Source organism: Salmo salar, chromosome 12 (genome assembly GCF_965601325.2).
Source record: "Salmo salar chromosome 12, fSalSal1, whole genome shotgun sequence".
Taxonomy (NCBI): Eukaryota; Metazoa; Chordata; class Actinopteri; order Salmoniformes; family Salmonidae; genus Salmo; species Salmo salar.
This window is the reverse complement of record NC_138302.1, coordinates 75,257,699-75,319,906: the sequence shown is the minus strand read 5'-3', so window position 1 is coordinate 75,319,906 and position 62,208 is coordinate 75,257,699. Positions and strand designations below refer to the sequence as shown.

Sequence of the window (62,208 nt, the reverse complement as noted above, 5' to 3'; positions counted from 1 at the left end):
CATCACTTTTTTCTACATTGTAGAATAACAGCGAAGACATCAAAACTATGAAATAACACATATGGAATCACGTAGAAACCAAATGTGTAAAACAAATCAAAATATATTTTTCAGCTTCGAATGCATTTCAATTAACAGGTGTGTGTTAAAAGTTAATTGTGGAACTTCTTTCCTTCTTAATGCGTTTGAGCCAATCAGTTGTGTTGTGACAAGGTAGGGGTGGTACAAAGAAGATAGCCCTATTTGGTACAAGACCAAGTCCATATTATAGCAAGAACAGCTCAAATAAGCAAAGAGAAACAACAGTCCATTATTACTTGAAGGTCAGTCAATCTGGAAAATTTCAATCACTTTCAAAGTTTCTTCAAGTACAGTCACAATAACCATCAAGCGTTATGATGAAACTGGCTCTCATGAGAACTGCCACAGGAAAGGAAGACCCAGAGTTACTTCTGCTGCAGAAGATAAGTTCATTAGAGTTAACAGACTCAGAAATTGCAGCCCAAATAAATGCTTCAGAGTTCAAGTAACAGGCATATTTCAACATCAACTGTTCAGAGGAGACCGTGTGGATCAGGCCTTCATGGCCGAATTGCTGCTAAGAAACCACTACTAAAGGACACCAATACAAAGAAGAGACTTGCTTGGGCCAAGAAACCCAAGCAATGGACATTAGAACGGTGGTAATCTGTCCTCTGGTCTGACGAGTCCAAATTTGAGACTTTTGGTTCTACCCAACTTGTTGTTGTGAGACGCAGAGTAGGTGAACGGATGATCTCCTCATGTGTGGTTCCCACCGTGAAGCATGGAGGTGGTGTGATGGTGCTTTGCTGGTGACATGGTCAGTGATTTATTTAGAATTCAAGGCACACTTAACCAGCATGGCTACCACAGCATTCTGCAGTGATACGCCATCCTATCTGGTTTGCGATTAGTGGACCTATCATTTGTTTTTTAACAGGACAATGATCCAAAACACACATCCAGGCTGTGTAAGGGCTATTTGACCAAGAAGGAGAATGATGGTGCTACATCAGATGACTAGGCTCCACAATCACCCAACCTCAACCCAATTGAGATGGTTTGGGATCAGTTGGACCGCAGAGTGAAGGAAGAGCAGCCAACAAGTGCTCAGCACATGTTTGAACTCCTTCAAGACTGTTGAAAAATCCTTCCTCGTGAAGCTGGTTGAGAGAATGCCAAGAGTGTGTAAAGCGGTCATCAAGCCAAAGGGTGGCTATTTTGAATGAGTTAAAATATATTTTACTTTGTTTAACACTTTTGGTTACTACATGATTCCATGTGTGTTATTTCATAGTGTTGATGTCTTCACTATTATTCTACAATGTAGAAAATAGTTTAAAAAAAAGAATAAAAACCCTTGAATGAGTAGGTGTCCCCAACCTTTTGACTGGTACCGTCTGTGGATCCATGGGACGTTTCATAGTGCCATTCTTCTGTACAGCTAGCAGGCAGCCTGAGCTGGCTCAGCTCCTGCTGATCTCATGAAGTGCCAAAGAGGGGTGCTGTTGCTCCCCCTTTTAAATTTAGAACAGCTAATAGAGCATTTCCCCAACTCGGTCCTCGGGACCTCAAGGGATGCATGTGTTGGTTTTTGCCCTAACACTACACAGTTGATTTCAAATTATCAAAGCTTTATGATTAGCTGATTATTTGAATCAACTGTGTAGTGCTAGGACAAAAACGTGCACCCCTTGGTGTCCCGAGGACCAGGTTTGGGAAACCCTGAGCTAATAATCACATTTGTACTTGTGTCTAGCTTCAGTGCAGGCTTGTAAGGGCTAAAAAGTACTAAAACTCGGACGAGTAAGGAGAGGGTTTCTCTCTTCATTTCATTGTCAGTCTTGACTGGAGAGAGGGATAGGAGAAAAAGCCTACAGATTCCTCTACAAAGCTAGGATTGGATGAGGAGGGCTTAATGGGGGGGGAGGGGGTACAGTACTGTCTTTAACCCATGTATGGGTACTTCCATTCTCTGAGCGGGACGTGGGTGGCCTTGACCACCTGTGGGGATGTCCATCGCAGGACGTAGTGAGGACCACCAGGTTTATCATTGGTACCTATGCAGACAAGAAAGTTCACGTTTTAGCTGTTATAAGTGCTTATATTCATCCTATTTCATATTAATAAAAATGATGTAGGCAGAAGGCATTATGTCAGACACAGAGCTCACCAGGAGTCAAGAAAAGTCCTGCTTCATAGAACTGTTGACAGTCAAATGAATATCAAAGCTTTGGAGTGGTGTGTGGGTCATTTTACCTGAAGCTCTGGCGCCACCAAATGGCTGCTGGGCGACAATCGAGCCGGTGGACTTGTCATTCACGTAGTAATTTCCTGCAGCGTTCCTCAAGGCCTTAGCTGCCTCATCTACAACATTCCTGGAACAAATATGATTAAAGGATTAGGACGTTTCTTTACAAGTGTCAATTTCAGTGTAAAGTCAAATCTATTAGCAATGAGCAGATCATAGTAGGCGTGGTTGGCATCCATAATAATGATCTGAAAAGTTAAGGATATAATGTTCGGTCTTCAGGGAGAAAGCAACCCTTTCACAGTAAAATTATGCCACACCATAGAAAACCAGATGGAGTGTTCTAACTTACTTGTCAAGAGCGAAGACTGCTCCTGTCAGGGCGTATGGTGATGTGTTGTCTATAAGGTTTAGAACCTCCTTGTAGTTGTTCTCAGGGTAAACATAGACAGACAGAACTGGGCCAAAGATTTCCTACAGGACGTTCATCAAGAACAGAGTTATAAGAAAGTTAGTTATACATTTCTATATTAATTGATCTACCTTAATGAAGTTCTGGAGCAAGGAGGACTGTCCCAGTCCCCCATTTATGAAGCAGAGCGTGAAACATGGCTTTAGTTAAACAAAACATGAAGTGTCCATTCCATATATTGCTTTATACAGTGCTTACCGAAAGTATTCATCCCCTTGACTTTACAGCTTGAATTTTAATTGATTACATTTCGATTTTTTGGTCACTGGCACAAAACACAATACCCACATAATGTTTTTGAAATTTTATTCATTAAAAACGAAAAGCTGAAATTTCTTGAGTCAATAATTATTCAACCTCTGTTATGGCATACCTAAATATGTTCAGGAGTAAAAATGTGCTTAACTAGTCACATAATACAGTTGAATTCGGAAGTTTACATACACTTTAGCCAAATACATTTGAAAACTCAGTAGAGAGAATGATTTATTTCAGCTTTTATTTTATTCATCACATTCCCAGTGGGTCAGAAGTTTACATACACTCAATTAGTATTTGGTAGCATTGCCTTTCAATTGTTTAACTTGGGTCAAATGTTTTGGGTAGCCTTCCACAAGCTTCCCACAATAAGTTGGGTGAATTTCGGCCCATTCCTCCTGACAAAGCTGCTAACTGAGTCAGGTTTGTAGGCCTCCTTGCTCGCACGCGCTTTTTCAGTTCTACCCACAAAATTTCTCTAGGATTGAGGTCAGGGCTTTGTGATGGCCACTCCAATACCTTGACTTTATTGTCCTTAAGCCATTTTGCCACAAATTTGGAAGTATGCTTGGGGTCACTGTCCATTTGGAAGACCCACTTGCGACCAAGCTTTAACTTCCTGACTGATGTCTTGAGAGGTTGCTTCAATATATCCACATAATTTTCTTTCCTCATGATGCCATCTATTTTGCAAAGTGCGCCAGTCCCTCCTGCAGCAAAGCACCCCCACAACATGATGCAACCACCCCCATGCTTCAAGGTTGGGATGGTGTTCTTCTGCTTGCAAGCCTCCCTTTTCTCCTCCAAACATAACAATGGTCATTATGACCAAACAGTTCGATTTTTGTTTCATCAAACCAGAGGACATTTCTCCAAAAAGTACGATCTTTGTCCCCATGTGCAATTGCAAACCATAGTCTGGCTTTTTTATGGCGGTTTTGGAGCAGTGGCTTCTTCCTTGCTGAGCGGCCTTTTAGGTTATGTCGATATAGGACTTGTTTTACTGTGGATATAGATACTTTAGTATCTGTTTCCTCCAGCATTGTCACAAGATCCTTTGCTGTTGTTCTGGGATTGATTTGCACTTTTCGCACCAAAGTACGTTCATCTCTAGGAGACAGAACGCGTCTCCTTCCTGAGCGGTATAACGGCTGCGTGGTCCCATGGTGTTTATAGTTGCTTACTATTGTTTGTACAGATGAACATGGTACCTTCAGGCGTTTGGAAATTGCTCCCAAGGATGAACCAGATGGAGGTCTACAATTATTTTTCTGACGTCTTAGCTGATTTCTTTTGATTCTCCCATGATGTCAAGCAAAGAGGCACTGAGTTTGAAGGTAAGCATTGAAATACATCCACAGGTACACCTCCAATTGACTCAAATTATGTCAATTAGTGTATCCGAAGCTTCTAAAGCCATGACATTTTCTGGAATTTTCCAAGCTGTTTAAAGGCACAGTCAACTTAGTGTATGTGAACATCTGACCCACTGGAATTGTGATGCAGTGAATTATAAGTGAAATAATCTGTCTAAACAATTGTTGGAAAGATTACTTGTGTCATGCACAAAGTAGATGTCCTAACCGACTTGCCAAAACTATAGTTTGTTAACAAGAAATTTGTGGAGTGGTTGAAAAAACGAGTTTTAATCACTCCAACCTAAGTGTATGTAAACTTCTGACTTCAACTGTATGATTCATGGACTCACATTGTGTGCAATAGTGTTTAACATGATTTTTGAATGACTACCTCATCTCCGTACCCCACACATACAGATAATTGTAAGGTTCCTCAGTCGAGCAGTGAATTTCAAACACAGATTCAACCACAAAGACCATGGAGGTTTTCCAATGCCTTGCAAAGAAGGGCACCTTTTGGTAGATAGGTAAAAATGATTGAATATCCCTTTGAGAATGGTGACGTTATTAATTAATGGGCAAATGTTGCACAATCCAGGTGTGGAAAGCTCTTAGAGACTTACCCAGAAAGTCTCACAGCTGTAATCACTGTCAAAGTTGCTTCTACAAAGTATTGACTTAGGTGTGCGAATACTTCTGTCAATTAGATATTCCTGTATTTCATTTTCAATCCATTGGCAACATTCTTTTTAAATAATCACTTTTTCATTATGGGTTATTGTGTTTAGATGGGTGAGAGAAAAAAACGATTTAATCAATTTAGAATTCAGGCTGTACCAACAAAATGTGGAATAAGTCAAGGGGTATGAATACCTTCTGAAAGCATTATACATGTATATAAATCAATCCAAGCACTTAGCCCTCAGCCTGACCGCTGGCCTCAGTTAAAACTGATAAAATAATCCTGCTCCTTTTCGCCATAAAACAGCAATATCTATTAGACTAGAATAAATGAACAAGTCAGTCATTTTCAGCAATTCAAACCCAACTGAGTCTGTCAAGTAATTCTGACATGTTCGGTATGCATGTCTGGTATAACTCTGGCAGGTTAGTTCAAAGAAGTGAGAACACATGGTTCTCAGATGTTTATTCTGAGATCTTTCAACTGGAAATGTTATGTAGTAGGTAGGTATGTGTGGTAGGCCAGTTAGTCAGCACACAGTCAGGCCACAGTTACACATCCCACCGCTTGGGGAAAGTGGCACTCTGGGCCATTCAACGAAGCTCCGGTATGCATAAGAAGTCTGTGGTGTGTGCACAGGTGGGGGGAATTACCAAGCTAATCAGCTGAACGAGGGTTATCTCCCGACCCACGGAGCTTTTGGTTTTGCATCTTTCGTTTGACATGCCCTTTTGGAGTTTTTAAATCACCAACTGAACATCAATGACCCTCTTGTGCTGGCCCGACCAGAGTCACACCGGAACTGTCCCCCCGGATCCCCAGTAAGCAAACACTCTGTTCCCAGGCACAACCACACCCAACCCGGACCGCATATTCATACTTTCACAGTAATGCACCTGCCTAGTCAGGTTACAGAACAATTAGGCAAGCGTAGGGCCCCTAGACACGGCGAGTATAGTATTACAGTAGGTTGTCTAATTGGGTCCATAACAGAGTCACATTATGAAGTTCCATAGGCTAACAGTGATGGGGAAAGAGGTGATCTACAATATCAAATCTTACCTCGGCCATGATGGCTTCCTGTGGGTCTGTGCTCTCAATGATGGTCGGCTCCACAAAGTAACCCTTCTTGTCATCACAGTGGCCCCCAGCAATTATGTTCAACTTAGGGGATGACTTGGCATGGTCCAACCACTTCTTAATACGAGCAAAGGACTAAAATAAAATAAAAAAACACCCCAAATGTGAAATAATATTGAAAATATAAACATTAATCTTGTTCAGAAGTAATAAAGCTGGTTCTTATCAAGCATCCAGTGTAGTGAAAATGTCACAGTACCGTACCTTGTCATCAATCACAGCAGAGAAGAATGTACTCCAGTCCTCCACGGGCTAGACAGCGTAGACAGAAAGACACTTAACAACAACCTGACATCGAATGAACACTTACAGTATAAACTTCAACGCTTTTAAAGAACTGCTACAGCAGAACAACTCAACTGGCTGTATCTATTCCCACCAAAATAACCCTAGTGCCAGTCACTGATGAATCTGACAGTCCTCAGAGCTAAGGTCAGTTGCCCACTCACGTCTCCAACTTTGAGCTGCTTGTGGATGTCCAGGAGCCCCTGTTTGATCTGGGGCCACAGGGAGTCTGGTACATACATCCTGGAGCAGGCTGAGCACTTCTGCCCTCCGTACTCAAACGCAGAGCGGATGGTCCCAGTCACCACGCTCCGCACATCCGCAGACTTGTGCACAAAGTGGAAGTTCTTACCGCCGCATTCTGAAAGACATGACAGATGAGAACGTCAGTGAAGCAATGTGTAAAGAGTGATATAGGTTAGGGATGTGACAAATGGACAATTTAAACGGCTAATAAAACCATAATTATAGGCCTTCCGAGTGGCGCAGCGGTCTGAGGCACTGCATCGCAGCGGTCTGAGGCACTGCATCGCAGTGTTGCGGCATCACTACAGCCTGGTGTTCGATCCTAGGTTGTGTCACAAACGGCCATGACCGGGAGTCCCATAGGGTGGCGCACTATTGGCCGGGGGGGCTTTACTTCGCTCATCGCGCTCTAGTGACTCCTTGTGGCAGGCCGGGCACCTGCAGGTTGACTTTGGTTGTCAGTTGAACAGTGTTTCCTCCGACAGCTAGTTAAACAGCTAGCGCGTGGCAGAGTACGGGCTGTACAGCGGCTCGCGCGCGGCGGTGTACGGGCTGTACAGCGGCTCGCGCGCGGCGGTGTACGGGCTGTTGCTCCAACCCACCTCCTCCAACCCGAGGGAAGTTCTTGTAGATATCCAGGTTCTGGGCCACTTGTTTCCACAGGCGCTTGAAGGTCCTGAAAAAGATTAATGGGTTGTTAAGAAAATACAGGGGTTATCACACATTATGTGAAACTGGTCTAAATGAGAGGTGGCAGACAGTTTCCGGTTAATATACATAAACGTATACAGACGGACACATACGGGACACTGCCGGTGAAGTTGATGCCAGCCAGATGTTCAGAGGAAGTGATGGTGTCTCCAAACACTGGTCCGTCGGCTGGCACAAACTGGATGATGTTGGGGGGTAACCCTGACTCCCGCAGGACATTGTATACGGCGTAGCTAGCTGACATGGCTGTGTCGCTAGGCTTCCACAGAACTACATTACCCTGACAAACACAGAGCCAGGGCAAACAAAGAAAGTCCAGTTCAATTCAGACTATAACCAACAAGACACACGAGGTACTTAATGTAAAGTAAATTACAACTATAAGGAAATGTTTGTATTGTTGTTAGTAGGAGGGGACTTACCATGAGAGCAGGTGTACCTGCTAGGTTTCCACCAATTGCAGTGAAGTTAAATGGGGCGACAGCAGCTACAAAACCCTATAGTTAAAGGGGAAATAAAAGTGTTGACATAAAAAGTCCTGCAATATAAGATCTTCCAGAAATCAAACCTAACATATCTAGTGCTAGGACCAGTGAGTGCTCACCTCCAGCCCACGGTAGAGCATGGTGTTGGTGCTACCATCACTGTCCAGCGGCTGCTGGCTCTCCAGTTCAACAGCGTGCTTCGCATTGAAACGGAAGAAGTCTATTAGCTCTGCAGCCGCATCAATCTCTGCCTGCACCACTGTTTTGCCCTAGAAAAAAATATTAAATAGAAAGCAGAGGGGATGAATATCACTCAATTCAAAACAGAGGAGATCCCCTTGGTGATATTCAACAACACCACAAATACACAGTAAGACTATGAAAACCCCATGTAGGATAAATAGTTCACTGTACCTGGCCTATCATGGTCTTGGCCAGAATCTCAGCTCTCTTAGGTCCACTGATGATGTCAGCAGCCTTAAAGAGGACCTGGGCTCGGTCCTGGATGGGTTTCAGGTCCCATTCTCTCCTCGCCGCCACAGAGGCTAAGATAGCTTTGTTGAGCAGGTCCTATATCAATCATACCGAGGCAACACCATCCAGTCATGTCATGTAAATCTTGGAAAATGTCTGACACATAAAAACAGAAGAATTGTACTCTTAGTTTACCTTGTCAGCATAGCAAAACTTGGCCAGTTTGTGTGAGTGGTTGAAGGGCTTTGAAAAGAAAATAATTACATTGATCAATCGGTTATAATACCTTCAGGAAATAAAATGTAAAGAGAGTGTGGTACTGGTCTTTATCAAAAAGGTAGAAATAACAGGCAGGCCTCCAGCACAAGTAGCATGTTGGTTTATGATAACCAATGGATCTTATCAGAAACCGAAGATAACACACAGCTGATAACACAACGGTATTACAGTCATTTACAGTTTAACTTGACAGGCCTTGAATGCTTCGGTTTGGCTTAGACAGTATGCTGTGTATCTGAGCAGCAGTGTGAGTGAAAAGTGAGAGCTTCAGTCTCCAGGCTCCCATATTTGCAGGCAGCATGGAGCAATAGTTTGCTCAGAGTAGGGACATGCTGTTGACTCTACTCACTGATAGCTGGTATCTGATGTCTTTGGTCCACACATGTTCTTCTCCAACCACACAGGGAATCTCCTCTGTCTTCCCCTTCAGGTCAGCCAGGGCCTATCACACACACAATTATTGTCTCACCTTTTAGAGAGATGACCTTGTTGTAGGTCATGAAGGGCATATACTGAATGATGCATGTGGAGGTTATGTTTGCATGTATGATTGTGTGTGTACCTTCTGCAGCTCGGCCCTCTCTGGACTGCCCTCGTTGAATCCCAGGATGGGCTCATTCTTCACCTCAACAGCTGCACAGGGGAAGGTCCTGAAACTGCACACAGGCAGACACACATGCTAGGACCAATGCGCACCAAGTGAAGACAGACAGATATGCATGCAGTACCGTAAATTCCGGACTATAAGCCGCAACTTTTTTCCCAGGCATTGAACCTCGCGGATTAAACAATGACGCGGCTAATATATGGATTTTTCCCGCTTTCAATTTTTTTTCTAAAAAAAAAAAATAAACACATTCTGTGACGTGCTCAGTTTTTTTGCCGGCATGAAGCTTTCATTAGACCAATGAAATTGCCATACGGGTTAAGGTGAAACAACTTTTTTGTTTACGGTTTAGATTAAATCGAGCGCTCTCAAACTTCCCATCATTCTGATTACGGTAGTCATTTTGTCACCCTCATCATGGCAAAGACACGGAGAAATGCATATGATGCAGCTTTCAAGTTGAAGGCGATTGATCTGGCTGTTGGAAAAGGAAATAGAGCTGCTGCACGGGAGCTTGGTCTTAATGAGTCGATAAGACGTTGGAAACAGCAGCGTGAGGAATTGACTCAGTGCAAAAAGACAACTAAAGCTTACTGCTAATTTGTAATTTTTTGTTACAAGCCGTGTTTCGTTAAAGCCTATTTATTTTTGTTACAAGCCGTGTTTCGTTAAAGCCTATTTATTTTTGTTACAAGCCGTGTTTCGTTAAAGCCTGTGTAAAGTTAATTTGTTTCAATGTACCGGTAGGCACCTGCGACTTATAGACATGTGCGGCTTATTTATGTTCAAAATAATATATTTTTTTTAATTCAGTGGGTGCGGCTTATATTCAGGTGCGCTTAATAGTCCGGAAATTACGGTAGATATTTCCACATAGTATCAGATTTTTGGATGGAATGTGTCCCATCCTGAAAAATGTGTTCATCAATGTGTTACAGCCCTATACCTGAGGTAGCCTACTGTCCATTCATTCACTTCACCCGTTATACAGCTTTGTTTTAATATGTTGATGGATAGGAATAAATGCCATTCAGGTTCATTTTGAGGCAAGTCCAAATCCCCACATTGTATAAACCAGGCACAATGCTTTTGACCTGAATAAGGCTTTACTGGTCACGTAGATTGTGGTCGTGGTACAATGTTGAACTCAGTCTAATGAGTATACAGGTGGTCTCTATGCTGACTCTGTCCTGCCTCTTCACTGCTACATGTTGGCAAGCTGCTGTCTTGTGTCAGCTGGAATAAGTAATTTACTAGAGGTAATTTCACATCAGTTATTCTGGCCGAGACTCCCTATAGCAGCAAGCAAACAATTGCAATAAGACTTTTTTTCTTATTACACTCCCCTCTATGAATCAGGGTGAAGTGTCTATTTAAAAGTTATTTGTGGAAAAGTTACAACACCGCCAAACTAAACAGTCAGTGAAGGTCAGAGTTTCAAACCGGGGAGACAGGGGCTGGTATTCAAATATTTAAAATTACACTTAAATCCCTCTGCCCTGACACACAGACGCACACATATGAACTCAATGAAATGATTAGCCTACTGCCTTCCCATATTTACACAGATGATTCTCTGTCAATGGGTGATCTGGTGTACAAAAGACAACCTTTATAAATGTTTATTGATCTTTACCACCATAGACCTCTAAAGAGACTCAAGATTCCTATAAATGTTTTAATTGAGGTTACTGCATAAACAAACATGGGTGAAAATTCATGCAACTGGCTTTTCCTGATTTCTTGCAGAACATCAGTCCCACTTCAGGCTTTTAACTAACCACATTTTTAGCTCAAGTCATGTCGAGAGTGTGTATCATTAAGATGTCACATTGTAGCTTGTTGAATGAATGTGCACTTCCGTGAACTGTTACCTTCACGCACGCGGCTTGGAATGTTAACCAGAAGAAACAAAATCATGAAGAACTTATTTTAACTCATTTAACTCGCGTTGAACGGGTCTGGTGGCTGGCAAGGAAAACATTTCTTAAATCATTACATAACACATTTAGTATTATTGCCTTTAAATTGGCAGTTTATTTGTAATTGTCCTAATTGGCCAATTGTACAGTGTGGCAAAAAACGTTCTGGTTAAGCAACAATCATAAGTCAGAAATCGACTATCAACTACCGAAACAATGCAAATAACAGTAGGATACGAAAAGTCAAAGCTAAGGTGAGTTGGTATCGTGTATGTTCATGTGAAACTACGTACCCCCTCCAAGAATGACACAATGCCGATCTCACACGCAGCATGTTTCAATGGAAAATATGTAGAGAAAAAGGACAATCTAATAAACACACACTACTGCCAGCGACACAATGTATCAAGAACTGATAAGATACATCGAAACTGTCTGATATCTTGAGAATGTAGCCTACTGGTTACTTGTATCGCGAGTTCAGAGGATTCAGGCCGTACCAATATCCGATAGGGAGCCCACCATCGTTATTACCATCATTGCGTCTAAATTGTCCCAGTAAGTGATAGTATTGCATCAGAAGAATAAATTGCATAATTTACTCTTAAGATTTAGACTGTGAAGCTGTTTTAAAATCCTACTTGTTCATATTTCAAAGAAAGAAGTATTGTAAACACACCTTTAATTTCCATAATGGAACTTACTGGAGGCAAGGAGGGGCGAGTCTGTGAATAGCCATTTAGCGCTAAGGAGAAGACACCCCTAGCCAATCAGAGTAGCGCTGTCATGTCTGAATCGAGAAATTCTATTTCTGATTGATCAAATGTGTAGTGTACATCGTTTCTCTTGGAAGTTTTTGTCCTTCATCTTTTGCATAATTATAGATTTTCCCCACTTAACCTAAGTGATTTTAATTGTGACAAATGTAGGAACTGTCAGAGGATGTGTAGTCTACTGTTCCCCCCCACCTGTTTTCAGCCCCACCTGTTTGTTTTCAGCCCTACCTGTTTGTTTTCAGCCCCACCTGTTTGTTTTCAGCCCCACCTGTTTGTTTTCAGCCCCACCTGTTTGTTTTCAGCCCCACCTGTTTGTTTTCAGCCCCACCTGTTTGTTTTCAGCCCCACCTGTTTAGCTAAAAAAAAATGCCCACAGATAAAATGACGTCACATCACGTGATATCTACCGTAACTTTAATTGGACTGATCATGTCAACGTCTAACTTTCAAAATCTTAGCTAGCAAGCTAGACATTATAATGAATCACTTTGACAATCTACTGGCAAATCCTTTTCAGTCCTTGTCATATGAAGAGAAATTATAGATAAAACTTGGACATAAACATTACACAACAATTTGGAAATTTCAACAATGAGTGGTTTGGAAGGAATCAGTGGCTAACTGCAAGCGTTGCAAAGCAATCACTATTTTGCTTCCCCTGCTATTCGGTGGAGGGTGTGTGCTTCAAGTCAGGGTATAAGGGTCTCTTTTCCTAGTTTAAATGGATAAACATTCACAGGCAACCTCATGGGCCAGAAAAGGTTGAATATATTCGCCATGCTATTAATCCAGCATGACTTCTGCTGTGTTCATAACAACTGGGAAATCTCAGACTTCAGTGAGTTAAAGACAAGTGGGAACTCGGACTGGGAAAATACGTTTTGAACGGTCATCCAACTCGGGAACTCGGACCTCTTTCTAGAGCTCCGACCTGAAGATCACTGACATGTTTCAGTCTTGTTTTTTTCCGGGTTCCCTGTTGTTTTGAAAGCACCATAAATCCAGAGAATGCCAGACTTTGATGAAAAGGTTCATGACAAAATGTGCCCACAAGAAGAACCGCTGTGCCACTTTCCTGTTCAAGTGAGCACAGCGAGTCCAAAAATGTATTATATGCTGCTGCATTAATTATGTAATATGCCAGGGAGGTATGTACAGTTGAAGTCGGAAGTTTATACACCTTAACCAAATACATTTAAAAAAAACAATCTTGAGTCAATAATTATTGAACCTCTTATGGCATACATAAATATGTTCAGGAGTAAAAAGGTACTTAACTAGTGCCATAATACAGTTGAATTCGGACGTTTACATACTTTAGCCAAATACATTTAAAAACAGTTCGCAATTCTTGACATTTAATCCTAGTAAAAAATCCCTGTTTTAGGTAAGTTAGGACCCTCACTTTATTTTAAGAATGTGAGATGTCAGAATAGAGAGAATTATTTATTTCAGCAGAATTTGACATACACTCAATTAGTATTTGATAGCATTGCTTTTAAAATTGTTTAACTTGGGTCAAACGTTTCAGGTTGCCTTCCACAAGCTTCCCACATTAAGTTGGGTAAATATTTGGCCCATTCCTCCTGATAGAGCTGGTGTAATGGAGTCAGGTTTCTAGGCCTCCTTGCTCACACACACTTTTTCAGTTCTGCCCACAAATGTATGGGATTGAGGTCAGGGCTTTGTAATGGCCACTCCAATACCTTGACTGTTGTCCTTAAGCCATTTTGCCACAACTTTGAAAGTACGCTTGGGGTCATTGTCCATTTGGAAGACCCATTTGCGACCAAGCTTTAACTTCCTGATTGATGTCTTGAGATGTTGCTTTAATATATCCAATTTTACTGCCTCATGATGCCATCTATTTTGTGAAGTGCACCAGTCCCTCCTGCAGCAAAGCACCCCCACAACATGATGCTGCCACCCCCGTGCTTCACGGTTGGGATGGTGTTCTTCTGCTTGCAAGCCTCCCCCTTTTTTCTCCAAACATAACGACGGTCATTATGGCCAAACAGTTCTGTTTTTGTTTCATCAGACCAGAGGACATTTCTCCAAAACGTACGATCTTTGTCCCCATGTGCAGTTGCAAACCGTAGTCTGGCTTTTTTATGGCGGTTTTGGAGCAGTGGCTTCTTCCTTTCTGAGCGGCCTTTCAGCTTATGTCGATATAGGACTCGTTTTACTGTGGATATAGATACTTTTGTACCCGTTTTCTCCAGCATCTTCACAAGGTCCTTTGATGTTGTTCTGGGATTGATTTGCACTTTTCGCACCAAAGTACGTTCATCTCTAGGAGACAGAACGCGTCTCCTTCCTGAGCGGTATGACGGCTGTGTGGTCCCATGGTGTTTATAGTTGCGTACTATTGTTTTTACAGATGAACGTGGTACCTTCAGGCGTTTGGAAATTGCTCCCATGGATGAACCAGACATGTGGAGGTCTACCATTTTTTTTCTGAGGTCTTGGCTGATTTCTTTTGATTTTCCCATGATGTCAAGCAAAGAGGCACTGAGTTTGAAGGTAGGCCTTGAAATACATCCACAGGTACACCTCCAATTGACTCAAATGATGTCAATTAGCCTATCAGAATCTTCTAAATCCATTACATCATTTTCTGGAATTTTATAAGCTGTTTAAAGGCAGTCAATTTAGTGTATGTAAACTTCTGACCTACTGGAACTGTGATACAGTGAATTATAAGTGAAATAATCTGTCTGTAAACAATTGTTGGAAAAATACTTGTCATGCACAACGTAGATGTCCTAACCGACTTGCCAAAACTATAGTTTGTTAACAAGAAATTTGTGGAGTGGTTGAAAGATGAGTTAATGACTCCAACCTGTGTATGTAAACTTCCAACTTCAACTGTATACTGTAGCTAAGAAAGTAATACTAAGTGTATGTTGTGTAGTAAGGTGTTAGTAGCCCATGTGCCTCACCCTAATAATTTGGTCCCTTTCCCCCTCATAACTTAGCCTACTGTTCTGACTATTAGCCTGTTTTAGAGAAATCATCCTGGAATATTGAACAATATTTAATATTCTGCTTATAATGCCCCCTTTATTTATCCTACAGTTCTGACTTGGTATACAGGGAAAATATTGTAAAAACAGCCTGTTTTGAATTCTGTCACTCTACATTTCAAAAATGCTGAACAAAAGTTTTAGCTCTCTCATTGTCTTAATCAAAATTACAGATTGCCTTTTATCCACTCATTCCCTTATGCCATAGTTTGTGCATCTCAATTGTCAGTAGAAACCACATTTAAGCAAGTCAGCCATATCAGCTATGTTTTTTTAAAAAGGTAGTAAATGGGGCTGAATGAACTGTTTTGCTGCCAGACAAGGCTCCGCTGATTAGCCAGGTGTAGCAGTTTGAAGGATTCACTCCATGGTGCTGAAAAGAAAGCACTCCTGTTGGGACAGCTTTATGTAGGCCCTAACAGTTTGTGGGCACCATTTGTCACCATTATAGTGCAATTCATGTATTGTTTAGTGGCTTTGCTGGCATGCATCTAAAAAATGCATGCCAGCATGGGTGCATGACGTGGGTGCAATTACATGCAGATCAAACATTGGAATATGTATAATGAAACATGATAGGCTACATCTCCACAGGAGAACAAAGACTCAAGCTAAAGGCAATCCACCATTTTATTTCATTTTCCCCCAACACCAATAACAGTGTACATTCTTGTTTTTTTTAACAACAGTATATCCTAAATCCCCATGAATGCAAAGTTTTACTGATAGTTGACATAAAAAGAACATTGTACTTTACAATGCACAGAGGTATGCATTGAAATGGACAGAAATGTGAGTTAGAAACAGCAGGCTTGAAATAGCATCATCATAATGTGATGTGTCTAAAAATACAATGACATCAATGGTCATAGTAAAGACAGTACTTTCCTCAATGGCTACTTTGACTGGGGATTCTGACCTACTGCTATCTCTATAACCACCCACTACAGGCAAGCACTGTATGTTATGGTGACAAAGCAATATAAAATACATATCAGCAATGGCTAATGTAACACTTTAGACCCTTGCACTACATTAATAAAACCCACTCATATAAAACACCCATGAAACATTTAAAGCCAACCACTGCAGGTTCCCATATAGGCTCAATGAGCCAGACTTTGTAGATGATCATAGTCCTGTAAGGGTAGGCTACATACTAGTTCAATTAAACATTAACAATTTGTGTTTGCTTGCTGGACAAAAAAACAATGTGTCAGGTACACATCAGAAGTGTTCTAACTCACGGCGTGAGATTTCTTTGCACCAGTTCTGATAGTTAGGTTGGACTGTACTCAGAAGACTGCCCCTGAATATTGACCATACATTTAGCAAAGAAAGGGAAAGGGGGATACCTAGTCAGTTGTACAACTGAATGCATTCAACTGAAATCTGTCTTCTGCATTTAACCCAACCCCGCTGAATCAGAGAAGTGTGGAGGGCTGTCATAATCGACATGTCTACAATCTGTTCAATGGGAAATACCCTACATGACTAAAAGTATGTGGACACCTGCTCGTCGAACATCTCATTCCAAATCATGGGCATTAATATGGAGTTGGTCCCCCCTTTGCTGCTATAACAGCCTCCACTTCTGGGAAGGCTTTCCACTAGATGTTGGAACATTGCTGCGGGGACTTGCTTCCATTCAGCCACAAGGGCATTAGTGTGGCCGGACACTGATGTTGGGCAATTAGGCCTGGCTTGCAGTCGGCGTTCCAGTGCATCCCAAAGTTGTTAGATGGGATTGAGGTCAGGGTTCTGTGCAAGCCGGTCAAGTTCTTCCACACCGATCTCGACAAACCATTTCTGTAAGGTCCTCGCTTTGTGCACGGGGGCATTGTCATGCTGAAACAGGAAAGGGCCTTCACCAAATTGTTGCCACAAAGTTGTAAGCACAGAATCGGCTAGAATGTCACTGTATGCTATAGTGTTAAGATCTCTTCACTGGAACTAAGGGGCGTATCCCGAACCATTAAAAACAACCCCAGACCATTATTCCTCCTCCACCAAACTTTACAGTTGGCACTATGCATTGGGGCAGGTAGCATTCTCCTGGCATCCGCAAAACTCAGATTTGTTGGTCAGACTGCCAGACAGTGAAGCGTGATTCATCACTCCAGAGAACACGTTTCCACTGCTCCAGAGTCCAATGGCGGCAAGCTTTAAACCACTCTAGCCGACGCTTGGCATTGCGCATGGTGAGCTTAGGCTTCAGTGCGGCTGCTCGGCTATGGAAACCCATTTCATGAAGCTCCCGACAAACAGTTATTGTGCTGACATTGCTTCCAGAGGCAGTTTGGAACTCAGTAGTGAGTGTTGCAACCAAGGACGGACAATTTTTACACGCAGTCCCGATCTGTGAGCTTGTGTGGCCTACCACTTCGCGGCTGAGCCGTTGTTGCTCCTAGACATTTCCACTTCACAATAACAGCACTTAAAGTTGACCGGCGCAGCTCAAGTCAGTTCCTCATTTGAGGAACTGACTTGTTGGAAAGGTGCCACCCTATGACGGTGCCATGTTGAAATTCACTGAGCTCTTCAGTAAGGCCATTCTACTGTAAATGTTTGTCTATGGAGATTGCATGGCAGTGTGCTCGATTTTATACACCTGTCAGCAACAGGTGTGCCTGAAATAGCCGAATCCACGAATTTGAAGGGGTGTCCACATACTTTTGTGTATGTAGCGTATGTTATCTGATTTGTTCCCTTTGTAGAAATGACATCGTGAGACATTAGAAATAAGGGCATAGGCCTAATGGTTACCAGCCTACACTGTATGGTGCAGTAAAGGACCAACAAAAACATGGCTTTCGTCATGCTGGTTTTAAATCTTATACAATGTATTTTGATGATTAGCTGGGAATAAGGCCTCTCCCTAAATGTTATCTGTTATGTGTATGTGTCTGGATATTTTACTATGGTTTAGGAAATAATACACACTAGACTGGTTGGGCCAGCCTTTTTGTGTCAGATGAAATAGTTAAGTGTCCTGACCATTTTGACCATCCATGATCGTTAATACAACAACAGAGAATATTTCATTTCTGCCGCAACATGTACAATGCAATTTCATGGACTATAGGCCCATTTAAAGCTACGGGAATTGATTCCGATCTCAATGTCTCTTGCTTTAAGAAATTGAGAATTGCAACACTATTGTACTGCAACTATGATGTGCCTCTAGTTGAAATGAGAAACAACCAAATGCAATAGCCCCTCTTCCCCATAGAGACAATGCAATGACAAATGTAATTATTAAAACCCTCATCATACAAATAGCACTTTTGTCCTTGATTCTGCAAACTAACAACATTTCATAAACCAATTGCAGAAAACCTCTCCCAATCCTTGTGCGTTCATCAATTTTGTTAATTGATTAATTCAATGAAAATCATTAGACTGAATGTAATACAACAAAATTAATTACGTATAGCGCATTATGAACAGAAAGGCATCTAGGGTATACGATCACATGCCAACAGCCCTCTTATCACAGGAGGCTGCTGAGGGGAGAACGGCTCATGGAATGGCATCAAACACCTGGAAATCATGTGGTTGATAAATTTGACCATTCCACCTATTCCGCTCCAGTCATTGGAATGAGCCCGTTCTCCCCAATTAAGGTGCCACCAACCTCCTGTGTCTCTTATACATGTACAAACAATTCTAAGCCCAATCCAGGGCACATGACAATGGGACAACGGAATATGATAGGCTGGACAGAAGGGAGGGGAGTTTTTGTGAGACGCCATCTGAGGTTCGTCGCCCAGATTGGCAAAAATATAACCCAAATATGGCATTGTACAGTGTATAAGTTAGGAATTGTATTAGCAACTAATGTACATGGTGTTGCCAGTTTCCGTGATTGTTTTGTGTAATATATCTTCCATACCCTCTCTCTGAGAGGACAAACAGATGACCAATGACTCTCAACAGCCCTTTGGACTTACCAAAGAGTAGCCCAAGGGACAATCAAGAACTTAGTTCTACCAATCATAACATATACATTTTAGGTGAAATTACAAAATGTAGCTGAAGCTTAGTATGATAGTGATCAGCAAAAGGCAATACAAATCAAAAACAGCATATTTGCTGGCACCTTGTTCCATATTATTTTCGATAATCTTTTCCATGTTTACAGACATTAAATTAACATAGGTAGGGAGGGAGGGAAGGGGTATGACTTTAAATTAACATAGGTAGGGAGGGAAGGGGTATGACTTTAAATTAACATAGGTAGGGAGGGAAGGGGTATGACTTTAAATTAACATAGGTAGGGAGGGAGGGAAGGGGTATGACTTTAAATTAACATAGGTAGGGAGGGAAGGGGTATGACTTTAAATTAACATAGGTAGGGAGGGAAGGGGTATGACTTTAAATTAACATAGGTAGGGAGGGAAGGGTATGACTTTAAATTAACATAGGTAGGGAGGGAAGGGGTATGACTTTAAATTAACATAGGTAGGGAGGGAAGGGGTATGACTTTAAATTAACATAGGTAGGGAGGGAAGGGGTATGACTTTAAATTAACATAGGTAGGGAGGGAAGGGGTATGACTTTAAATTAACATAGGTAGGGAGGGAAGGGGTATGACTTTAAATTAACATAGGTAGCGAGGGAAGGGTATGACTTTAAATTAACATAGGTAGGGAGGGAAGGGGTATGACTTTAAATTAACATAGGTAGCGAGGGAAGGGTATGACTTTAAATGAACATAGGTAGGGAGGGAAGGGGTATGACTTTAAATGAACATAGGTAGGGAGGAAAAGGGTATGACTTTAAATTAACATAGGTAGGGAGGAAAAGGGTATGACTTTAAATTAACATAGGTAGGGAGGGAAGGGTATGACTTTAAATTAACATAGGTAGGGAGGGAAGGGTATGACTTTAAATTAACATAGGTAGGGAGGGAAAGGGTATGACTTTAAATTAACATAGGTAGGGAGGGAAGGGTATGACTTAGGTAGGGAGGGAAGGGGTATGACTTTAAATTAACATTAGGTAGGGAGGAAACGGGTATGACTTTGACAAAGACAACTAGGGGTCACTAGTCCAACATTTCCCTTTTTGAGACAATTCTGCTCCTTCCACTTCGGAGAACACACATGATCACTCTGAATGACAACTAGAAAACACCTGCCCAGCTTAAAAAGGCTAATCATAAGGGAAAAGAAGGGTAGGGAAGGTCATCCTGAAATAAGGCTAGCTAAATTGCATAGAGCTTGAACAATGCATTATGCAGCAAAGGGCTGTGCTCCGTTCCCCAGTAAACACTGGTAACCATGGAGAGTCCAGTCAGGCTGTTTTGTTTGTATTGACTCTGGTGAGAACATTTCAATACCCAATTGTACATGTGCATGTACAGTGTACTGCATGTGAATGATCCATCTACATCCATGGGGCACATGCAAGTAGAAAATTGAGTGATTGCTCTTGATTTGTGATTATTAAAAGACCTCAGGCATATATTCTCACTGGTGAATACTGTTGTGTATGTTGTTCCCTGTTGACCAAATGGACTGTCCGCCTCAGGCCAACAGATTGACGATGGTGACAGTGCAACTGTTTCGAATATGCTAATAGTGAGCCAGTACGACTGGTTTGATAAGGTTGACTGTTTTGCTGGATGTTCTTGTGAAGTTCTGATTAGGTTGAAGAAACCAGCAAGGCAGCACTGAGGAAGAGAGCACAGCTGACACTATATTGTATGTGCCACCTCTGCCTTATAATACTTGTGAAGCAAAGGAACACCGTCCGCCTCCATCCCTATGAGAACATAGACAATAAGCACCAGTTCTAGGCCTGGGAGAGTGGGACAGACCCTTAGGACCATCAGGACCCCCAGCCAAACGGGCCAACCCCCAAGCAGGGTGGAGCTCTGTGAGCAGCTACACGTCAGTGAGTGGAGGAGTGAGGGGCGGTGCCAGGCAGGACAGCCATCAGCTTATTGGCCCCTCAGCCTCTCCATCCTTGTCCAATAGTTCGTCCTGGATCTCGTCAGTATTCCCTGAGTCGCTGCTGGCCACCGAGCTGACAGAGGGAGAGTTCCTGCCCCCTTTGATCATCCTCCTGCACGTCTCCATCTGCACGTCCAGACCACGCTTCATGCTACACATCTCCATGTACTCATGCAGGTGTCTGTTCATGTCACTCTTCGCTGTGGCTAGCTCCATCTGAGAAGGAGAGAGATGATTGAGGAGAAAGGAAGCCATAGAAATAGAGAGAAGAGGAAAGAGTAAGGAGGACAGAAGAGAGAGGGTAGGGAGGAGAGAGAGATAGACATCAGTGACATTGAGCTGGGACAGGTGCCAGCCCTGCCAGGGACTGAGTCACTCTGGCCAGATGAATGGTCACCGGAGTCACAAATCAAAACCAAACAGCAAGAGGGACAAAACAACCAACAAATCAAAAGGCAGTCATTGTCCTCCCATGTCCTGTTACTTGACAGGTGTTTCTGTTAGATGCAATAGATCTCTAACAGGTAGATACATCTCAGGGGATTTCATTCTCCTCTATTTTTGTTACTGTACCTCTGTCACATTCTCGCTCTCATACACACACACAGCGTGTTCACCTCAATCGCGCCAATGGTCTCCTGGTACTCCTGCTCTCTGGTCTTGAATAGTGATTCTGTCTCATCTATGAGGCTGCCCAGGCTTCCATCCTGAGAGACCTGGGAAGAAGCAATGAGGATTAGCTAAAACACTCTCATTCACTGTTTGGATATTGCATTTCATTTCTCAACTGGAGCATAACAATGGGCAGAATTTGACCTCCAAGTCAAAATGAAAAGACATTATTTTACTGCAAACATTTGTGTTTGCCGAATATGAATGGATGGGAAGTATGAGAGGTAACCGACTCTCAATGCCCTCCTGTACCCTTGACCATTAGTATATCAGTAGGTAGTGGTAATTTAACGGTTTGATTTTTCCTGTACATAAGTATCGTTGACATTTACTGTGTGGTATCTAATCCAACTCACAGGCTCCTCTGTGTTGCTGTTGGCTGCGCTGGTGGCTGTGCAGTTTGCCGCGGTGATGGCACTGGGTTGTATGTTATAGTTGGTGAAGTCCTCCCATAGCAACAGGGTCTCGTCATTCTCTTCCCACGTCAGGCTGTCACAGTCGTCATCAATGTCAAACGTCTCCCTCCTGGCAACACAATTATCATCTGAACAATGTCTGTGTGGCACAGAGACAGGAAGGAAAAGAGGGAGGAAAAGAGGAGAAACAACAGGCAACACATTCACAAGAGGTCCAAACACAGAGGAGAAAGAAAGATCCATAGAGAAGACATGCAGGAAAACAGACTAGATACAGCGTTTGAGAAAGACTTGAGACAGTGAGAAGTTTTAGTGGAACACAAATTATACTTTTATTATTCACACCGATACTCAAAACTACATTTTCGGCATACATTTACACAATGAAGACATTCTGTAATGTAACGTTCTCATCTAGCTTTTGGTGGCCCTACTGAAAACAAAATGAATGCCACACTCTGCATTGACACTAGATGGGAGTAAAGGACAACATTATATAAATACAATGCACCACTGGGGTGTGTGTGACACAGGAGGTTGATGGCACCTTAATTGGGGAGAACGGGCTCATGGTAATGACTGGAGCAGAATCAGTCGAATGGTATCATATACGTCAAGCACATGGCTTCCATATGCTCCGTTCCGGCCATTACTATGAGCCGTTCTCCCCTCAGCAGCCTCCTGTGATGTGTGTGCGCACGTGTGGAGGGGGTCATAACGAAGCCAGCTCGTCTTTCTGGATAGCTGTAATGAGTGTGCTTGTGAAGGCTGACTCACAGTTGGTTGAGCATTCGTTTCATTTCATCAGTGATGTTAAGAGGGACCTCCTCCTCCTCTGAGGTACTGGTGCTGGGGTCTGCATCCATCTCAGAGCTGTCCTCATCAGACACAGGCCTGCGCTCCTTCTTCCTGCAGCACGCCATGGCACCCTGTAACACACATACCCCCAACCAGGTTACTCACTCAGTGCATCAATGCAGGACAGAATTTTGGGCAATTTGTCTATTCTGATATTAATCATTTAGGCAGTACCATGCACCACCTAAAAAGCCTCTGGTCTGATTCTGGCTGGATTCATATTTTGGCTTTGGCCAGTAATGTCGGCGCAATGGAAAGTCAAAGCTTCAGTTCACCACTGAGCAGCGACTGTGTGTATGGGTATGGTGAAAGGGTCAATGAGCATTGTTTGTGTGGCTGTGTGTGTCTGCCTATATAGAAGAGAGTGTAGCAGCTGTACACTGTTAGCTGTTGCAGACTGAGGCCTAACATACAGATAGATACACACCCTCTCTGGGAGCGACCTGGCCGGGCTGACGTTGAACATCTTGGACATGTCCTCTGAGTTGCGCTGCTGAGCCACGTCACACAGTTTGGCGGTGATGTCGATGCGCCGGCAGATGTCCATGTCCACTCGCATGGCTTTCTCCTGGATCTTAGAGTCCAGGTCAGACATTTGCTGGAGAGGAAGGAGAGGTGTCTGTTGTTGGCTGTGAAGCAGTGAATCATCCACCCAAGACCTCCACTTACTGTACTCAACAAATGTCTAAAGGCATTTCAAAGCTATAGGACTGATATGAATAACATAAGTTACATGCTGAGTTCATTCATGAGTGGGTATCTGTGACTGACCATTTGCAGCAGTATTAAAGTCAATTGAATACACTGTGGTTAGATTGCAGACCCAGCAGAAACCCACATCCAGTCAGTCTGGGTCAATAACACATCATTCAACATCTCTGTGAAGGTCCAAAGGAAACATCCTACACTCCAAGGTGAATTTGATCACTGCTACATCTCATGCTTCTTTTTGCCACTCAATAACTTGCAATTACTCTAATATGCTAGTTATGACCAAGCAATTCTATACTTCACTGTCTACAACACTCACAGTAGTGTAGTAAGGGAAACGCTAGTATTTTGATTCTAGGGTGAAGGGAAGTGGGAAGGCAGGAATAGAGGTATCTCTTACTTTCATATCCAGATCCCTCCTGACATATTGGGAACTCAGACGTCGACCGCCCTTAATAGTGAGCAACGACAAAGTACACCTATTCAAAGGACACGTCCCAAATCAGTGTTTATTCACTACCCTGGAGGTCTATCAGGTCACACTGTGTGTTGCCTCATATGTACTGCATATATCCTTCTCTGACTACAGATGTGTGTCATGAGGAGGCAGCTGCTATTACCCATAATGCCACTAACTGACATGGCCAGTTAAACACAGAAGTAAATAAGAGAGGGAGCCAAGCTAGAATGGTTTCAACGGAAATCCAAACGACTCCTTGCTAATTTTGTTTATTCATTCCTGACCAAATGAAAGCTAAGGCTTGGCCAGCTACAATATATTACACTAGAGGCAAGCTCCATGGCAAAAATAAGGTGCTACGCAGATATAGCGTAAGGTCCTGCTGATCTACTGTGTGTTTATGAACACTTGTTATCGGAGCATTCAATGAATACCTGCCTGAAAGGCCTTCTTGCAATTGCGGCAGAATATGTTTCCACTGCTGGGTAAAAATCAAAATAAGGAGGGGTGTGAATCTGCTAGCCTGTCCTGGAGCCCAGTCTCTGAGTGTTCAGTATGATGAATGAAGCCCTAAGGACCTCTACAGTATGACTGACAACATCTATCACCACCTATAAAGAACAATACTACTGTCAATACAACCAATGCTGTTGTATTGTTGAGAATATAATTTGCATCATTTGAGCAGGAATATGACTGTGGTATCTGTCAGTCTGTGACAGTGCTGCAGTGGAGTGTGAAGGGAAGGTGTGTATGTTATACTTACATCGCTCATGAGACTCTTAAAGACCACCAGCTCAGCCTTCAGCCTGTCCACCTTCTCATTCAGTTCATCCTGGATCTCCTCTGACTCCTGAGCACTCTGAACACACACACACACACACACACACACACCACACACGAAGTCAAAAGTTTACATACACCTTAGCCAAATACATTTAAACTCAGTTTTTCACAATTCCTGACATTTAATCCAAGTAAAAATTCCCCGTCCTAGGTCAGTTAGGATCACCACTTTATTTTAAGAATGTGAAATGTCAGAATAATAGAGAGAATTATTTATTTCAGCTTTTATTTCTTTCACCACATTCCCAGTGGGTCAGAAGTGTACATACACTCAATTAGTACTTGGCAACATTGCCTTTAAATTGTTTAACCTGGGTAAAATGTTTTGAGTAGCTTTCCACAAGCTTCCCACAATACGTTGAGTGAATTTTGGCCCATTCCTCCTGACAGAGCTGGTGTAACTGAGTCAGGTTTGTAGGCCTCCTTGCTCGCACACGATTTTTCAGTTCTGCCTACACATTTTCTATAGGATTGAGGTCAGGGCTTTGTGATGGCCACTCCAATACCTTGACTTTGTTGTCCTTAAGCCAGTTTGCCACAACTTTGGAATTATGCTTGGGGTCATTGTCCATTTGGAAGACCCATTTGCGACCAAGCTTTAACTTCATGATGCCATCTATTTTGTGAAGTGCACCAGTCCCTCTTGCAGCAAAGCACCCCGACAACATGATGCTGCCACCCCCGTGCTTCACGATTGGGATGGTGTTCTTCGCCTTGCAAGCCTCCCCCTTTTTCCTCCAAACATAACAATGGTCATTATGGCCAAACAGTTCCATTTTTGTTTCATCAGACCAGAGGACATTTCTCCAAAAGGTACGATCTTTGTCCCCATGTGCAGTTGCAAACCGTAGTCTGGTCTTTTATGGCGGTTTTGGAGCAGTGGCTTCTTCCTTGCTGAGTGGCCTTTCAGCTTATGTTGATATAGGACTCGTACCCGTTTCCTCCAGCATCTTCACAAGGTCCTTTGCTGTTGTTCTGGGATTGATTTACACTTTTCACACCAAAGTACGTTCATCTCTAGGAGACAGAACGTGTCTCCTTCCTGAGCGGTATGATGGCTGCGTGGTCCCATGGTGTTCATACGTGCGTACTATTGTTTGTACAAATGAACGTGGTACCTTCAGGCTTTTGGAAATTGCTCCCAAGGATGAACCAGACTTGTGGAGGTCTACAATATTTTTTCTGAGGTCTTGGCTGATTTCTTTTGATTTCCCATGATGTCAAGCAAAGAGGCACTGAGTTTGAAGACAGGCCTTGAAATACATCCACAGGTACACCTGCAATTGACTCAAATGATGTCAATTAGCCTATCAGAAGCTTCTAAAGCCATGACATCATTTTCTGGAATATTCCAAGCTGTTTAAAGGCACAGTCAACTTAGTGTATGTAAACTTCTGACCTACTGGAACTGTGATACAGTGAATTATAAGTGAAATAATCTGTCTGTAAACAATTGTTGGAAAAATTACTTGTGTCATGCACAACGTAGATGTCCTAACCAACTTGCCAAAACTATAGTTTGTTAACAAGAAATTTGTGGAGTGGTTGAAAAACAAGTATTTACACAATTCAAACACATGCCCCAAGCACATCCACTCAAAACACAAGCAGCAAAAACACACATTCTTATTTACCATATTCGAGACAGCAAGATATTGAATATGGCCCCAATCTATATTTGTATATTATTCAGTGGAATAATTGTAAGTGATAAAGATGGATTAAGGACATTACAGTAGATGCCGAGGGGGACTACATACAGAGTAAATCACACTAAATAATCAACTGATATCCTTTATCAAATGACTATCAGAGAGCAGATTTCCTGTTTCACTTCCATGCTAAACAACATCTGCCTGTGTGAGCTCAGAGAGGTAAGAGCCCCCCAGGGAATTATTTTCACTTCCAGCATTCTGCTGAGCCATAATCCAACACAAACACAGATGCTGCCGTTGATCGATGTGTCCTCGATGGTTGTGCAGAAAGATGGGGTTGCTACTATACTAGCACCTGCAGAGGTGTGGCGTAGGGAGCATAGTGCCTGCCTTTGGCCATGATACTATAAACTCAAATTGTATTAGTCACATGCACCGAATACAACAGGTTGCTATACCTTACAGTGAAATGCTTACTTTCGAGCCCCGAACCAACAATGCAGTTGAAAACAAATATGAGTAAGAATAAGAAATAAAAGTAACAAGTAAATAAAGAGCAGCAGTAAAATAACAATAGCGAGACTATACACAGGGGGGTACCGGTACAGAGTCAATGTGAGGGGGCACCGGTGGGTTGAGGTAATATGTACATGTAGGTAGAGTTATTAAAGTGACTATGCATAGATGATAACAACAGAGTAGCAGCGGTGTAAAAGGGGGGGTAGCAGAGGAAACAGTCTATGACTAGGGTGGCTGGAATCTTTGACAATTCTTAGGGCCTTCCTTTGACACCACCTGGTGCAGAGGTCCTGGATGGCAGGAAGCTTGGCCCCAGTGATGTACTGGGCCATTCGCACTACCCTCTGTAGTGTCTTGCGGTTGGAGGCCGAGCAGTTGCCATACCAGGCAGTGATGCAACCAGTCAGGATGCTCTCGATGGTGCAGCAGTAGAACCTTTTGAGGATCTGAGGACCCATGTCACATCTTTAAAGTCTCCTGAGGGGGAATAGGTTTTGTCATACCCTCTTCACGACTGTCTTGGTTTGCTTGGACTATGTTAGTTTGTTGGTGATGTGGGCACCAAGGAACTTGAAGCTCTCAACCTGCTCCACTACAGCCCTGTCGATGAGAATGGGGGCGTGCTCGGTCCTCTTTTTCCTGTAGTCCACAATCATCTCCTTTGTCTTGATCACGTTGAGGGAGAGGTGGTTGTCCTGGCACCACATGGCCAGGTCTCTGACCTCCTCCGTATAGGCTGCCTCGTCTTTGTCGGTGATCAGGCCTACCACTGTTGTGTCATCGGCAAACGTAATGATGGTGTTGGAGTCGTGCTTGGCCGTGCAGTCATGAGTGAACAAGGAGTACAGGAGGGGACTGAGCACGCACCCCTGAGGGGCCCGTGTTGAGGATCAGCGTGGCGGATGTGTTGTTACCTACCTTTACCACCTGGGATCGGCCCGTCAGGAAGTCCAGGATCCAGTTGCAGAGGGAGGTGTTTAGTCCCAGGGTCCTTAGCTTATTGATGAGCATTAAGGGCACTATGGTATGGAACGCTGAGCTGTAGTCAATGAATAACATTCTCACATAGGTGTTCCTTTTGTCCAGGTGGGAAAGGGCAATGTGGAGTGCAATAGAGATTGCATCATCTGTGGATCTGTTAGAGTGGTATGCAAATTGAAGTGGGTCTAGAGTTTCTGGGATAATGGTGTTGATGTGAGCCATGACCAGCCTTTCAAAGCACTTCATGGCTACAGACGTGAGTGCTACGGGTCAGTAGTCATTTAGGCAGGTTACCTTAGTGTTCTTGGGCACAGGGACAATGGTGGTGGTGTACTTAAAACATGTTGGTATTACAGACTCGGACAGGGAGAGGTTGAAAATGTCAGTGAAGACACTTGCCAGTTGGTCAACGTATGCTCGCAATACACGTCCTGGTAATCCGTCTGGCCCTGCAGCCTTGTGAATGTTGACCTGTTTAAAGGTCTTACTCACATCGGCTGCGGAGAGCGTGATCACACAGTCTTCTGGTACAGCTGGTGCTTTCATGCATGTTTCAGTGTTATTTGCCTCGAAGCGAGCATAGAAGTAGTTTAGCTCGTCTGGTTGGCTTGTGTCACTGGGCAGCTCTCGGCTGTGTTTCCCTTTGTAGTCTGTAATGGTTTGCCAGCCCTGCCACATCCGACTTGGACAGGGTTAGGAATACGCAAAACGTCAGCCTTGTTCTCCGGCGCCATCTTATCCACTGATGTGACCAACAAGCGTCAGAGCCAGTGGAGTATGATTCGATTCTTAGTCCTGTATTGATGCTTTACTGTTTTATGGTTCGTCAGAGGGCATAGCGGGATTTCTTATAAGCTTCCGGGTTAGAGTCCCGCTCCTTGAAAGCGGCAGCTCAAGAGGCAGTTTAGCTCAGTGCAGATGTTGCCTATAATCCATGGCTTCTGGTATGTACGTATGGTCACTGTGGGGACGACGTCATCGATGCACTTATTGATGAAGCCAATGACTGATGTGGTGTACTCCTCAATGCTATCGGATTAATCCCGGAACATATTCCAGTCTGTGCTAGCAAACCAGTCCTGTAGCTTAGCATCTGCTTCATCTGACCACTTTTTTTATTGATCGAGTCACTGGGGCTTCCAGCTTTAGTTTTTGCTTGTAAGCAGGAATCAGGAGGATTGAATTATGGTCAGATTTATCAAATGGAGGGAGAGGGAGAGCTTTGTATGTGTCTCTGTGTGTGGAGTAAAGGTGGTCCAGAGTTTATTTTCTCTCTGGTTGCACATTTAACATGCTGATAGAAATTTGGAAGACAGATTTAAGTTTCACTGCATTAAAGTCCCCGGCTACTAGGACCTTGTCATGAGATACTCTACTTCAGGTGAGCAAAACCTCGAGACTTCCTTAGATATCGTGAACCAGCTGTTATTTACAAAAATACATAGTCCGCCGCCCCTTGTTTTAACAGACGCCGCTGTTCTGTCCTGCCGATACAGCATATAACCAGCTAGCTGTATATTGATAATGTCGTTGTTCAGCCACGACTCTGTGAAACATAAGATATTACAGTTTTGAATGTCCCGTTGGTGGTTTAATCTTCCGCGAAGGTCATCGATTTTATTTTCCAAAGATTGCACGTTTGCTAACAGAATGGAAGGAAGTGGGGGTTTATTCGATCGCCTACGAATTCTCAGAAGGCAGCCCGCCCTCTGGCCCCTTCTCTCTGCCTTCTCTTCATGCAAATGACAGGGAACTGGGCCTGTTCACAGGAAAGCAGTATATCATTCATGTCGGGCTCGTCGGTCTTGTTAAAGGAAAAAAAAGGATTCGTCCGTTGTGAGTAATTGCAATTCTGATTCCCAGAAGTCATTTTCGGTCATAAGAGACGGTAGCAGTAACATTAAGTACAAAACAAGTAAAGAAATGTTACAAACACAAAGCAACCCAAAAAAAAAAGACCCACAATTGGTTAGGAATACGCAAAACGTCAACCTTGTTCTCCGGCGCCATCTTATCCACTGACGTGACGATAGGAACTAATGTGTTTTATCTACAGAGACACAGGGAATAGTGGTGAGACAGTGACATTCAGGTCTGCTATGTGAGCTATCCAGGCTCTTTTATAGGTTATTTTCTGACATCTCCCTAGCTAGGTAACTGTCTCTGGCCCAATTCAGTTGACAGAAACCTGCCCAAGGACATTATGGGTAAAAAGACCATAAGAAAGGAAGGATGGGCACAGGTAAGTAATTCAGCAGGAAATATATATTTTCAAGCACCTATAGGCTTTATGTGTCTCTGTCGTCTTTATGACAATGACCCCTTGAGAGGCACTATACTGTAGCTAGGAATAAAGTAGAATTGGATGTTGAGATTAGAGTGAATTGATGTAATAGTGAAGGTGACTTGACTTAAAACTTCTTTGGGATAGGGGGCAGTATTTTCACGGCCGGATAAAAAAACGTACCCGATTTAATCTGGTTACTACTCCTGCCCAGAAACTAGAATATGCATATAATTAGTAGATTTGGATAGAAAACACAAAAGTTTCTAAAACTGTTTGAATGGTGTCTGAGTATAACAGAACTCATATGGCAGGCCAAAACCTGAGAAGATTCCATACAGGAAGTGCCCTGTCTGTCAATTTGTTGTCCTTCTGTTGCATCTCTATCGAAAATACAGCATCTGTGCTGTAACGTGACATTTTCTAAGGCTTCCATTGGCTCTCTAAAGCCGCCAGAAAGTGGAATGGGGTGTCTGCTGTCTCTGGGCAAAGAACAGCAGCAGAATTTGTAAGTGGTCAGCCTGGGGACAGTGAGACTGAGATGCGCATTCACGAGACTACTCCATTTTATTCTTTCAGCCTTTGAATGAATACAACGTTGCCCGGTTGGAATATTATCGCTATTTTACGAGAAAAATAGCATAAAAATTGATTTTAAACAGCGTTTGACATGCTTCGAAGTACGGTAATGGAATATTTTGAAATGTTTTGTCACGAAATGCGCTTGCGCGTCACCCTTCGGATAGTGACCTGAACGCACGAACAAAACGGAGCTATTTGAATATAACTATGGATTATTTGGAACCAAAACAACATTTGTTGTTGAAGTAGAAGTCCTGGGAGTGCATTCTGACGAAGAACAGCAAAGGTAATCCAATTTTTCTAATAGTAATTCTGAGTTTAGTGAGCCCCAAACTTGATGGCTGTCAAAATAGCTAGCCGTGATGGCCGAGCTATGTACTCAGAATATTGCAAAATGTGCTTTGCCGAAAAGCTATTTTAAAATCTGACACCGCGATTGCATAAAGGAGTTCTGTATCTATAATTCTTAAAATAATTGTTATGCTTTTTGTGAACGTTTATCATGAGTAATTTAGTAAATTCACCGGAAGTTTTCGGTGGGTATGGTAGTTCTGAACATCACATGCTAATGTAAAAAGCTGGTTTTTGATATAAATATGAACTTGATTGAACAAAACATGCATGTATTGTATAACATAATGTCCTAGGAGTGTCATCTGATGAAGATCATCAAAGGTTAGTGCTGCATTTAGCTGTGGTTTGGGTTTATGTGACATATATGCTTGCTTGGAAAATGGCTGTGTGATTATTTGTGTCTATGTACTCTCCTAACATAATCTAATGTTTTGCTTTCGCTGTAAAGCCTTTTTGAAATCGGACAATTTGGTTAGATTAACGAGAGTCTTATCTTTAAAATGGTGTAAAATAGTTGATTGTTTGAGAAAATTGAATTGTGGTATTTTAGTTGGTTTTGTATTTTGCGCCGTGCGATGCCATAGGCTGTTGGCTAGGGGTTCGGCAGGCGGAATGGGGTTCCGCTAGCGGAACGTCTGTCCTCAACAGGTTAATGGTAAGTTGATGTAATGGTGGTGAATTGTTGTAATGGTGAAGGTAAATTGATGTAATGGTGAAAGTGAATTGATGGTTAATGTCTACTAACCTCCTGCATGGATTCCACCATGGACTCCATATGCTCTCGTCTGTTCAGCTCCTCTTCCCATCTACAACACAGAACACACGGATGGTCAGTTACCTGCATTTACATGACTATGCTTATACATGAGTATTGTAATATATACACATCTTATAGACCTTTGAAGTATATTTTAGTTCTATTAGTGTGAAGAGTCACAGATAGTAAAGACATACACTATATATACAAAAGTATGTGGACAGCCCTTTAAATTAATGGATCCAACCATTTCCGCAACACCCGTTGCTGATAGGTGTATTAAATCCAGCACACAGCCATGCAATCTCCATAGACAAACATTGGCAGTAGAGCTCAGTGACTTTCAACATTGTACCGTCATAGGATACCACCTTTCCAACAAGCCAGTTTGACAAATTTCTGCCCTGCTAGAGCTGCCCCAGTCAACTGTACGTGGAAACGTCTAGGAGCAACAACGGCTCAGCCGCAAAGTGGTAGGGCACACAAGCTCACAGAACGGGACCGTCTGTCCTCGGCTGCAACACTCACTACAGAGTTCCAAACTGCCTCTGGAAGCAACATCAGCACAAGAACTGCAACACACAAGCCTAAGATCACCATGTGCAATGCCAAGGGACGGCTGGAGTGGTGTAAAGCTCGCCACCATTGGACTCTGGAGCAGTGGAAACATGTTCTCTGGAGTGATGAATCACACTTCACCATCTGGAAGTCCGATGGATTAATCTGGGTTTCGCGGATGCCAGGAGAACTCTACCTTCCCGAATGCATAGTGCCAACTGTAAAGTTTGGTGGAGGAGGAATAATGGTCTGGGGCTGTTTAATGGTTTGGGATAGGCCCCTTAGTTCCAATGAAGGGAAATCTTAATGCTATAGCATCAAATGACATTCTTGACAATTCTGTGCTTCCAACTTTGTGGCAACAGTTTGGGGAAGGTCCTTTCCTATTTCAGCAAGACATTAAATAGTTTGTTGATATCAGTGTGGAAGAACTTGACCGGCCTGCATAGAGCCCTGACCTCAATCCCACCGAACACTTTGGGATGAATTAGAACGCCGACTGCGAGCCAGGCCTAATCGCCCAACATCAGTGCCCGACCTCACTAACGCTCATGGCTGAATGGAAGCAAGTCCCTGCAGCAATGGTCCGACATCTAGTGAAAAACCTTCCCAGAAGTGTGGAGGCTGTTATAGCAGCAAAGGGGGGACCAACTCCATATTAATGCCCATGATTTTGGAATGAGATGTTTGATGAGCAGGTGTCTACATACTTTTGGTCATGCAGTTTATGTGTACCACGTCTCACTCACTCAAATGCAAGGGGCTGAAGCTCATTGGCTAGAACTGTAGGGAAAATAGCGCAGCACAACTTCAAGAAAATGGTCGCTTTCATACTAGAGATTGAGGCTAATTGAGGTTAAATCAATAATTCTACCCATAGATTATGCATATGCAATGCATTTGGAAAGTATTCAGACACCTTGACTTTTTCCACATTTTGTTACATTACAGCCTTTTTGTAAAATGGATTAAAGTCGTTTTTTTTCCTTCATCAATCTACACACAATGCCCCAAAATGACAAAGCAAAAACAGGTTTTTGGAAATGTATTAAAAAAAAAAAAATTACATTTACATAAGTATTCAGACCCTTTACTAGGTACTTTGTTGAAGCACCTTTGGCAGCAATTACAGCCTCAAGTCTTCTTAGGTATGATGCTACAAGCTTGGCACAGCTATATTTGGGGAGTTTCTCCCATTCTTCTCTGCAGATCTTCTAAAGCTCTGTCAGGTTGGATGGGGAGCGTCGCTGCACAGCTATTTTCAGGTCTCTCCAGGGATGTTCGATCAGGTTCAAGTTCGGGCTCTGGCTGGGCCACTCAAGGATATTCAGAGACTTGTCCCGAAGCCACTCCTGCGTTGTCTAAGCTGTGTGCTTAGGGTCATTGTCCTGTTGGAAGGTGAACCTCTCCCTCCAGTCTGATGTCCTGAGCGCTCTGGAGCAGGTTTTCATCAAGGGTCTCTCTGTACTTTGCTCCGCTCATCGTTCCCTCGATCCTGACTAGTCTTCCAGTCCTTGTCACGTCCCCTCCAGACGTGACGCTTGGCATTCAGGCCGAGAGAATCTTGTTTCTCATGGTCTGAGATTCCTTTAGGTGCCATCTGGCAAACTCAAAGTGGGGTGTCATGTGCCTTTTACTGAGTGGCTTCTGTCTGTCCACTACCATAAAGGCCTGATTGGTGGAGTGCTGCAGAGATGGTTGTCCTTCTGGAAGGTTCTCCCATCTCCACAGAAGAACTCTGGAGCTCTGTCAGAGTAACCATCGGGTTCTTGGTCACCTCCCTGACCAAGGCCCTTCTCCCCCGATTACTCAGTTTGGCCAGGCAGCCAGCTCTAGGAAGAGTCTTGGTGGTTCCAAACTTCTTCCATTTTAAGAATGATGGAGGCCACTGTGTTCTTGGGGAACTTCAATGCTGCAAACATTTTTTGTTACCCTTCCCAAGATCTGTGCCTCGACACAATCCTGTCTTGGAGCTCTATGGACAATTCCTTCAACCTCATGCTTGGTTTTTGCTCTGACATGCACTGTCAACTATGTGACCTTATATAGACAGGTGTGTGACTTTCCAAATTGATTTTTTAATTTATTTAACTAGGCAAGTCAGTTAAGAACAAATTCCCGTTTACAATGACGGCCTACCCCGGCCAAACCCAAAACCGGATGACGCTGGGCCAATTGTTCGTCGCCCTATGGGACTCCCAATCACGGCCGGATGTGATACAGCCTGGAATCGAACCAGAGTCTGTAGTGACTCCCCTTTCACTGAGATGCAATGCCTTAGACCGCTGCGCCACTCTGGAAATCATATCCAATCAATTAAATTTACCACAGATGGACTCCAAGTTGTAGAAACATCTCAAGGATGATCAATGTTAACAGGATGCACCTGAGCTCAATTTCCAGTCTCATAGCAAAGTGTCTGAATACTTATGTAAATAAGGTATTATGGTTTTTTATTTTGACTAAATTTGCAAAAACATCTAAAAACCTGTTTTCGCTTTGTTATTATGGGGTATTGTGTATAGATTGATAGATGAGGAGGAAAGTAATTTAATCCATTTTAAAATAAGTCTGTAATGTAACAAAATGTGGAAAAAGTGAAGGGGTCTGAATACACTGTATGAACTACACATAGACAAGTCCAGCCCAAAGCGGGAGGTTTAAAAAAATACTTTCTTAGTCGACAAAGTACCCGGCACATGTCTTTAAAAAGGCATCTACCAGAGCCTCATCATTCCATGGAATTCAGAAGCTAACATCAACAGAATAAACATTCCTTCCATCCACATCACACAAGGGGAAGAACTAAGCACATCCTACAGCTTGGGCAAGAACCTGGAAAGTAATGTCAACGTATGTGACCTCTAAAGAGATTAATATCATTGGAACAAGTAATTGAAAATATTTAACAGCCAGAAAAGGAATATTGTTACTCAAGAAAACCTTCAGAGTTAATATTTGTATAAACCAGGGATGGGCCACTTTGATGGGGGTGGGGGCCACAACAAATCTGAACTAATCACGAGGGGCCGCAGTGGCTCGAGGGTCCACACATGAAGTTAAAGACAAGGGCTGGCTCTTGGGGGCCCCTAAGTTAAATTTTGTTGCAGTTTTACAGCTAATTTCCTGCAATTCTACACATTTTGCCAGATAGCTTGATTTGCTAGAAAGTTATAGAATCAAGTTGAGGAAAAAGTAACTAAATGAAACATGTTTTATTATCAACTGAAACATGTTTCCCCTGTCTTGAATTGAAAAGCTCAAATTTTCAATCTCCCAAAAATAAATGCGATTTCTGACGAGAGACTAGGCTCTCCTCCATCTTGTCTTGTGAAACTGTCCTATGCTCTCCATCCAGTAGCGGAACGTGATTGCATGAAGTTGACTTCCAGCGTAATGAAATACGTCACGATTTAAAATGGGGCATAACAGGTTGAAATTGCCAATGAACGTGCGTTTTACCCCAGTGTGACTCTAAACCACTTTATGGGCTATCTAACCAATGGGGATGGGGGAGGTGAACAAAACACCACAGAAATGCTGGCACATTTTTTTCGGGCCATGCCCTCAACATAGCAACAGGACCAGAGACAAACATACTCAAGTAACAATCATTCTACCACAGAGTTCAAGACATCTTTCAGATCTCATCTTTTGCTCTAAAAGCAATTTCTCGAATTCACCGTTGAATGTAGCATAAACAAAATATGTCACTAGAGCGTAGGCCTACTTCTATCTAAAAAAACCTAGATTTGTTGCTTTTCAGGAGCCACTGAATGTTGTCGACACGGTCTAATTAGCTTGAGAGAAGTAGCCCTAGCTGGGCGGTCTCCAGCTCACACTGTGATTGAAGTGTTGTTCTTAAGACACTGGCACTGCTACTTTACTGTGTCCAAACACCCTGCCTGCCACGGTAGGACTCCAAAGGTCATTGGAGTTCACAACTGCATCACATCCTCCCGCGGCAGACAGAGGAAAACAGTCTGTCACAGCATCTGCATGTGCTCTGCGTCACTTACAATTTAGGTACAGTAGTGTGCCACTTCCCGGACGGGCACTATGTCATTTCCTTCACACTGTGGGAAACTGGAGTCTCCAACATAAATCTGTGTTCTCCATTCAGATTCATTCCATCTCTGCCAAGCAACAGAGGAAATGGTCCTGTGGCAGAGTTGCTCCATCACTTCCAGGTTATGGAAAGATTCCCTGAATCACAGTAGTCATTAGATCTGCACTGAGTGGAAACTAAGGCATCCAAATAAACATTCTACCATAACTCTTCCAAACAGAGAGGACAGACACTACAACATGGGAGAGGTATTCTGTCTTCTGCCATAACCCCGCTCCAAAAGGACTGTTGGATGAGTTTTGCCTTCAGCTGGAGTCTGTGAAACGACCTGGAGTCTCCTTACAAGGACAAAGACAGCAGGAGACTATTAGCCTGACTGTCATCCCATAGACATCTGTCTGTGTAAGACCAGATGCCTGTTCTCCAGTCAGGCTGCTGTAACAACCAGAGGACAGTCTGGACTCATACGTTGATATCTACAGACATGATTTATGAATATGTATTCCTACTCACATCTGATGTATAACAATGTAAAGGCTACATAAACAATTTCATTTGAATAACCAATCAGAAAAAAAATTCCCCCCCAAAAATGTCTGACACTGTAGAATGGTTCTAAACGAGCCTAAAATAATGCAGGTCAGTGCAGACCGAGACTGAGGTTCTACAGAACAATAGAATTCCAGCAAGACAAGACCTGCCAACGTACACTCTCGCCCAGGGTGGTGTGCCTAGGCAGCTTCATTTGCACGCGAGCTGTCTAAACCTTTATTCATCACTCTGCCTGAGGACACATGGAATCATAACCATTACCCAGCAAGCACGGTTTCTCCATCTGATGATATATTCTTGTTTTTAGTGGGTTTTTTATTATTTAAAAATTAGATTTTTAGGGTGCATAGAAGTTGTTGTCGTTAAGTCTAGACATTTTCAATTTTCAGGTATTGGAGTAACAAAGTTACATGGTCAGATCTATGATGGCTGCTCTGCATTGATGAAGGAAAAATGCCCAAGGGATAAGGTGCTCTTTGCCAACTCATTCATTCCCCAAGTAACATCTTTATAAGGCCAGATCCAAGTTACTGGTCATCCTTTTTCCAGTAAAGCTCGGGCCTCTCATCATCACTGAGAACAGTACACAGGCACAGACCATTCATGCATCTGTTCTCAGTGAATCACCTCTAAGTCACACTCCACCCTGTAAACCACAATTATGTGGTTAACCATTCACTCTGAGAAATAAGTCTTCCACATCGACAAGGACTCTATTTTCATGTACATACAGTTCTGGGATTACAGTGCATTCCATGTGTCTCATTCATGAATGTCATGTAAAACAGTACATTTTTTGCTGATGCAGGGACATTGGCTGGTTGTCCTTTCCTCAGGCTTCTCAAAGGACATGGTGTTGGAATGGTTGGGGGACAATGGTAGAAACTACAGAATCAATTACAATATCAAATCAACACAAAATTATTCTTATATATATATATATATATATATATATATATATATATATAGATAGATAGATAGTGAAAGTCTGATAAACAACTGCGCATTGTTTCATAATTTGTCATTATTGACCACTGTTAGCAATAGATCACCATAATTATCATCAATACTGCCCATATGAGAGGTGTTAGTGTTGAAGGATCAATATGTCTGTATCATCAAGGAATAATAGGCCTTTCATCATCCTCCCTGACACAGACAGGACCAGGATGAACCTGGTGACAACACGGATAAATCACACCAGCCACCAAGGCCAGAACACACACGTACTGTATGTGATTAATCCTATGGAGCTCCATCCATGTCTCTGTACAGTATATCGCCCGCTCTGTGACAGCATCCCACATCCTCTCCATGCAATTATATCTATCGCATTGAGGGGGCTTCAGCCATAACTTACCTCCTGCATAGATTCATCTCAACAAAAGGAGCGGGCGGGGCGCTCGCAGGGAGGGCAGAAGGTGGGGTGCAGAGGGCTTTGACACAGGGGTTAAGATGGAAAATCCTGAAAAAAGGTGAGTTGGTTGTTTGAGTCAGAGGCTGTCTGTTGGGAGATGAAGATATATCTGAGGGGGTCATTGATTGTATGTCATCGGGCTGGCCCTGTGATCTATCATTTTCACAGAGTAGGGTACTAATGAGCAGTGGTGGTGTGGGTAGAGCAGCAGGCATATGGCCGGTTGTTCGGTCGGCAGAGTCTCCCCCTAGAGGCTGCAGGCTGGGTGGAGGGTGGGGGTCTGCTTGTGCTGAATAGCCAATAACCCCTCAAGGTCAGACCTCATTCGATTTGCCCTGATCTCATTCCCTGCTCCCTGCTCGACTCCATCCCCCTCCTCCCATCACCCTTCTCCTTGTAGCCTTCTCGTGTCCAGGGAGACCATGCCACTGGCTGCATACATCTGATACACAGAACTACTGTACCATCATGCCTTATGCCACCATGTAGTGTACACTTTAGCCTATAAACAGCTGGTGGGGTCGTCATTCAATAAATGCTGGTGACCTGTTCCACACTCAGTCTTAAATATAGCACTCCTCTCTCAGACAGGCCACAGTCACAGCCAAAACTAAAAACATGAGGGTTGCTATGTGATGGTATTTGTCCCCAGGGTACCATTTCATTGGCCTGCTGGGAGTAGCAGAATGTATTATTCTGAATGAGAAACTAACATAAGTATTGTGATAAAAGAGAGGAGCACCCACTGTATTGATTTCTTCTTAATGTTTTATACAACCTGACATTTCCAGTCCATAAACTACTCCAGAATTATAGAGAGCATCAGCTCAGATACAATAATACATATTGCAATAAAATAACTGAAAAAACAATCAGATCAATACTGATGGTGATTTGGTGCAGTATTGTATATCGTGAATGCATATTGATCCTCATTGGAAAACTGGGTTAGATATGTACATGGTTCAATACTGGTCGAGTGAGAAGTGGTTGAGTTCTGAATGGCGCTGTAAGTATTATATGACTCAGCAGATTCCTCTGCTGCCGACCCTTACTGGGGAGGAAGACCACAGCCATAAATACTACACTTCAAATAGATCCCGCTGAACCAGCTTGAACCTCCAATGTTCACTACACACATATCAATCACATTGAAAAGGACAAGCGGCTAGGAGGGTGAAGCCTGACATGACTCTACTTATGTCCACAAAAATGAACACATTTTCTGTATTTCTAAGATGCTAAAAACTGTAGAGCAGCATGCTATGCGTGTGTGTGTCCCCATCATGCCTGTCTTAAGCCCCAGGCTAAAGTTGTGTGTGTGCATGCGTGTTCGTTCGTTCGTGCCTGTGTAGATGTAAAAGGCACAGACAGTATAGTGCTTATTTATGCGACTATAGAGGGGACTGGATTAGAGGTTTAACATTGAGGGGAGGAGGATGTACATATAGGAAAATATAAGCTGTGAGTTTGATGAATGTATTGTCTTTACACGCAGGGTATTATTGCTCCTTAAAATGGGGACAGGCAGCAACTGTAGCTTGTTACTTGTATCTGAGGATTCAGTTGCATGTAGTTACCGGCTTGAAACTAGAGGTCGACCGACTGATTCTTCAACGCCGATACCAATACTGATTATTGGAGGACCAAAAAAAGCCGATACCGATTAAATTGTACGATTTTTATATAAATATATATATTTGTAATAATGACAATTACAACAACACTGAATGAACTTTTATTTTAACTATAAAATCTATTTAGTCTCAAATAAATAATGAAACATGTTCAATTTGGTTTAAATAATGCAAAAACAAAAGTGTTGGAGAAGAAAGTAAAAGTGCAATATGTGCCATGTAAGAAAGCTAATGTTTAAGTTCCTTGTTCAGAACATATGAAAGCTGGTGGTTCGTTTTAACATGAGTCTTCAATATTCCCAGGTAAGAAGTTTTAGGTTGTAGTTATTATTGGAATTATAGGACTTTTTCTATCTATACCATTAGTATTTCATATACCTTTTTACTATTGGATGTTCTTATAGGCACTATAGTATTGCCAGCCTAATCTCGGGAGTTGACAGGCTAGAAGTCATAAACAGCGCAATGCTTGAAGCACAGCGAAGAGCTGCTGGCAAACGCAGGAAAGTGCTGATGAATGAATGCTTATGAGCCTGCTGCTGCCTACCACCGCTCAGTCAGACTGCTCTATCAAATCATAGACTTAATTATAATATAATAACACACAGAAATACGAGAGTTAGGTCATTAATATGGTCAAATCCGGAAACTATAATTTCGAAAACAAAACGTTTATTCTTTCAGTGAAATACTGTTACATTGCACAACCTTTAATGTTATGTCAATTATGTACAATTCTGGCAAATTAATTACGGTCTTTGTTAGGAAGAAATGGTCTTCACACAGTTCGCAACGAGCCAGGCGGCCCAAACTGCTGCATATACCCTGACTCTGCTTGCACTGAATGCAAGAGAAGTGACACAATTTCCCTAGTTAAAAGAAATTCATGTTAGCAGGCAAGAAAGGCATTGATGTTTATGGTTAGGTAGACATTGGTGCAACGACAGTGCTTTTTTAGCGACTGCGCTTGTTAAAGCATCATCCGTTTGGCGAAGTAGGCTGTGATTCGATGATAAATTAACAGGCACCGCATCGATTATATGCAACGTAGGACAAGCTAGATAAACTAGTAATATCATCAACCTGTGTAGATAACTAGTGATTATGTTAAGATTGATTGTTTTTTATAAAGATAAGTTTAATGCTAGCAACTTACCTTGGCTCCTTGCTGCACTCACGTAACAGGTAGTCAGCCTGCCACGCAGTCTCCTCGTGGAGTGCAATGTAATAGGCCATAATCGGCGTCCAAAAATGCAGATTACCGATTGTTATGAGAACTTGAAATCGGCCCTAATTAATCGTCCATTCCGATTAATTGGTTGACCTCTACTTGAAACCAGATCAAACACACTGGGCTTAAAGGAATTTAACTTTCAAAATACAGATAGTGTCACAGTATAATGAGTTTTGCAAAACGATTCACACTGCAACACTTTCTGTATTTTGAAAGTGCTATATCTTGAAAACATGATTGCGGACATGCAAACCATTTTGGGACTGTATCAACAGTGGATTAATGAAACAAATACCAATATATACTTTGTGAGTGGTATTTTCCTATAAGCAATGCCAGGGAATCATCATTAAGAAAAATCCAGGACGCTGATATATGTATTCTAAATCCTAGTATAATGAAACTCCTTTTCCATGCATCCCAGCACTAAGAAACCATTAAAAGGCAGGTTTTGACAACAGGCTCTGGGTACATTAAGGATACAGAGAAGGGCCTTGGTAGTCTGTAGTAAATAGTGATCTTACATAATTCAAATCAAATTGTATTTGTCACATTCGCTGAATACAGTGAAATGCTTACTTACAAGCCCTTAACTAACAGAGAAGCAGTAAAATAACAATAGCGAGGCTATATACATGTGCTACCGGTACAGAGTCAATGTGCGGGGGAACCGGTTAGTCAAGGTAATATGTACATGTAGGTAGAGTTAAAGTGAATATGCATAGATAATAAACAGAGAGTAGCAGCAGCGTAAAAGAGGGGTCTGGGTAGCCCTTTGATTAGCTGTTCAGGAGTCTTATGGCTTAAGTGTAGAAACTGTTAAGAAGCCTTTTGGACCTAGACTTGGCGCTCTGGTACCGCTTGCCATGCGGTAGCAGAGAGAACAGTCCATGACTAGGGTAGCTGGAGTCTGACCATTTTTAGGGCCTTGACCATTTTTAGGGCCTTCCTCTGATTCCGTCAGCTATTTGCTGATGAACCCACAAAGTGTAACTTTGAATTCATCAAAGTCTAGCTCAACAAAATACATTGTATAGACACCATAGGACATACCCTGGAGAGGGTGTAGTGCCGGATGGGTTGGAGCCACATTGTAACAGTCCTAATCCCATGGCCTTTCCTGGCCAACACCATGCATCACCACACACCACTCAACTATCCACACAATAGCAGTGTGTGCTAGGCTTGTCTGCAGTTTCTGCACTGTGTAAACACATTATCTAATCACTAAGCCACACAGCCAGCCATGACGGCCCTTCTTTGCCCCCAAGGGTGTATACTGTCTGTCTATTGGCTCTTCCACGGGGACACACCCAGTGAGAAGACTGGCAGAGCTCTGGTTCACTGCCTCATGTGCCTGCCAGACAGGTCATCTCACATACAATACAGGGCACTGGTGTGACAGATGTGATCAAGGTAATCGTTTTTAATTAACAGTAACAATTTTAGGCTGCTGACATTTTATCTAAACAGGTAAAGACGTTACATATGGGTGTGCAGGGACTTGTCACATTGGCACTGGCTGCCATTTTGAAAACACCATAGTCTCCTGCATCTTGCATCAGTTTATGTTACAAAGCATCCACACCTAACGCTTTGTTTTTCTCCTGAGTCTGCGGATTCTAAGGCTGGGCCACAAGGTTGAGACCCACTGCTGTAACGCTCACTCACAGAGAGATGCTGAATAATAATAGACTTCTACAAGGCACACAGAATAGATGATTGTTTTTCTCTTCTACAATCCATAAGGAACATATGGTTTTCTACAACTGGTTTAGCAGTTTTGTGTGATGTCTCTGTCTCTCCCTCACAGTCACAGGCTGGCCATTTCACTGTATCGTACACCAAAGATTGTGGCATTTCATTTATCCAATAAAAAACAAGTTAAATGTTACTTTCATCCCAGGAAAGTCCTTCAACATTTCCAGCACGTTGATGCCATGGGTTATTTATGAGGGGCTTGAGGGTAATGTGACAGAAAATCTTTTTTTTTTTTACTGAGGTCTGCAAAACCAACTCACCCTGCAGCCCACCCACCCAACCTCAGTTGAGTACAATTGAGCACACTCCTGCTCTGTACTGATGTTTCCACTATATAGATCTCACTTCCTGCATGGCCACATTGGAGCCCAACATATTGGCTGTCCTCTCCTGGCTATTGACTCAAGAGATATAGAGGGCCATTAATCTGCATGAAAGCAAGAGTTGAAAAAGTCAAACATAGTTCATGGTGGAAAATTAGCATGTATTTTTGAAATGCTGTCTTAATTTAATAATGGTGCATTTCAATGGGATTTTCCATTTAACAAATGAGAGGGGAATTTGGGGAGTATTATGAAATATACATTTAGGCCATCATTGTAAATAAGAACTTGTTCTTAACTTACTTGCCTAGTTAAAATAAAGGTCAAATTAAAAAAAGATATATGTTATGTCATCACTGAGACACACTCATGGCATGCTCAGGCCTGGTTTGGGTGGATAGACTCATTAGAGAAGACCTTTGGCACAAATCCTCCTTAAATCTGGGTGTGTACAGTATAAACCACGGGAAAGCCATGTATCTGCATTCCATTATCCCTGTGTAAATACCCCATGGCACATCCCTTTTATCATCTAAGTACAAAGTGTCTAATAAATCAGAAGTCCCATGAAAGCATGACAGCTGTTTTTACAGGAAGTCAGCTTCCCCCCATTATCATCCCGCTTTCAATTCCCCTCACTCTCAACATGATCCATCATGGTTGTTTATCCCCTGGCTTAAAAAGGTACAGTAGGTCAAAACCAACAGCGTCCTAATTCAATATACAGTAGGTTACAAAGATCACTTAGAGATAAGATGAAAGACTGTCAATAAATTGAATGGTAGTTTAGAATGGTTCACAAGAGAGGTTGGTGGCACCTCAGTGCCTGCCCACAAAATTAGAACTTACAGCAAACTATATCTGAATGATTACTAAAGAGCAAGGCACCAATAATAAAACATATAATAGATAATCATTGCGTACAGTACATGTGTAGTCTGGCTTTTCATCCCACTGTCTATCTCTCTGTTTGGGAGAGCGCTACAGAAATCATGTCTACATCACCATGATGACCAGCCCTTGCATGGTGAGCCACTTAAATAGACATAATGAAAACGCTGCCACTGAAGGTTCATGTGCTCTCCATCCCACTGCATTAAGTGTATCTTAAGTGTTACTGTGTCTCTAAGACAGATATGTCTAGCCTGGGATAATGGAATGGAATATGTAAGAAATAGCTCTAATATCCCTGTCTGAGCTCACTCACCCATAACGAGACAAAATATGCTGACCCATATCGGTCCCTAATCGCCAGCACACCATCACAAAAAGGCTATTCTACCCTAAGCCCAGGGTGTGGAAGTGATTGAGGCTGTCTCTTTGTGTACTAAGTCTGGTAGCTCCTTAGCTGTCAACCAAGAGAATGTTTCTTCGGTGTTAATAAGATCTTGAAATACAGCAGAGATAGACTGTGTCTGTATACAGTGTCTGTTTCACTAACATGCACAGATAGAGACCCAAGTCCTCTGTACATCCATTGTACAGCAGTAGAATGCCCCTCCTGATGTGGGTCTACCACTGAATGTCCCTATCCGCTAGGCTAGTCCATAGCTTCCTGCTATAGCGGTTAACAGTGGTTAGAAGAGACAGGTGCATTCCTGCACTTTCATACATGGCAGTGTGCCACTGCTCTCAGCTATATCGATGGCCATGAATAATCAGGAACATGGTGCACTCACTGAAAAAGCAGACACAGAGGCAAATGAGGAAGAACGATTCCATCACGTGACTACCCACCCAGAGTTTCCCCCAGAATCAATATGGAGACACCACAGTTCCTTGTTGTCTCCTTCACACCAATGCGCTCTTATCGTTGACCTTACTGTTAGCCTGCAGCCTCTCATGAAATGAAGCAGCTTAACATCAACTCTACTGAGGATAACTGAGAGCTTCTAATGACATACAGTAGATACCTGTGACATCCTGACCTTGATAACAGTCTGATATCACTATGTTGACGAGAGTGAGAGAGAGAGAGTGAGAGAGAGTGTGAGAGTGAGAAGGAGCTGTGTGCTCTCAGAAATGAGTCTGCCTGTGTATCAGCAGGGGGTAGAAAGAGGGGCTATCAGCAGGGGCTGAGTGCCAGGATGCGGTGCAGTCTGGGACAGACTGACTGCTGTGTACAGGGAAAGTTCTAGCTGAACAGCAGATCTAGATTACATATTGCAGACCACAACAGTGGGAAAAGGTGTGCATACATACAGCAGAAATATGCTTATATTTGGGGAATCATCATGTATCATTAGAAACTGGATATAGACAAGAGAAATGGTTATACAGTTCCAAGCTGAGGTCGTTGTGCTCTGTAATTACCCATATTAGCTTGTTCACGTGGGCAGGTCTTTATCCTCCTGTTGGGGAGGCAGCTAAATCTGACCCAACAAGCCCAATTAGTCCTTTCATCTTCTGAGCAGCACCAGAGAGATCAAAGCACAGAGAAAGTGTCTCCTCAGGATCCTCATCTCATTGATCCACACTCGGCGATGCAGCTAAATTCAGCTGCCTTCAATTATTAATGCTGGAAGAAACTGTCCCGAGGAGCTGTGCTGCATGCCTGCACTGCATGGGGTTGGGAACAGGTCCTTTTCAAAGGGCATCCGGGAAGGCAGTGGATCGTCTCCAGTGGCACGGCCAAACAGTTAGGAAGAACGGACTAGTGACCGAGGATCACTGGTTCAAATCCCAACTGGGGCATAGTTTACTGTTGATGTGTCTGAGGGCTACGCTGTGTCTGAACTGGTGAAGTAACAACTGTTCACTGAACCACCTCTGTTACACAATGTTCACATGATGAGTAACCTTGCCTGAGAACGGAAGACTTGTGTTAGCTCGCAAAGCTTATGCCTACTGGAAGGGTTAGCCCACAGGCCTAACAAGGCATTGAGTTGTGCAGAAGTCACAGGTTTGAAACCTGGGTAGTCATCATTTCAGTTATTGCAAATAGAAATGGTGTAACATCCCACTGCAGGATGCTTTGAGACTAAATCAGACTCTGAATCAGTTTATTGCCCATTTACAACGATACTCCATCTTCTTATTCTCTCTTTCATGTTTGGTTTGAAGTTACCACACACACACACAGCCTGTGTGAAGCCTGCACGCCATTCAACAAAAAACTCACAAACACAATGTCGTATTGTGTCACCACCACACTAGAAGGATAATACATTACAGTAAAAAAAAGCATACTTCCGCAACAGACACACACACACTTTACTGCCACAATACAATGTCAATAAAAAGAAGGGACAAGGAGGACATTGCTTTTCTCCAGCTCTCTCCTGTGAGTGATTGGGATGGAGCTCAAATACCATTTTCATGATAGAAAGAACTACATCTCTAAACCTGTGTGTTTCTCATACTCAACCATCGCTTTGGTATGAAGTATGGATGACTTTCACCTTGGTTTACATGATCATTAAATCAGCCAACATGGTAAAATGATATTGTGTCATATAAATGATATGACTACAGTCATGGAGAGCAATAAACAACACATACTGTATAGGAGTGAAGGAAAGGTTACCAAGCTGTCTTCAGCCACACTGCTTCGATTAGCTTTTTATCATGAAGCCTATCCTGAATAAGTCCTTGAGAAAAGCCACCACACACACACACACACACACACACACACACACACACACACACACACACACACACACACACACACACACACACACACACACACACACCTGTCTGATCTTTATCACAGTGATATACAGCACGACTCCTGCTGAATCTCAAGGAGAGACAATCTGAACTGGGGCACTGGCAATGACCCTGGTCACCCATCTTTCTATTGTCATTTGTCAACATGAAAGATATGTAACCTTCTTGTCCACATATTCCAGCATGTGGATAGCTCACTGACCTACTAAACCTATCGCCCATCCATGACACGATGTTGTGCGCATGTACGTGCGTGGGCGGCAGGTAGCCTAGTGGTTAGTGTTGGACTAGTAACCGAAAGGTTGCAAGATCGAATCCCTGAGCTGACAAGGTAAAAATCTGTCCTTCTGCCCCTGAACAAGGCAGTTAACCCACCGTTCCTAGGCCGTCATTGAAAATAAGAATTTGTTCTTAACTGACTTGCCTAGTTAAATAAAGGTAAATAAAATAATAAAAATGCGTGTTTGCATCCCCTAAAATAATTATTGCTTGTAAATCTATGTCATGCTCAGACTGTATAAAATCAGATAACAGGTAACCCAAATCTGGCATTAAACTTTGCGACCAAGAAATAACAGAGACTGTTGCACAACTGCAAAACAATAAACATTGTGCAACTGCGCAATAAGGAATTTACTGTTCCCTGGGGGGAACCATATGTAAACATGTAATAACAAATCCTGTCATGACATGTTTAGCATATTTAATTAATGACTTCTTGCCATGTCTCTAGATACTGTATCAGATACTTCCATCTAAAGTTTTCCAAATCTGGTTGACAAAAAATGATTCTGGTCCAAACATCTCATGGTGTGTCCACACATATAAAGCTTTAAGAAATCAGCACACTGGGATGAGGGTCAGTGGCATCAGTTCAGCTGAACCTTGGGTATAGCAGGAAGCTTGTATACTGCATTTCTACACAATTTAAAAACTTTAAAAATACTATTTGGAGAACAGCAAAAACAGACAAAAATGACCCCAGCCATTAATTATCACCGTAATATTATAGTGAACAAAAAAATACACACATTTTATTTATTTATCTAGGCAAGTCATTGTAAATACGAATTTGTTCTTAACTGACTTGCCTAGTTAAATTAAAAAAAGTAAAAACATCTCTATAGAGCTGCTGCCTATGCTGTCTGACAAAATCCCCTATTTTGTAGTTCTTCAAAGTAAATTAGGCTATCAACTATCAATCCCTTGCATCATGTATTTTCAGGTAGAGATGCCTCATGAAGCAACAGCTGCTCTCTATATCACCTCACAAACTCGCATTCTTCTCTCTTCCCTAGTAGGTGTAAAAAGAAACAGACTGTACAAGTAGATGCTCAATGGATTATGGTCATTGTCGTTAATTACCACGTTTTATGCGCTAAACTATGTAGAATATTGGCCTGTTGGAATCTACAACTCCCTACTACCTCGCACAGTTCAGGTTGGATCTGATTCATCTCTAGAGAAACTGTGCAATGTGCGCATTGAGCTCACAGAAATAAAACGAAGGAAATCAAATTCAAATAAGTTAGTCAATTAGTTGTTAAAAAAAAAGAAAAATAACCAACATTTCAGTAAATCCCTCAGCACTACTGTCTGATATTACATGTTATTTGATTATGCAGACAATCTGGAATTTTTGTCACAGTAATAGTATAGTACATTAAGTGCTTCTCTACAGTATAGTAACCAGGAAAGTCTGTCATGCATGTAGTCACTGACCCATGAAATGACATCACCAATGTCTGTTTTTCTGCATGAGATTTTCCAGGTGAGAATGTAAGTCTTATTTACAAGTTATAACAGGGTTATAACAGTTAGTAAGCTGTAGGCCAGTCTTCTGACAGACTATCCTACTCAGTTGAGTTATCATCATGCCTGAATGTTCCGTCCATTCAATAATGAACAGCAGGAAATGCAATCTTGCCTTTCAGAATGAATTGCCATTTCATTTGAGGGCTATTAGCTGAAGTGCATTTATGAATATCAATAGTGTCTGAAGCCTAGCAGTTAAATGTATGAATCTACGAGTGGTTTTGACAGGGGTATATCTGGCCCCTCAACTGACAGCTACTGACTCCCTGATTTTGCAATGGAAGCATTAGGCCTAGGCCTTTTCTATCTTAACTGCAGAAATGTCTAAAGTACAAGGAACTGGTATTTCCCAATCGTAATGTGAGCAGGGCTTTGCAAGATTGAAACTGACTGAGAAGGCATGGAACAAATGGGAGACTTTACTATTTAAATCACCATCCAAAGTAAGATTGCTAAACACAGTTCATGACTTCATCAGTTTGAGTCAGTATGGGGGCATGGAAGTGAGTCTGTCCCATAGCCAAACTGTTGGTTCAGTTAGGGTCTTACGGAATTCTTCCCTGGTTGAATCATGGGGCAACAGAGGTGGTTGACAGGGTCCTCTGGGACAGTGGTCACCAACCTTTTATGAGGCGAGATCTACCGCTCAGATCATTTTTTGTAAATAACTTAAATGTAAAACATTATAACCTAATAAAAACAGTTCTGTAGGAATGAGGTTTGTGCAGTAGGCAGGCCTAATACATTATCACAGCATATTGGCTATATGCCTGTCCTGGCAAAATTGTTCTTCTCAGACCATATTATATTTCAAAACTCGAGCTTTGATAACAAAATAGATCAGTTCAGGGCCTGAAACTAACTTGTTGGTCCATCAGCCAATGTGGCAGGTAGATTTAAAAATATAGCCAAAATATTTTTACGCCATAATTACACCAAAAACAAAAAATGGATGACCATGCTTTGTAATGTTTCTAAAACAATACATCTATTACTAGTAAGAAGTGATGTGATATATTCAGGTGCGCAACTTTCACTGGGGACCGGGACAATGGTGATCCCCCCCCACGCATTCTGAAATTGCATTTTTGTTCCCCCCAGTTTTATCAATGCACTGTGTGATACAAAACACAGCACCGGTGTGCTTTAGGACCATGCAGGCTTTTTCCCGGTTTCAGCCGGCTGGATTTAGGACGGCACATACACCACAGAGCATGCAGACAGGCTGTGTGAAGGCAAAGCTGCTGAAAGGCTCGTGTATAGGACCAGCCCAGGAGAGATGAACAGAGGCAGCTGCTGTCTGTGTTGCACATTTTCTATGAGTTGTAAAGCAAGCAGAGCAGAAACTGGCTACTCTTTAGCTGACTGATCTCAATGGCAAGTTAACTTCTGTTTGACAGATAAATATATATTCCCAGTGCTGAGCTAATAGTGTAACTGACATGTTACGTTAGGTAATGTTTCATCCCCTCTCGACTGAAGTGAATGAACTACTACCAGCTAGTTAGCTAGCTAGTAGCTAGCACCGCCAGTTCAGTGTTAGCTAGCTATCAGTCAGGTAGCAGTATCTAACAGCTATTGTGTATATGGAAATGTTTGTAGCCTTTGATTTGTCCCGTTTCAACAGAAGTAAATTTGATGATGTACCATTAGTTAGAGCTAGCCAGAAGTTGGCTAACGTTAGCCATCTAGCTCACTAACTTTTGCTATTATTTTTGCCTCAATCACACTAGACCTGAATCAACCGATGAAACCAGTGGCCAAGCGATTGAAGACCGATATTCTTATGTTTTTTCAGCACGATACAAGTTTTATTAGTAAGGAAAGCAATGTAACATTATTGATCTGTCCGTTTCCCTATCTTATTTCCTACTTTTCACACTGACACGGTATAAACAGCTCTACAGGCTTCAGTGTCATGGTGCACAGTCAGTACACAACACTATGCTCATCATGTCTTAGCAGGATCAGATGGTGACATTCCATCTTGAGTCGATGTGGAGGCTAAAGTCTGGGATCTGGGAATAATCTTTATTTCAATTACTGAACCATTGATTTTATTCTTAGATAATATAATGCATAAATATACACCAAGGTAATTCTTTGTCATGCCTCATTTGAGCAGGATCAGATGGTGACCGGGTCTCGTCAGGGTTAGGCAGCCTGGGAAGACCAGTGTATCGGTGCAGAGGTCAACTTACGCAGATACAACACTTTATTCTCTCAGTGCAGCAAACACTGGACAAGCAAGAAGCTTCAAAGATCAAAACTATTTTAAGGCAGTCTGACAACACTCTAAAGTTGATTTCCAAACTGTATCAAGGGTTAATAGAGGCTTTTCCCAATGACACAAAAAAACGTCAAACAAAATTGATGATGAATGGATTCAGATATGTTAGAATTCCCAGTCATGTTCATATAAGCACAGACATAAATTACTGCAGTTTAAGACCATCCATAGAACTTACTATATGCCTGTGAAAAATAATATCATGCACCCAGAAATTGTATTATTCTGCTGGAAGTATAAAACACAAATTTGCCTATGTTATGGTCTTGTGAAGGCTGGCTGAATTATGGCAACAAGTATGTTCTTTTATCTCAGCATGTCTGCAGATTCTCCCTTCTCCCTGTTTAAAAAAAAAAAATGCTGATACTGGAGACTTTTATCAAGTTAAAAGAGCTCTACAGTACTATTAGGCCTATGATATGAATTATATGGAGGACGTACTGTTTCTGTGTATTAATGTGTAGGAGTATGTGTTTTTATGAAACTTTTGCTTTCCAAACCTTTCCCATGAGAAATGTAAAAAAAGATTAGAAGGAAGTTGTGTTGGGGAGAGTGTTGAGTTATTGACTAGACTGGTGGGGTTTCGGACATGCAGGCTGCACGGGCTGGCTGGGCGGACTGGCTGAAATTTGCTATTGAGGATGTCTTAATAAAGTCAATCAAAAGTTAAGTCTTTGTACTTTATTTGTAAGAGTTGTTCATTTGTTAGGTTATTGGTTAAAGTTGCAACACAATATAGATTATTGAATTATCATTGATCTAGTTCAGTCTTACTAATTAAACATATTTAATAATGATCTCTTACCTAGCTTGATGACTGTGGGCATTTTTGCTTACTTTTTGTTGCTCTAAATAGAGACAGCTAGAAGGGCCATGGGGCCATGCCATGCCCGCCCCCCCCCCACACACACACTTCTAAAACCAGTTGCGCCCCCCGGGTATATTGCTCAATTGTGTTTCATTTTTGTGAGACAAATGTTCAGCAGCCCCTTTAAGGGCAGGAGGTTACCGTGGCAACGAGGACACTCGAGCCGCCAGTTAGCCTACAGTGTGACTGCCTGTGAGATATGATAATCTGACTAGCAGCCGATGTCTTGGCTGAAGCATAAGCTCAAACATTTAAAAACAACCTTCCACCTGATGGCGAAACTCGAGGACCACCACATCTGCCTCAAGCACAAATTCATGTTCCTATGACCAGAGAAAGTGAAATATTCCTCGTTATTAAAATATACACCACGAGCTGCTAATAATACATTTGACTACTCATTCATTGCAATGCAAGTGGAAGTAGGGAGTAGACGTTTTATGTTTTTTAATCGTGTTGAATAAAAACAGTGTTACGGGTGCTGAATATTATTATTTTTTTTTATACATGAACGCACCCATAAAAAAACCAACTCTTTGCTGTATTCTTTGACAGTCTCTCTCTGGTCATTGTTTTAAAAGTTAGGAAATCTCTCGTAGGCTAGTATCAAACTTGTAGACACTGATTTGAGCTCTCCGATTGGCCAGCGCAGTAGGCGCACTCGATTTAGCCACAGAACTCCTGGTCCGCTGGGTAGACGGATTTTGTCCTTTCTGACAAAATAAATGGTTCAAAATTTGAACAGTTTGCCTACCCGCTTCGCAGGGCTTCTGAATCAAGTGCACCTACCGCCAACAGCGCAACACGAATAATAAATAAAGCGGCGCAAGCCTTTATCATTTGCTTTTCTACAGAAATGTTTGGTGATCTACTAGGAATGCCTTAAAGATCGATCAGTTGATCGTGATCAACCAGTTCATGACCAAAGCTCTGGGAAATTAAACCGGTATGAGCAAAGAGGAAGCTGGGGTTGGATGGGAGACCCACACTATGAACCATTGTACTATGGTTGTCTCCATTAAGACAGTGTAATCAGGTTTGAAATTGCAATGACAATGTGAAATTCAAATGCAATGCAAAGTTGAAGAAAATGCTACCGAAGTTCTACCAACACATTGACTGTAGTACTCGCTCTGGAAAATCATTGGACCACTGCTACTCAACTTTTCAAAACGCCTACAAGGCCCTGCCCCACCTTCCCTTTTGCAAATCTGACCACGACTACATTATGCTTCTCCCTTCCTATAGACAGAAACTCAAACAGGAAGTACCCGTGCTAAGGTCTATTCAACGTTGGTCTGACCAATCGGAATCCATGCTTCAAGATTGTTTTGATCACGCGGACTGAGATATGTTCCAGGTTGACTCTGAGAATAACATTTACGAATACACGGATACGGTGACTGAGTTCATCAGGAAGTGTATAGATGTTGTACCCACTGTGACTATTAAAACCTACCCAAACCAGAAACCGTGGATAGATGCCAGCATTCACGCAAAACTGAAAGAGCAAACTAGAGGTCGACCGATTAATTGGAATGGCTGAATAAGTAGGGCCGATTTCAAGTTTTTCATAACAATTGGAAAATCTGTATTTTTGGACGCAGATTTGGCCGTTTTTTTTTGTTTTTTTTTTAGACCTTTATTTAAGTAGGCAAGTCAGTTAAGAACACATTCTTATTTTCAATGACGGCCTCGGAACGGTGGGTTAACTGCCTTGTTCAGGGGCAGAACAACAGAATTTTACCTTGTCAGCTCGGGGATTCAATCTTGCAACCTTACGGTTAACTAGTCCAACACTCTAACCACCTGCTTTACATTGCACTCCACGAGGAGCCTGCCTGTTACGCGAATGCAGTAAGAAGCCAAGGTAAGTTGCTAGCTAGCATTAAACTTATCTTATAAAAAACAATCAATCAATCATAATCACTAGTTAACTACACATGGTTGATGATATTACTAGTTTATCTAGCCTGTCCTGCGTTGCATATAATCGCTTTGGTACACGTTGCTCCAACCATCAACATCGATGCCTTTCTTAAAATCAATACACAGAAGTATATATTTTTAAACCTGCATATTTAGCTAAAAGAAATCCAGGTTAGCAGGCAATATTAACCAGGTGAAATTGTGTCATTTTGCATTCATTGCACGCAGAGTCAGGGTATATGCAACAGTTTGGGCCACCTGGCTCGTTGAGAACTAATTTGCCTGAATTTTACGTAATTATGACATAACATTGAAGGTTGTGCAATGTAACAGGAAAATTTTGACTTAGGGATGCCACCCGTTAGATAAAATACGGAACGATTCCGTATTTCACTGACAGGAAAAACGTTTTGTTTTCGAGATGATAGTTTCCGGATTCGACCATATTAATGACCTAAGGTTCGTAATTCTGTGTGTTATTATGTTATAAATAAGTCTATGATTTGATAGAGCAGTCTGACTGAGTGATGGTAAGCAGCAGCAGGCTCGTAAGCATTCATTCAAACAGCACTTTCGTGCATTTGCCAGCAGCCCTTCGCAATGCATTGCACTGTTTATGACTTCAAGCCTGTCAACTCCCAAGATTAGGCTGGTGTAACCGATGTGAAATGGCTAGCTAGTTAGCCGGGTGCGCACTAATAGCGTTTCAAACGTCACTCGCCTGAGACTTGGAGTAGTTTTTCCCCTTGCTCTACATGGGTAACGCTGTTTTGAGGGTGGCTGTCGATGTGTTCCTGGTTCGAGCCCAGGTAGGAGCGAGGAGAGGGACGGAAGCTATACTGTTACACTGGCAATACTAAAGTGCCTATAAGAACATCCAATAGTCAAAGGTATATGAAATACAAATTGAATAGAGAGAAATAGTCCTATAATTCCTATAATAACTACAACCTAAAACTTCTTACCTGGGAATATTGAAGAATCATGTTAAAAGGAACCACCAGCTTTCATATGTTCATGTTCTGAGAAAGGAACTTAAACGTTAGCTTTTTTACATGGCACATATTGCACTTTTACTTTCTTCTCCAACACTTTGTTTTTGCATTAGTTAAACCAAATTTAACATGTTTCATTATTTATTTGAGGCCAAATTGATTTTATTGATGTATTAAGTTAAAATAAGTGTTCATTCAGTTCATTCATTGTTGTAATTGTCATTATTACAAATAAATAAAAAAGAAAGAAAGAAAAAAAGAAAAATAATGAAAGAAAAATAAATGCACCCATTAATCGGTATTTTTTTTTTTTTTGGTCCTCCAATAATCGGTATCGGTATTGAAAACTCATAATCGGTCGACCTCTAGTGCAAACCACCACATTTAACCATGGGAATATGGCCGAAAACAAACAGTGTAGTTATTCCCTCCGTAAGGCAATCAAACGGGCAAAATGTCAGTACAGAGATAAGGTGGAGTCACAATTCAATGGCTCAGACACGAAGCATATGTTTTTTTTATATTTTTTTTTATTTAACTAGGCAAGCCAGTTAACTTCTTTGGGATAGGGGGCGGTATTTTGACGTCTGGATGAAAAGCGTGCCCAAAGTAAACTGCCTGCTACTCAGGCCCAGCTAGGATATGCATCTAATTGGTAGATTTGGATAGAAAACACTCTAAAGTTTCTAAAACTGTTCAAATAATGTCTGTGAGTATAACAGAACTGAAATGGCAGGCGAAACCCAGAGGACAAACCATAAAAATAAATAACAGATTCAGCATACCACTGATTTCAATGCCTGGCACTTTTATAATAGGGCAAAAATGGTCCCCGATTGCAGTTCCTAGGGCTTCCACTAGATGTCAACAGTCTTTAGAAAGAGTTTCAGGCTGGTTTTTGGAAAAATGAGGGAGAAGTTGTAGTGTTTTCTAAGTGGCTCCCATTTTGGCTGTAGTGTTTCCAAGCACATGGCCGAGAGAGCACGTTCTTTTTGTTTATCTCCGGTAAAGACAATAACGATTCTCCGTCTTAAATTTTATCGTTTATTTGCGTATTAGGGTACCTAAGGATTGATTATAAACGTTGATTGACTTGTTTAAATAAGTTTATTGGTAACGTTTGGGATTCATTTTGTATGCATTTTGAAGGAGGGAAACCGAGTGGATTATTGACTGAAGCGCGCCAGCTAAACGGAGTTTTCTGGATATAAAAGAAGGAATTTATCTAACAAAAGGACCATTTGTAATGTAACTGGGACATTTTGGAGTGCCAACAGAAGAAGATCTTCAAAGGTAAGGCATATATTATATCGCTATTTCTGACTTTCGTGTCGCAACTCCCTGGTTGAAAATTATTTGTTATGCATTTGTGTGCTGGACGCTGTCCTCAGATAATCGCATAAAGCCTTTTTGAAATCTGACACTTCGGCTGGATTAACAACAAGTTAAGCTTTATTTTGATGTATTGCACTTGTGATTTCATGAAAGTTTAATATTTATAGTAACGAATTCTTATTTATGTGGTAGGGTCTACAGACAATCACGGACTACAAAGGGAAAACCAGCCACGTCGCGTACACCGACGTCTTGCTTCCGGACAAGCTAAACACCTTCTTCGCCCGAGGATAACACAATGCCACCGACGTGGCCCGCTACCAAGGACTGCGGTCTCTCCTTCTCCGTGGCCGACGTGCGTAATACATTTAAGCGTGTTAACCCTCACAAGGCTGCCGGCCCGGCCCCACTTACTTCAAGATGTGCACCATTGTTCCTACACCCAAGAAAGCAAAGGTAACTGAAATAAATGGCAATAGTCCAGTAGCACTCACTTCTGTCATCATGAAGTGCTTGAGAGTCTAGTTAAGGATCATATCACCTCTACCTTACCTGACACCCTAGACTCACATCAATTTGCTTACCGCCCCAATAGATCCTCAGACGATGCAATCGCTGTATGCCCTATCCCATCTGGACAAGAGGAATACTTATGTAATGTAAGAATGCCGTTCATTGACTATAGCTCAGCATTCAACACCGTAGTACCCTCCAAGTACCCTCCAAGCTCATCATTAAGCTTGGGGCCCTGGGTCTGATCCCCGCCCAGTGCAACTGGGTCCTAGACTTCATGACGGGCCATCCACAGGTGGTAAAGGTAAGAAACAACACCTCCACTTCGCTAATCCTCAACACAGGGGCCCCACAAGGGTACATGCTCAGCCCCCTCCTGCACTCCCTGTTCACCCATGACTGCGTGGCCATGGACGCCTCCAACTCAATCACCAAGTTTGCAGACGACACAACAGTAGTAAGCCTGATTACCAACAATGACGAAACAGCCTACAGGGAGGAGGTGAGGGCCCTGGGAGAGTCGTGCCAGGAAAATAACCTCTCACTCAACATGAACAAAACAAAGGAGCTGATCGTGGACTTCAGCAAACATACCCTATCCACATCGAAGGGACCGCAATGGAGAAGGTGGACAGCTTCAAGTTCCTTGGTGTACACATCACTGAATCTGAAATGGTCCACCCACACACAGTGTGGTGAAGAAGGCGCAACAGCGCCTCTTCAGTCTCAGGAGGCTGAGGAAATTTGGCTTGGCTCCTAAAACCCTCACAAACTTTTACAGATGCACAATTGAGAGCATCCTCTCGGGCTGTATCACCGCCTGGTACGGCAACTGCACTGCCCGCAACCGCAGGGCTCTCCAGAGGGTGGTGTGGTCTGTCCACTCCAAACTACCTTGCCCTCCAGGAAGGTCAAAAAGATCATCAAGGACATCAACCACCAGAGCCACGGCCTGTTCACCCGCTATCATCCAGAAGGCAAGGTCAGTACAGGTGCATCAAAGCAAGGACCGAGAGACTGAAAAACAGCTGCTATCTCAAGGCCATCAGACAGTTAAATAGCCATCACTAACCGGCTTCCACCCATTTACACAACCCTGCACCGTAGAGGCTGCTGCCCTATATACATCGACTTGGAATCACTGGCCACTTGAATAATGTTTAAATACTGCTTTACTCATCTCATATGTATATACTGTATTCTACTGTATTTTAGTCAATGCCACTCCGACATTGCTCAATCTAATATTTATATATTTCTTAATTCCATTCTTTTACATTTGTGTGTATTGTCGTGAATTGTTATATACTACTGCACTGTTGGAGCTAGGAACACAAGCATTTCGCTACACCCGCAATAACATCTGCTAAATATGTGTATGTGTAACCGATGTGAAATGGCTAGTTAGTTAGCGGTGGTGCGCGCTAATAGCGTTTCAATCGGTGACGTCACTCGCTCTGAGACTTGAAGTAGGGTTGCCCCTTGCGTTGCAAGGGCCGTGGCTTTTGTGGCGCGATGGGTAACGATGCTTCGTGGGGTGTCAGTTGTTGATGTGTGCAAGGGTCCCTGGTTTGAGCCCAGGTTGGGGCGAGGAGAGGGACGGAACCTACACTGTTACATTGATGCTGTTGACCCGGATCGTTGGTTGCTGCGGAAAAGGAGGAGGTCAAAGGGGGGGTGAGTGTAACCGATGTGAAATGGCTAGTTAGTTAGCGGTGGTGCGCGCTAATAGCGTTTCAATCGGTGACGTCACTCGCTCTGAGACTTGAAGTAGGGTTGCCCCTTGCGTTGCAAGGGCCGTGGCGCGATGGGTAACGATGCTTCGGTGGGTGTCAGTTGTTGATGCGTGCAAGGGTCCCTGGTTCGAGCCCAGGTTGGGGCGAGGAGAGGGACGGAACCTACACTGTTACATATGGACCAATAAAATTTGATTTTTTCACACCATGTTCCCTCTGACATACCCTCTAGCTTCAGCATCCTCGCTACATGCATTACTGTACCAACGTGAAACACTGCAAACAACCTTTATTGTATAATCTCTGGCTGCTTTTAACTATATTCTTTATTATTTCTATCATCCCACCATGATAACAACACCGTCGGGCCTAGAAGCCACATAACTGCTCATGGGTCACAGGTCAGTGATGGAGGTTTCAAACAATGGTTCATCTCTACTATTCCATAGGATTGAATGTAACCAGCCTAAACTTGACACAGTGTCAAACAACAAAACACCCAGCAGGAACAGATGAATGACGGCTCTCGGGTAACTAACTTTGGTGCCAGGGAGGTACAGAGTGCAAGGTTTTGTTCCATCCCAGCACTAACAACCCTGATTCAACCAATCATGGAGGATGATTAGTTCATTATTTGAAACGGGTGTGTTAGTACTGGGTTGGGAAAAACGCCTGCAGACCTTGTAGAGTGAAAATTAAACAATTATGTAAAAAGTTAACAAATCTGCCTTGAGTTAAAACTAAACTGAAGTCTAGAGGGTCTCCCGCAATCGCATGGTTTTGGCAAGCGTTACAATACCCTTGCTGCTTGGCTACCAAAATATGCAATGAATCAGTCCACCTTTCACCAAATTTGAGGTTTTGAGAGCTGCAGTTTCTTTATATTAGTGACGCATTTCATTAATTCCTATTTGGTGACAAAATATCAGCATATATTATTACCATGCAATTAGAATTAAATGCAGAAATAAAGTGTAGACTGATGCTGCTGCTTCAGTCAGGCCTAAAACTGCTGCAATAGGAAATGCGCACTGATGTCACTGTCAGAATGCAGTAGTTTGTTGGTACATACCTTCTCCTGTATTCGTCTCTCTCTCGCTTGACTTTAGCCAAAACATTATACAGAGCTCTTATTTCTGGTGTGATTGTATCGATTTGGACCCCAACACCGTCCGGGTGATTCCAGGATACACCGGGCCCCTGGAGTGTCTCATAGCGCTCGCCGTGTCTCCTCACGTGCGTGAAACTCCAAATGGTACCAGGCAGTCGGGATTCCGTAGAGTCGGTTTGGACAGCTACTTCACGTGTGTATACTTGGTATCGTTGTTGCTCCAAGGCTTGCTGCAGTTGGTTCTCTAATAATTTGTTTCTCCGCTCTAGTTCATGAACCTTAGCAAGAAAACAGCGAAAGCGCAGGTTCAGAGTCTTCAGGACGTGGATATTGGACCCCAAATCATTTCGCAGAGCACTGGTTACCGCGCCCGACCCAGAAGTGGACATACGGCTGACAGGAACTGTAGCGATCATAGCAGCAGGCGAAGTATCAAAAAAAGAGTTCATCATACCGGTAAACAAAAAACTGATAATCGCTGGTTTTAATGCTTTGTTTGCTAAAATAATTTAACAACCAAACCGATCCTATTTCTGCATATCCTCCAAAAGGCCAGTTCCCCACGGAGTTTCTTATGATGTGGCTCTTTGAAATGAGATTGACAGCGCAGTTGAAGGTGATGCAACCATCGCTTTCCTCAAACATCCAGAAACCACATGTTCCTATTGGTGCGAAGAAAAACACAATGGTATCCACAAACAGATCATCTTATCGGCCCAATCCTCTGGCTCAACCGGCAAGGCTCCATCCTCCTCTGCTATACGCAGGAATATGAGACACCGTGCCTTTGATTTGTCATATGCTGAATGCTCCCAGTTACTCCCTTTCCCATCCTCTCTACACTACACAGACAGACTCTTTCTTTCTCTTCGCTCCTATTCACATATCTCTCCGAACTCCGGTGCCGCGGTGTGATAACACTATGCTTCCTGTCTATAGCCCTGCCTCTTCGTGGCGCCGCTGGATCATGTTTCAAGCTGCTCAACTGGGCAACGTATGCATCGCCCCTCCCATTCTCTGTCACGCCCCCTCACGAGCAAAAACAAACTCACGCGCTCACAGTACAAATAAAATCATAAAGTCCAAAGTGCAGAAAATGAGGGAAAATACAGTTCCCAAAAATGTAATGATGGACAAATTATCCATAAAATTAGACTAGGCTACCTTGAACAAAACGTTTTTGTTCAAGGTAGCCTAGTCTAATTTTAGGGATAATTTGTCCATCATTACATTTTGGGGAACTGTATTTTCACTCATATTTCAGCATTTTGGGCTTCAGAGCTCCCAGTCACCCTGTGCACAGAACACAAATTGTTCAACATTAAAATGAAGCAAAACAATATCACCTTAAAAAAAGATGACAGCGTGATAGATGGCCATCAAATGATCAAATCCATAAAGTTGGGTGTATTTGAGAGCACTAGCTGTTCCGGATGACTGTGTGATCTCGCTTTCCATAGACAATGTGAGTAAGACCTTTAATTAAACAGGTTAATATTCGCAGACCGAATACCAGGACTCTAATATTTGCAGACAGAGTACCAGGACGTGTACTCAGAGCATGCGCTGACCAGCTGGCAAGTGTCTTCACTGACATTTTCAACCTATCCCTGACCTGGTCTGTAATACCAACTTGTTTCAAGCAGACCACTGTAGTCCCCATGCCCAAGAACACCAAGGTAGCCTGCCTAAATGACTATCGCCCCATTGCACTCACATCAATAGCAATGAAATGCTTTGAAAGGCTGGTCATGGCTCAGATCAACACCATCATCCCAGACACCCTAGATCCACTCCAATTCGCATACCACCGCAACAGATCCACAGATCTCTATTGCACTCCACACTGCCCTCACCCACCTGGACAATAAGAATACCTATGTAAGAATTCTGTTGATTGACTATAGCTCAGCATTCAACACCATAGTCCCCTCCAAGCTCATCACCAAACTCAGGACCCTGTGACTGAACACCTCCCTCTGCAACTGGATCTTGGACTTCCTGACGGGCCACCGCCAGGTGGAGAGTGTAGGCAACAAAACATCCTGGCTGAAAAGATTTGGCATGGGCCCTCAGATCCTCAAAAAGTTATACTGCTGCACCATTAAGAGCATCTTGACTGGCTGCATTACTGCTTGGTACAGCAACTGCAAGGCACCTGACCGTAAGGCGCTACAGAGGGTGGTGAGTACGGCCCAGTACATCACTGGGGTCGAGCTCCCTGCCATCCAGGATCTTTATACCAGGTGGTCAGAGGAAGGCCCAAAAAATGGTCAAAGACTCCAACCACCCAAGCCATAGACTGTTCTCTCTGCAACCACATGGCAAGTGGTACCAGTGCACCAAGT

General features: G+C 42.6%; 2 protein-coding genes across 3 annotated transcripts in view; both read right to left on the bottom strand.

Annotated features, from left to right (window-relative positions):
• The window catches only part of aldh4a1 (aldehyde dehydrogenase 4 family, member A1), a 12,669-nt gene extending 989 nt beyond the window's left edge, over window positions 1-11,680 (bottom strand). The window contains exons 1-15 of the mRNA XM_014133595.3: window positions 11,485-11,680; window positions 9,225-9,318; window positions 9,012-9,104; window positions 8,579-8,626; window positions 8,324-8,479; window positions 8,029-8,178; window positions 7,847-7,921; window positions 7,517-7,704; window positions 7,316-7,389; window positions 6,632-6,828; window positions 6,387-6,434; window positions 6,105-6,257; window positions 2,625-2,746; window positions 2,281-2,399; window positions 1-2,081 (exon numbers count right to left, since the gene is read on the bottom strand). The exon at window positions 1-2,081 is cut by the window's left edge and continues 989 nt beyond it. Coding sequence (XP_013989070.1) covers window positions 1,969-2,081; window positions 2,281-2,399; window positions 2,625-2,746; window positions 6,105-6,257; window positions 6,387-6,434; window positions 6,632-6,828; window positions 7,316-7,389; window positions 7,517-7,704; window positions 7,847-7,921; window positions 8,029-8,178; window positions 8,324-8,479; window positions 8,579-8,626; window positions 9,012-9,104; window positions 9,225-9,318; window positions 11,485-11,525 — 1,671 coding nt within the window. The 5' untranslated portion in view covers window positions 11,526-11,680 and the 3' untranslated portion in view covers window positions 1-1,968. The remainder of the gene's footprint in view (window positions 2,082-2,280; window positions 2,400-2,624; window positions 2,747-6,104; window positions 6,258-6,386; window positions 6,435-6,631; window positions 6,829-7,315; window positions 7,390-7,516; window positions 7,705-7,846; window positions 7,922-8,028; window positions 8,179-8,323; window positions 8,480-8,578; window positions 8,627-9,011; window positions 9,105-9,224; window positions 9,319-11,484) is intronic.
• A 3,925-nt stretch (window positions 11,681-15,605) lies between these two features.
• Window positions 15,606-60,846, bottom strand: iffo2b (intermediate filament family orphan 2b). Of its 2 annotated transcripts, none has more exons than XM_014133596.3 (8): window positions 59,822-60,846; window positions 32,037-32,097; window positions 24,837-24,932; window positions 23,327-23,497; window positions 22,819-22,970; window positions 21,982-22,180; window positions 21,571-21,669; window positions 15,606-21,169 (listed from the first exon to the last, which is right to left on the bottom strand). In XM_014133596.3, the coding sequence occupies exons 1-8, from the start codon at window positions 60,310-60,312 to the stop codon at window positions 20,936-20,938; spliced, it is 1,503 nt and encodes a 500-aa protein (XP_013989071.1). In that variant the 5' UTR covers window positions 60,313-60,846; the 3' UTR covers window positions 15,606-20,935. The 2 variants fall into 2 exon arrangements, with proteins under 2 accessions (XP_013989071.1, XP_013989072.1); XM_014133597.3 differs by having other exon boundaries at window positions 21,982-22,150; window positions 59,822-60,842.
• Window positions 60,847-62,208: the final 1,362 nt, after the last annotated feature.

What these genes read in the sequence shown, in the direction of transcription:
- iffo2b (XM_014133596.3), bottom strand. Translation starts at nt 60,312, where the DNA reads ATGATGAACTCTTTTTTTGATACTTCGCCTGCTGCTATGATCGCTACA. An exon ending in ACAGCAACACAGAGGAGCCT is followed by an intron (nt 21,670 to 21,981) that starts GTGAGTTGGATT and finishes GCTTCTTCCCAG; the next exon opens with GTCTCTCAGGATGGAAGCCT. An exon ending in AGACCATTGGCGCGATTGAG is followed by an intron (nt 21,170 to 21,570) that starts GTGAACACGCTG and finishes TCTCCTTCTCAG; the next exon opens with ATGGAGCTAGCCACAGCGAA.